The following is a 69,147-nucleotide window of genomic DNA, read 5'->3' as shown; positions in this document are numbered from 1 at the left end:
GCAAATGCTGCCGCGGATAGAGAACGATGCGCAACGCTCGAGACAGTGGGTAGCAAGAAGCGCGCTGAGAGCAGCCGGCCGGTCTGCCTGCAGGTCCGCCTAGAGATGTGTCCGGCTTAGCACTGCGGCGGATATTCGATTGCCACTCTCGTAAGTGGTGGAGATAACAATTTTTAATGCAACCCGCCATGGCATCATTAACTCCTTTCTCATATAAGCTGCCATGGTTTGGACTTTGGTCCAATTTCGTGCAGCGGTAACAAGCAATCGCTCGAGCTACATGCGCCGGCCTGCACCACTTCGCGGCCGTGGCCGCTGCCTGCACAGCGACCGTGCGGCTCGCTCAGTGGGCGTTTCGTGTCTCCGGGGCGTTTCGCGTCCAACGTAAATAAAAAGTAATAAAAATATAGTGCCTGGAATCGCTGTAGAACTTTGGTCGCGGCCAGCTGCCCGATGAGCCGACGAAATCACGGCGCCTCCCCCGCCAGCGATGGGATCGTTCGTTCTCGAGAGCAGAAGCTCCGCCCTCCGATTAGAGCGGCGAGCCGGCGAGAAACGCCGGCAGTGCAGAAGCGGCCAACAAAAACTCGTGACGTGATTGGAATTTGTTTATTTACAAAATATCCTGGGGGTGTCGATTGCACGAGGTCCCCTGCTGACTGCTCGGTTGCGTTTCGCACCCTTTAAAATTGATCTTAAATATGTTCTAAGCTGTATTCGCCGCTAATATTTCGCCGCTGTATTCGCCACTAATGTTCTAAGCTGTATTCGCCACAAAATTTTGTTCAGTTGTGACCGCTTGTTGGTTCGCGCTATTGTGAGTCGTACACGGTACAATTAACACATGTGGTCGCTGTTCCTGGTAATGAACGCCGCAAGCCTCTAAGTGATTTAGTGTTTCCTTTAGTATAATGTTTTTTGCCGAGGAAACCCATTGTTAGTCTTGGTAGGAGTTAAAAATAATAAAAATCTCCACGATTTAACTATGACCGGGTTCTGGTGGGGTAAATTCTAAAGTACTAAAATGTGCAGACGTTACTCATCGATGTTTCTTTATAAGAATTTACATCAGCCCTTACGTGTTCAGTCATATCGGACAGTCGGATGAAGGGAAACGTCTGCTGAGCACGAGGTCACGGGTTCGATTCCAGGCCGCGGCGGCCGCTTTTCTGATGGAGGCGGCCGCTTTTCAAGATTTTGGTGCACGTTAATGATCCCCAGGTGGTCGAAATTAATCCGGAGCCCTCCACTACGGCGCGCCTCATCGCCTGCGTTGCGTCGGCGCGTTAAACGCTACAATCAATGGAAGGGAAAGGTCTTCGCAGAACTGAAAGGAAGTTTCCGTTCACAAGTCATGTTGCAGCCTTTCCCTAGAAAACTTAGGTCCCATTTAATTCGCAAACCATTCCTTGCAAAATATTAGAGCCCATAATGGATTTCTAGGGATAAATCAATGATTCTCAGCACTGCTTAAAGGAGCCATGAAGACAAAATACAAGTTGGGTTTATTAGAAAGACTGCTTAGTCCCGATAACAATGATACCAATATCATCGCAATCATCGAACAAGTAACGGCGATATTAAAGAAAACGTGTGAAGCAGTCGCGACCCCCTTGCCAATTTCCCGCAACTTTTCTATGACGTCACGGAACCTTGTTTGTGCGATTGGCGGCCGCCTAACTGACCTGTCGCGACGACACATGACTGGACGTCTGTAATGGGGCCTCTAGTTCCATCTGACCGCATCACTTGAATGCTACCGTGCAGTTAACGCACTGAAAATTGTGTTTTATTGTTGGCCCGTATGACGTCATTCTTGCTCATAACACGTCACTGTGGCGCAAAATTTGAAAGTTTTCAAATACTTCTTGCTTTTTTTTCGTTAAAAAAACATCTTTTGTGGCTGTAATAGAGCTGAGTGAGATACTGAATTCTAGTTCTTTCAAATTAAATAAAGTTGTATTTTCTCTTCATGGCTCCTTTAAGGAAGATGCTGACACGCGAAACGGAGCTTTTTTATCTAACTGATTATCTACTCGTTAATCCTGATGAATGTTTTGACAGTGATTGTCAGTTTTATTGATTTTCCCAACTCTTGTAGCGCTCTGTTCCGCGTCTTACCAGTATTGCAGCTTAGCAAGCTAAGTATTCACCTAAATGCGCCCTTTTGGAATACAGGCTTCCCTTTTAAGAAAACCCAGTATGTGTTGCTACTGATTGCTTAATATTATCCCGTGCTCGAACGTCTGACGCAACCCAAGTATAAGTGTTGTGACAATGGCTCTGTTTTGTGTCTATTAACAATTTTCCTTGCTGCACCATTTTCCCCACCTTTAGGTTTTTGCAGGCGGTTTAAGAAAGAATGAAGGCGGTAGAAGAAAAGTGCAAATGTTAACCAGGCTTGCAATGACTTAAAGAGGCTTCAAAGGGCCTAGTTTCCTGTCCGGCAAGTCGGAAATTAGAAAGTGAGTACATAAGAGCAAACATAAAAAGGAAGCGGAAAGAAACAGAGCGTACAGGTGTGCCCAACGTCAAGCCATTGAACGTTAGAGTTTAGGGATTGTTACTCGAGTTTTTCGTACTGTAGTCCCTTGAAGAGATTCGTAGTTTGCATGTACCGTAGGTACCTGCACTGACGTATGTACTTGTAGGTGCCTCAGTCAACTTGTGGGCTGATGACGGAGAAGGCCAGCGACGTAAGCTCTGAACCTCACACCACGGCAGCCGGGAGTACAGGGACGCACTCTTAACGAAAGCTGCAGTCTTCCCGATGAAAAACATGAGACGTTTATGAAAAGTGCCTAACAGCTTCCGGTGTGCCGCAAACTTTACACCCGCCACTTGGTGCCACATCGATCGAGTAAAATTAAGCATTTGTGAATGCCACAACTCCTTTAAATTCAACAATAACGTTAACAACTTGTATGTTTAGCGCAATCAATATATAGATGGTATTCGTTAAAAAGTTTAGCGGTCAATTTCTTCGCTTGGCAACACTGGAAACGGCCACAGACATGGCCGATGTGCCACGGACACGGCGCAGCCTGGGCCACTGCGGCCGCTCGCCGAAAAAAAAAAGACACCGGCGTGCGTCATCTGCTCCGTTCCAATCCGATTCTAAACTGTGGCGCCAACAGAGATGTTATTAATCGCACTCACAGTGAACTCCACGCAATACTTTGTGTTCGGCGAAGAGTTCGTAACGTCAGAGTCCTTCAATGCTTTTGAAGGACTCTGGTAACGTAAAACACAGTCATGTGTTTCACAGTCGTGCTTAGCACGGACAAGTGCCGCCATCCCGCGGAGCCCCACGTAACGAGTGACGGCGCACCACGGCCGGCCTGGAGGAGCGGCGGGCGCTCCGGCCGTGGGCGCACTCACACGGTTGCATGGAGGAGAAGAGGGGTGCCTGTTCTGCGGGACGTGCGCACAACGTCGCCTAGCAACAGACGCTTGGCCACAGATATGGCGGCGCACACTTGGTTGACTGCATGCATTCTACGCAATTGAATACCGAGGATACAGTTACTTAACACTAAAAATGCAAATACAATGCGAATATGCGACCGCGGTAACTCTGCTAACAGGTGCACCCATACTGTTAACAGCGGTTCTTTTTATGCGTATATTCATGGAAGTATCTCGGTTTCCATATCGCAAATAATCGATATTAGAAAAACCTTCTTCATTAAAATGACTAACCATTCTAATCGCATTCTGGGATATTTTCTTCGCCTAGACACCCTAGCACGTTTCCGAACTGCAATAATAACGGGCCATATTAATCTTTCTCAATCTTTCCTCCTTTTTGTCCTCTTATCGATTCAAAACAACGCAGACCATTTGTTTAATCAAACTACTCCTCACTTTCTATTGAAACCAGCATGGTGAATACATTGAACTCACCTGACCTCCGGTGCGTCCTAAATGTTCACGGCTTTCTTTTTTTTTTCAGAAGATTTTCCACTGCAACTCCGTTTTCTGTTTAAAAACAAATTTTAACGACTCTCTTATGCACGTCGTCCGGTTTGGATTACGGTTTAAATGTTAGTGAGCCATCGACAGCCGAAATAATTTCATAACACTTTAGTTCCCTGAACAAGCAGTGACTGGAACCACAATGACACTGCCATCGCCTCCACCCCGAGCACAAATAATTTAAAACCCATCATCCGTAAAAAATGCTTCAACTCTATTATTTCCACATTTTCGCTGCTAGGCGCACTCCATCCTGTAACTCATCTGGAGGCAGAGAGTCACTAAATAAACAAGTAAATATAAATAGCTACGAGATCTAAGGCATATCATTTGCAGGCTAAGGAGTACAGACATGAACTGCCCCTATATTTCTTGGGGGGGAGGGGGGCATACCTGTGGATTTAATTTTGCAGACGTGCATAGACGGCAGCCATTCCGAAAGCGACCGTTTTGCACCAGAAGGCGCGGGTTAATTGCGCATTAATCCCACTGTTTAATAGGCTGTGTCGGCCTCTGGCGTTGCGCATAACAAAGAACACTGCATGCAACTTACGCAGTCAGCAGATGTGTATTCGGTATAAACGAACACTGTGCGTACGGGTTTTTTTTTATCTTGGTGTACTCGCAACTGTATTAATATAGACAGGATGTATCAGCGAATCTTAGCAGGTTTTAAACATCAATTTTTAGCAGTCGCTTCTTAGAGGTGATTGAAACTCACTGCCACTTTTCCGTATCAAAAGCACTTATTAAAGGACCCCAACACGAAGTATGGATATTAGAAACTACTTACACTATGATACGCTTCATATACGTCTAAATTTTTAAGCGCTATGTGAAGCCTGCTTACAGTTGGGCAGAGGAAGAGGGCATCATCAAGCCAATTACGGTCTTAATTGAAAGTACGCCCCGGATTGGTCGTAACGATAGTATCTACAAGTCCCCGCCGGAAAAACACAAGCTAAATTAAAAAAAAAATGGCCGCGTATCTGCTTATTTCGTTGCAAATGTCGTCAAAAGACGATAGTATTTGTAGACATTTGCCTAGGAAATGCCCCCTTTGCTTTCCCACTCACCTCTCATGCTCTTCCTGTTCCGTCGCGCTCATCCTAAAGTAAACACACTAAACATTCGCGCAAGGCGATTTGAATTTTCCGCCTTCCACTGCTACAGGCCGGGTTCCTCGATGCCAGCGCTGCAGTACGGCGGAGGCGCGCGTGAATGGAGGCGGCCGACTACAAGGTTTATAGAACCGCGTGGCCGTGCTCCACGTGCATTCCAAGCAGAACGTGGAACCTAGCTAGTGGAACCTTTCGTTGCTGCTGCCGCGTGATTTTTCATATGCCGCCAGTAGGCGGCGGTTTCCTGCACTTGGTGTAGGATATCATTTGCTATCGAAAAACCAAGCATCCATTTTTTCATAAAGGAACACTGTAAATATCCCCTGTGTACTAATTTCCTGTTTTATATTTGCGCAATGTCTTGTTCTTGTTCAACAAAGTTGACAAGTATGAACAAATAAACCGGGCTTCGACGTTTACATTTGGCTGTGAGTATAAAAGACTATTCCGCAATATCAATTTTAATTTGGCCAGGTGGCTGAATCGAGTCACAGACAGACATACAGACAGACCGAAATTTCTGGGTTTAAGTAGCCCAAGAAAGACTATTGTCTTTAAAAGGTGAACACGTGCAAGCTGCCACCCAAATTAAGTAGAGACTCCGCTGAATGATATGTAGTCAAGAGTTCGACGAAAGGTCGTCTGGTCAGGTATCATGTTAAGGACGAAGATGCGGTCACGGACCAAGTCAAGGTGAAAACACAGACGTTTCGGAACCGGTACGGGTTCCTTGATCACACTAAGCAGGCAAGAGCCGTAAGTCGTAAGAGCCGTAAGTGACTAACGATGTCACGTAGTCCTCGACTGCAGCACAGAGTGTCCTCTATGTGAGGATTCGTCGGCGTGTGTGCGTCTAAAGATCACTTAAAGGACGCGTGTGCCCAGTTGGGTGTTTTTAGATGCAAAGCATCTCTTAGTTGACCCTACGTCATCCCTCGGCGTCCGGCATCCGCGCCTCGCCTCCTCGTACCCCATTGTTAAATAAAATGATTGCCCTAAAAAGAACACGGACGGAGTGAGGACAGACACAGACACAACGTGTGTGTCTGTCCTCACTCCGTCCGTGTCCTTTTTAGCGCAATCATTTTATTTAACAATGGAGTACCAACGTGCCCAGGACGCTATCCTCGTACCCCTCTCCACGCCAGCTGTGATAACGCCGCTCTCCTCCTTGCCGCTCCACTCGTCTTGTGCCGGCTCAGGAAGACACCGGCAACACTGTCGCTCCGGGAGCCCTAACCAGCTGTGATAATGCCGCTCTCCTCCTCGCCGCTCCGCTCGTCTTGTGCCGGCTCAGGAATACGCCGGCAACACTGTCGCTCCAGGAGCCTTAACCAGGTGTGATAGCGCCGCTGTCCTCCTCGCCGCTCGGCTCGTCTCGTACCGGCTCAGGAAGGCACCGGCAACACTGTCGCTCCAGAAGCCCTAACCAGCTGTGATAACCCCGTCTCCTCCTTGTCGCTCCGCTCGTCTTGTGCCGGCTCAGGAAGACACCGGCAACACTGTCACAGCCTTAACCAGCTGTGATAACGCCGCTCTCCTCCCCGCCGCTCCTCCTCGCCGCTCGACTCATCTCGTGCCGGCTCAGGAAGACACCGCCAACACTGTCGCTCAGGAGCCCTAACCAGCTGTGATAACGCCGCTGTCCTTCCCGCCGCTCGGCTCGTCTCGTGCCGGCTCAGGAAGACACCGGCAACACTCTTGCTCCAGGAGCTCTTAAAGGGGAAGCGTGCTCGTCTCGTGCCGGCCCAGGAAGACACAGGGGACACTGTCGCTCCAGGAGCCATCTCATGGTCGGGGCTATGTCCCTCCCTTGTTGTAGCGCCGTGCACACCCCCACTGCGCATGCGCGTCTCTCCTCCCTTATCCTCTCCTCCAGCTGTATAAAAGGTCGCGCGCTGCGCGGCGTTCAGTCTGCTCGGAGACACCGCCTGCGGCGGTTCTGCCCCGGTGTGGAACCTACACGAAACCCCCATGCTTTGTATCACCACATAGTTACCTTCGGGGAGATGGTGTATTTTTTTTCATGTTTGCCTGTGATCTTGGACTTGAGGTGCCTCGAAGTAACTTTAAGCGTGCTATTCATATCGTATAAGTTCATTTCCACAAAGAAATAAAACCGATCACTAACTTGGAGTATATTTACAAGTTTGAGTTAACACACACTCCGCATCGTCTGGGCATTCCTTGGAGAAATCCCGTGTCGTTTGCATCATCACAACTAACACACCAGCAAATGTGGGCAGATTTCTGCTAGGCTAAAACTGCCCCAATCAATAACAACTATTCTCGCTCTGTTGCTGTTAATCTATGCACCTAACGCTTTTCATAGTGCGCGAACAATTACTGGTGGGATTTTTTATTTGAACTGCACCGAATTCGCGGTCATTCTGTGTAATAGAGAAACCAAAGACGCTCTGAAAGACAAAGGCTGCTTGATACTTAATAAAGAAACTTGCTCTCCGCTTTTTCGGTTAGTTTCAACTGTCACACGAACACACAAAAAATAATTATAGCCTCCACGATCAAAGCTTAAACGTTTTGTCTTCTCTATAATCTTGATCATTTTTTAGCCTGTTCTGCGCAAGTCGTGAAGGGCTTGTTCTGAATTTGTTTCGTAACAAGTTTTCATTTTTTATGTGGGTGTTCTTCGCAGAACCTATAAAACCTTTATTTGTGTTAGTGGACAACCGTACAGTTTCAAAGAAGAAAATAGCAATTTCCCAAATGAATGAGGTGTATACCCAAAAGAACATAATCTTTGGTTTCTAATTTTTGTTTATTTGCTGCAGTCAAATATGTTCAAAACCGGTATTGGAATTAGAACGACTCGGTTGGAATAAATTTTCTGATTTGAACCTGTGAGAAAGAAAATACTTTTTGAGTATTTACCTGGCGCGTATCAATAAACGAACGTTTTTAACCAAACAGTACAGTACTAAAACAGCATGTACGGAGCTTTGCTTCAGGAACTACATACCACCCAGACATTAACCGAGTACTTCAGGGAATGCAAATTATTTGAGTATCCTCGACTGAGTGCAATTAACACGAAGCCGCCAGCAGCTTCGGTGCTGAAACTTCTCTTTCCTTCAGGTGAAGAACAAGGCAGCCATCAAAACCACGCAGTCACAATGTTTCAGGTGGCTTGGCAAAGATATGTCGTCGTTCTGCGCACAGTCCTGGATCTTCTGCTGATTGGAAGCCCCTCGCTGCCTGCACCGCACTGCAGCTTCGTCTCCGAGTGTAACTCTGACCTCGAGTCCAGCAGCCTATTCGGTGTCTCCGCCATTGTAATGTCCCGTCGAGACTCACTGGGCACCAGTTGCTCAGTTGCAAAGCGGTTGCACAACGCACTGGAGTTTTTGTGACGTTCCGCAGCACATTCCGAACTTCCAGGGCCGACAACGCGTCCAGGCACCGTTAGCTCCACTAACTGCCTCCACTTTATCACTGACCGTCACTACGATGTTCCGAGCTGTCCACAGAACCCTGGGAACGAAATAAAAAGGGCGAGGATTTTAGTTCCTCCAAACACTTACCGATTGATTGTGTTATAAGAACATAAAATCAAGCATGACCTACTGAAAATATGAGGCATTGGGTAGTAGTAAGTGGTAGCAGTGAAACACATTTCTTTCTTCTTGGTTTTCGCAAGGTACACTACTGATGGGTTCTTTTTACGTTTAATTTATCAGGACTGTGGAACGTTTCTTTGAACTTGTGCTCTACCATGCCTCATACACTTCCCAAGAAACGAGTACATTTGCAGCGTCGATCATTTCGTGCATTGACAAAACCAACTTATCATACTCTCGCCGAATTTCACCAATGCATTGCCGCTGACCAAATGATGCATGACCATTCATAATACGTTATATCGGGGATCCGTTCACACCTCATAACAAAAAGAGGTCCCGCTAGACAACTGAATTAACAATGTAAACACCATTGCATCTATGTTCGTTCAGGTTGTGTCCTTTCAGTCACATTAAGTGGTAAAATAGTTCGATTCTTTTGAAAATATTCATTTATTTACTTTCAAGGCAAACCATTATTGAGAGGACAACGAAAAGAAAACATATCAGTTCAGCAGGGTTCGAAAATTGTTTGCATACGGCAGTATTGAACGTATACCTATCGAACGTATATCGAACGTATAAGAGACGGAGATACCAGCTCTTTTAAGATACATCACTTTAGTTATTGGCGTCCCCATAGACACGTGACAGAAATAGTTTGTGCGCACACGGGGATGTGCAATGCTGATATATTTTAGCGGCAAGCCCGCGAAGTAAACAAATTCAGAGATGCACTTCAGACTGCTTACTTATTGGATTGCAAAATCATTAAATTTTATTTCAAGCTGTACGATCTTTCGTGTCCAATCGTAGGACTATCGTGAATACAGTAATACCACATTATAACGATGCCCTCGGGAGGGCGAAAAATTTTGTTATAGGCGGTATTTCGATATAAGCGACAATTCCAGAAAACCTGAAGCATTTGAACTATGATTGCGCCACAGTTGCGAGCAATCAAAGTGCAATGTATTCAGTGAAACCAACCTTTATTCAGGTGCAAAACAGGCAGTGAGCTTCGGCTTTTTTAAATTCTTTCCGAGCGCGAACAACCCTAACTCCAATTTTATCAAGACTTTCATGACGCTGTGGTCGCCTGACATAAAAGTGAAAGTGGCAGTGTCCAATTTTATCGGGGTGCGTGCGGGCGTCACAGAACTCTACGAGTGTTTCGCGCGGGAAAGCGCCGCAGACGCCCTGACTCGAGTCTGAGGTTGTGTTTGTTGAGCTGAAAAAAAAAATGATTAACTGCACAGCGCAATCATGAAAACTGACTGGTTTTGCACTAGCTTCTTTGCATGATCACTGGGCAATCTTTTCCAGAAATGTGCAGCCTTGAAATTTGTAACACAAGAGTTTTTTGGCGCCCAGTTGTCGACGACACTGCTGATTCTAAGGAACGGGTGTCGGTGTTCGCACACCGTCGCGTCCACGCCTATGACCAATGTTTAGGAACAAAATTCAATGGGACTACCACGCATTTGGACCATTTGTCTAGACTCAGACGGGGCGAATCGAGCATGAACGACTCAAGAAATTGCCGGGAAAACACCAGCTTGCGTTGACCCGTCAAGTTGACAGCCTGACTCGCCGCTGAGTCGCCCCAGCTTGGCCACGCCTCCGTTCACCACTTCGCTCTAAGCGGGTCAAGCTCTTCGTGCGCTTCGAGTAATGTGGCCTAAAATGCGTGCGTTTCGGTTGGGAGGAGAGGAAATTTCGAATAATGCGATATTTCCAGTACATCGATTTTGTTATAACGAGGGATTACTGCATGTCCTCTTCTGCTACGGCAACGTCTTCGTCACGGAAAGCATATAGGTCTTGAGTGTAGTCTTCGCGTCGTAACGGTTACGGTAGTATCGGCTAGAGGGCGCTTCAAGCTGCAGCGAGCGGCTGCCTGTTTGCTCGCTGTGCGGCACAGATGCGTTCCCTTGAAATCTTATTCTGAAGCGATCTTTCGTGGGCGACCATGTTTTACATGGGCCACAAGTGTCGCACTTCAGAGTTCATGGCAGTAGAGACAGCGCAGACATACAGAAACGTGTCCAGTGGCGACATTATCCTTTCAGTACCATCGCCAGGGTCCTTTCCTATTGGTACGCTTTCGTTGTGCTACTATGACTGATCATGCTTTTTAGCGACACAAATACGTAATTAGGGAACACGTGTTTGGAACTTTTCTAACTAGCATGCTCAAATTACTCATGCAGGCTGCAAGTGGTGGGACTGCGTCCTCTTATTATCATCCTTGTGACCCTTTTTTTCTTTGCGCCGTTTCGCTTCTATCTCTGTCAGTATGACTGAAAGGCGTCGCCTATAGCCCTGGTCAGCCCTGCATATGCCCTCTTGCGTAAACACGCTTTGCTACTTTCGTAACTAGGATGTTCAAATTGCTACTGTTGTCCTCCAGGGGTGCGATTATGCCTCTCATAACGACCTGTAAGGTCCTTTTCTTGATTAGTCCTTTTCGTTTTCTTCTGCTGCTTTAGGAGGAGGATTATTTTCTTCCTTTCTTTCCTTTTTCGCTCTTGTAAGCCGTACGTATTCAATATTAACATAAAAGTAATTCGCCACTTACGCTATTAGCATGCTCGAATCACTCGCGTACGCCTGAGCAGTGCGTCTAATACACTTTTTGTGTAGAAGGCCACGACCCATTTACACGCTCTAACTTTTGTCTTCCAAAGCCAGTGATCGTCCATGCTGCGGGTGTGTCTGTAGGGATCGCATTCTGTAGGACAGACGTTAGAATCGCAGACACACTTATTCTCTCTTTGTTTGTGCCTTCATTCAGTTTGCGCTGTCGTCTGTTTTTGGAACTCCGTTAGGTCACGGAGACACCGGACACCACAATTCTGCTTTAAGGGGCATCAGATTCTTTCCCATTAAAAGAGCTAATTTTTCCTAGCCCTTTAAACTTATATCCTCTTCGTTATGCAAAATTGATTAGAATTATTTACTGCACCTTGCCTCGAAACCGTAGATAATGAAACACTCTCTACGGTAACACAAACCCACACACACACACGTACGGACGCACGCACGCTCGCGCACGCCCAAGCGTTTTAGATATAAATATGGTTGAGACAATGAAATAACGAATTATAATAAAAATTAAAGTGTTAAAAGTACTGAAATCAACAACATTGAGAAAGTAAAAGATTGTAAAAATTCATGGTCAACATCATAAAGATTTATATAACACAAAACCCTCAAAGAATAACTTGAAAAATTAACAAGTTCTACCTGGTTTGTATATAAAAATAAACAATTTGAACGCACATTTTAAACAATTTGAACGCATATTTTGTGCCGCATGCCCTCAATACGTAGAACTGCGCTCATTGAAAAACTGTTTCTCTTCACCCCAACGCAAAGTTTGTTATTTTTGAAAACAAGAACATGGCATGGAACCAGTTCTTACCGGCGCCTAGCAAAAATGTTTGTTTCCCACTAAGGGTGACCAAAAAGGAAAAAGAGTAAGCTAACCTGAGCACAGTAATCTGTCTTCTTCGTGGCTGGAAGGATTTCATTCCAGCAGCAACTGGAATGTCATGCCGTAGCTGTATCTTTGGGGTAATTTGTACTTGCTTCACCAATTCGCCTCTGAATGTGAAAAAGAAGAAAAAAGCAAATAACACCACAATTATGCGTACAATCTGGGCCTCACTTTACGTTCATATACAGATATCTTCTTTGGCGAAAAAAATGTAACATAAATATTCGCAAGAGCAAGAAGAGTGTTGTGATAATTATGGAGAGAGACAATGGTACATTTAGGGTGAACATTAATACCCGAGGCAAAGATTTGTATGTCGAGAGCGTTCTTGTTTAAATCCCTTTGTTTCCGAAAAACAAACACTGAGGTTTAGGAGCATCTGCAAACTTACGCATCATTATTAGTATTTATGGTCGCTCGTGTTATTATCCCCCGCAAAGTAAATTGGGACAAAAGCAAATACATTACATCGGTCAGCTACTTCATACTTTTACTCTTTTTAAACATGATCGCTATCAGAACAGTGATCAGAACAGTGTAGTGGCTGGCAGTGTCCAGACTGCTGAAGATTGTGGGATTTAACGCGCCGAAGCAACACCTGGTCTACAAGGAGCGCCGTAGAGGACAGCTCCGCATTAATTTGGCCATGTGGGGATCTTTAATATGGGTCTAAACGTAGACACATGTGCTTTCTGGCTTTCTTACTCCATTAGAAAATTAGCCACCACTGCCGAGATCGAACCCGCATCCTTGGGCTCAGCAGCACCATGCCTTAGCCACTGAGCCACCGCTCCGGGTCACCTCTAGACGGGGGATGAAGTTCACGGTTAAAAAGGTTATTGAACCTTTTGCCCTGCTCCCACGACCTGTCTGGGAAGCGCATAAATGTTAATAAAAGATGATTTCGAAATGAATCACAAACTATCTTTTAATCGAAATTTGACTATCCTTTATTTACTGATACATTAAGACGAACGCAAATAAATGTAGGCTTAATAAAATGCGCCAGTCAATTTCGTGCTAAGATTTACAAGAGAGGGAGCCGTCCCCTACCGTATAGTAGATTCAGTTCTCACAACACATAGAAAACGTATACTGGTCATATAATGTACAGGCCCCATCCAAGAAGACATATCCTCCTTCCACGATGCAAACTATCGTATTTGAACCTTGAAGAGCCGTTGTGCATTCAGATAGGCCGGCCGGGAATTTCGGTACTCTTGAATTAGCTTCGTAACGCTGTTTTTCAAATGTAGGATGTTGTAAGCGGACAAATTGCACCTCAGCTATGACACGCACCGGAGTGGAATGCTCCATATTAATTTATATCAACTGGGCATGGTTGACGTGCTGTGAAGTTTTTTTTTTCTCACGTCCACCTGGCAAACTACCCGCGATCGACGGACGGGATCAGTTGATTGATTAATGATAATATTTTATGGCGCAAATGCATCACAGGCAAAGAACGAACCTGTTTCATCGTCTGCAGCAGCACAAAGCTTTAAGCTGCTCAATCACTTCTCCCAGACGTTAGTTAAAGCATGGGAAGCCTTCTTACCCTCGCAATCCCACCTGCAAGCTCGGGAAGACACCCGTGGCACCGAATCGAGAGCTGATTCGGCAGCTCAAGGTTTCCGGGCTGGTGGTGTGAGTGGCAGCGGACGCGCGTCGACTAGTCCTGCGCCAACCAGTGTGGTTGCCGACGCAGCGGCTTCGGCGGCGTCTTCGAGCCGGAGCGTCCAGACAAGGCGCGGGGGCCTCGGCTGGCTGCCCAGCACAGGATCGCTGAGGACTTGCCAGATGAGGCGGGCCACGCGCTGTGACGGTGGAGGCTGGCAGTCCTCGGGCCGCACTCGCAGCTTGACGGGCTGTCCGTCCGGCAGACGTGTGCGGAGGCCGCAGTACGAAACTCTGCACGAAGGATAAAAAAAAGCTAGCAGTTTAGTGAAATTTTTATACGCCTCTGTTTTTGCTCGAAGACCTTCCAAAGATTTGCGTGAAAAATAAACTTCACATTATAGTCTTCACAGTATTAGTCGCAAACACGCATTTGGCGATTTTACTCCGAAAAATGGAGGCACCCTTCATGCGTTGTTCGTGTAAGCCTATTATGTCTTCAAAGACCGCCATGAAGCTTTCGTGAAATCAAGTCTATCAGAGACCACTCTTTAATAATTATGTTTGAGTTTGATGTGGGTTCGAGTTTTCGGTATGAGTGGGTAAGAGGCGACGTTGAGGTGAGTTTCATGACGCTCAACCCACAACGGCTTGAGCATGCCTGTTTGTTATCAATCCTAGTTGTGGCACTTCAGTTGATGTGACGCCCAGAAAACTGTTTTTAAGACGACAGCCTTTCTTGGGCAAATTAGACCAAGAAATTTTGGTATGTCTGTCCGTGTCTCGATTCAGCCACCCGGCCAATGTGAAACAAGGTATGCGCAATAGTCTTATATACTCAACCAAACCTTAACATACGGTGTCAATGTTCATGCTTGTGAACGTTGTTGAAAAAAGAATAAGACATTACGCAAATATGAGACAGAAACTTAATACATAAGTGATTTTTACAGTGTTCCTTTATAAAAAATTCCTAGATGCTTAATTTTCGCGAAATGAAATACTACATCCACTGCAGAAAAAGATTCACTCCGTCACCTGCTGTCGTCCCGCCACTGTAGCTTATGGCGGCATTTTGAGAAATCAAACGGCAACAGCTACGAAAGGATCCACTAGATAGGCTCCACGTTCTACTTGGAACGCACGTGGAGTACGGCAACGCGGTTCTATAAATGTTGAAGTAAGGCGCTTCAATTCACGCACGTCTCCGCCGTACGGCAGCGCTGGCATCGAGGCACCCGGCCTAGAGCAGTGAACACAGTAAATTTAAATTGACTTGAGCAAATACTTTAGCGCATTTACCTTAGGTGGAGCAAGACGGAAGAGGAAGAGCATGAGAGGTTAGTGGGAAAAAGAAGGGATGTATTTACTTGGGAAATGTCGACAAAGACTATCGTCTTTTGTCGACATTTGCAACAAAAGGAGCAGATACGCGCCAATTTTTAGTTTGAGTTGAGGTCGTTTGTCGACCAAGTCTCTTGCTCATCCGATGAGGCGACTTGTGGCGCCTGAATCGGACGTTGATTTCGCTGGCTGGTAAGTCTTGCCCACTGCGAGGGGCCTAGAATCACCCAATGTGGGTCCAAAGCATACCGAAATGACGCAGTTTGGGTTAAAAGGCAAGCGAACTCACATGTAACAAATTCTGTGCGGCTGCGAAATGGCTCTACTGCCTTTAGTGCGCGTCTCCTACGGTGCTGGTGCCGTCTGAATGATTTCAAGCCCACCCTGCCTTATCTTGCGCCTAGGAACACCTATGGCGACTGGGGCAAACCAATACCCTTGGTTGTCGCCACCACCAGCCAGGTATTTATTCTACAACTTCCCCCTCTCCCAACTTCCCTGCTGGTGGAGCAGTCGAAACGGTCGAACATCTGTGCTAAAACAGTCCTCACAACCGCCATTGCTCCTTACAAGACGGTGGACACTGGGCTGAGGCGATGGGAGGCTCCGACCTGACTATCCAACGGGAGGTCATGGCGAGGGCTGCTACGGTCACCGGTACGCCGGCCACCATGCCTCACCTGAGGGGCCTTTAAAGGGACACTGAAGCGATTTGTAAACAATGCGGGATTACAAGCGCAAATTGTAGTCCAAAGTCCCTAGGCCCTGTTTCTACCACTCTGAGCGCGTTTACGCGAATTTATTTAGTAGAAAAATCAATTTGAAAATGCTTTCCTCCTCTCTGCACTCTCGCCCATTTTCTTTGGCGTTTTCGTGTGACGTCAGCAGGAGAGGAGCTGGCAATTGGCTGCGCTACTGCACGGCTCGCCGACCTTCCGCGACCGAGTCAGTCGGCCCAACGTTTAGTCCGCCGGCCGCCGACGGGTCGTCGCAATTCGCTCGATCAAGCCACAACACATTTGTGAATGGAAGAATGTGCCTTTCTTTACTTGGTTAGTTTGTACACTGTATCTAGCTCCAAGTCAAGGTCGATTCACACAAGCGTTGCACAAGCGCACATGCGACGCTTCGCTGACTGGTACGCCAGTAGGAAAATATAAGGCCTCTTGAAGGGGGAGAAGAGTCAGCGAAGTCAATATAGGTACTAAGGAAATAAAATCAACTGATATTTTTACCGTACAGCGTAAAACTACGGTGCGGGAAGCACTTTTTTGCGCTGGGCGAACAAGCACAGCGGTCAGCAGCACGACTACGCATCTGCGAACGCTTTTCCGTCTAAGAAATGCAATTGCTAGACGTGAGCTATTGTGGAAACTCGGGTTACGCTTACTGCACGAGCGGAATACAACAAATAGTCACCTAAGATGCTTGAAATACTAAAACTAAATAAAAGTGTAAACTGGTTATACATTATATACCTTATATTTCCATCGCCGCACTGCTCTCGCCCGTGGCCGTGTGGTCTGCAGCGCTAGATATATCATGGCAAGTGTTTGCCCGTCACAAGTTCGAATCCCCGCGGGTACAAGCTTTTTTTTTTTCTATACTGGGTTCACCTTTTTGGGGGCCGAAACGTTCACTGCTCCACGAACTAGTCCGCAGAACTCGTGAAGCCTGGCACTGGCGCGCTAGCGAGTTCTTGTTGGCGTACTGTTGCCATAAGCACCGTCTGCTTGCGGGCAGTGGGCACAGGCCAGAATCTCAACAGACCCTTGGCCTGGTGCGAACACGCTTTTTACGATACAGGCATGAGTGAGGCAAGCTCCAAATACGGGGGAAAAGCACATGCATTTGCGCGTCTGCGGGGACGCGGAGGGCGTTCATGCACTGCGTAGGCCTCGGCTAGTGAATGCTACAATTCGAAGCCGTCCTGGGAGGATTATCTTATGCATTTTACAGCCGACAACATTGCAGAAGCGCGGTACTACGATTACTGGAATATTGAGAATGCCCATCCAACGACGCCATCGGATGTCGAACATGTTGTTTTACAGAACCGAAACCGAAACCGAAACTTGTATGATTGCTAACCTTAGGCATCGTCCAATCACGGTGCCCCCTCCTCCCAACATCACAGCTTAGTTGGTGCGGCCGCCGCAAACCGCGCATGGTAGTTTTTCTTCCTTCGCGCTTTGTAAAATAATTACCGATTTGTCAACTGGATAAACGATGAAAAGTGTGCTAATTTGAGCCAGTCTACGCAGTGCAAGTAAAAACAGGAGCTTGACAAATTCACTTCAGTGTCCCTTTAAAGGCTCAATAAAACCTCCTTCTTTCACATACTCTTTCTCTCACCCCCTTGTGCACCCCGTTTCTCCCCTTTCTTAACCGTACTTTAAGCAACGTGGAGGTACAAGCGCTTTTTTTTAATATCGATACACAGCAGAATATGAATAATCGGACAATTAGAGTACCTTTATCTTATCTTTCAAGCGTAGCTTTTCGTATGTCCAATGCCTCTGCCGGAAAAATGAAACAGCGGCGAATTTGCGCACACCTAGTCAACAATGCGATTAGCTTGGTTGGCGAGGGCGGTACAGGTGGCTTTCACGAAGATTTCATTCTTAAAACGAGGAATTTTATCTTCTTGTTGACATTAGGCAACAAAAATGTCTTGTACAGTTTAAGCTGCTCCTTGTAGGCTTATTTTAAAGCAGACGTCTCTTCGATAAACATTAATACTTCATACATTTTTAATGCCGCCATCATTATACGCACTGACATTCTTTTCTTTCAGTCTGCATAGTATCTTCTCAATTCAAGTATCTGCTTTAATCATAAAATCGCCCTAAACTAGCGTGGTATTATCGGCGTTATCGGTATTATCGGCATAGGATCGGTATTATTGTGGAAGGATATGAACTTGCATTTCTCAGGCTGCGATATTGTGCGCTGGTCTAAACTTTGCTCAAATAGAGACAGCGAGAGGAAAAAATCTCTGCTTTCTAGGGCGTTGAAGGTCCCCTACATGCTTCCCGGTTCCTAGACCTACCGACAGAGGGCGCAGCGCTCTCAGAGGGGTGGGTTTCTCTCCCTCCCACTCCAGGAGGGAGGAGGGAGGGAGCCTTGTGCCGCCGATTGCTTTGCGCGAACCGTAGAATTTGCGTGGTGACGGCGCTGACATTCTCGGCCAAGCGCCCGTTGAGGCTCGAGCTGGGGTAAGAGAACCACAGCTCCTCTGTATTTCACACTGGATAGAAGTGTGTTTGCTTTGCTTGTTTTCTTGTTGTTTTTGTTGCTGCGGATACTGTTCTTCAGTTTGGGCAATAGGATTTGCTAATATAGAAGTCAGGCTTTTGTAATCTAAATAAGGCAACAAACTTTTGAGAGCTTGACGGTACATTGAGCGAGAAGTCTATGGTGATAGAATGAGGGCTTTCTTTTTTTATACTACTGATTAATGAAAACTTTTTTGCTGGGTTTTTCTTGCTCACCAAGTTTTGCTCTTGGCACTAGTGCAAGTCTAATAACAAAAATTGAGGTGTCAGCTGGCTCTCATGCGTTTTAATTAGTATGTTGTCTGTGTTTTCCCCTTGTCTTTGCTTGTTTTGCATTGCAGGCGATGTAAGTATACTGGTGGTTGTCGTCTTTTCCGTTCACGCCAAGTGAGTCTGACGCACGCCTATTTGGCGTCGCGGAGTCCAGTGTAAACCATGTAATTTATTATATAACTTCTTGAAAATTTACGACTTTAGTTCTTGCTGTCGCAGTCACGAAACAGATAACGCCATCCGTTGTTTGCAGCCACCTCATTTGCGGCTACCTCCTCACTACCGTAACGATGTCATTCTGTTTTAATGCGTAGTATTACTTGCCCAGCACCCCCCACCCCCTCCCACCACCACCAGCCGGGACAGTGTAACGCCCTGGATTTCAACAAAAATATAGATTTGGCGGAAGTAACCCCTTCAACCCCTATAATAGCGTAAATGTAGACAATATGTACAACAAAACATTGAAAAGCCAAACAATAAGAAAAACAGAAAAAAGAAAATCTTCTCAATAATGATCTGACCAAATCGAAAATATGCATCTCATACATCTCCCCCAAAACCAAAGGATAAACGAAAAAAAACGTTAAATAACGCGCAAAATACGGACACAAAATACCGAAAGTGGCGAACAGTGTAGGGCGTTGCATTTCCACAAAAATGCAGATTGGCCGAAAGTAACGCCTTTAGTGGTTATAAAAATGTAAATGGAGATAATTGGTCGGACATAATTTTGAAAAGGGAGAAAATAAAAAAACAGGAGAAAATAAGAAAAATAGGGAAACTAAAATTTTCAGAATAAATATAAAAAAAAAATAAAAAAATATACGTCATACATATCTCACCGAAAGTGCGAAGATTAAGGGGAAAAGTCCGCAAAACAACCTAGAAATACCAAAAAACAAATAGCGAAAATGCGAACCCAGCAATGCCCTACACTTCCAAAAAATGCAGATTTGGCGAAAGTAATGCCTTCAATCACTGTATAGCTTAAATGGAGTTAATAGTCGAACACAACTTCGAGAACCAAGAAAATAAGAAAAATATAACAAATAAAATTTTCACAAAAATGATATGAAAAAAAAAATGCAGTTTTATAGATCTCTCCTTTAACGAAGAATAAACAAAAAAGCCAGCGAAAGAACGTTTAAAATACGAATACAAATAGCGTAAACTGGGGGTATACCTTGCATCGTCGGGAAAAAAAAGTTACTGAGCGAAGTAAAGGCACTTCATCGCTATAATGGTATGAGTTTGCATCATTGGCGAAAAGAAACAAAAACGCCCGTGTTGTCGAGATTTCGGCGCAAGGCGCAAGGAGTTTTCGCCCTAAGTGGTCAAAATTCATCCGGAGCCCTCACAATGGCGCACCTCATCGCCTGTGTAGCATCGGCGGGTTAAATATCATCATCAATCAATCAAAGAAAACAAAAGGGAAATCATAAAGAATAAAACATTCCCACGTCTATCGCTCCTCATACCCATATTTTTGCTGCAAAGAACTCACACTCCAGACAAACGGCAGAAGAATGCAAGCATTCGCACACATATGTCTGAATTTATGCAGATTTCTCAGTATGTTTTCATGCTGCCCCAGACTTTTAAACCATAATTTCAATCCGTATTATGGTAAATATCAAGATGTCATTCGGGAACGCACATAGTGTTCATTAAAGTTCCCGCAGTCCGCTTAATTTAGCCCTGCGTGCGTACTCGTCTATGGGTGTCGTAAAAGCACACGTCAGCAAATCGTCTAAGAAACGGCACTTTCGAACGCAACTTTACGGCCAGTAAATTAGTGTGACAGAGCAGGCACAAAATGCTCATGTAGTCAAGACTCTTATCTGATAACGTACTTGGACCATATTTCCAACTCCCTTCAGTGTTTGGCGATTAAAACGAGCAGGAGCGCTGTGTCCCCCGCAGCTGAGAGTGACGGTCTATCTGAAAGGGACACTCACGTGTAGCCGAAGCTGTCCAGGATGGCCACTTTGTCGATGAACCACGAGTCTTTCCCTCCGTAGATCCACCCTCGATATTTAGTGTACTTGATCACGACCCGCGTGATGTTCACCACGGCCGGGTGAGCGGCCACCAGGACCTTGTCACCCTGCCCGGCTTTTAGCTCGTGGCCATCACTGCATTGTTTCACAGAAGACACGTTAGTCACCCCGAATGCAACACCACTTGTTCTTTGCTGCAGTATGTTTCCATAGAGGGCATAACGCGCGCGCACACTTACACGCAGGCATGTGCACCTGTTCTGTTCACGCGTCGTCACGTCCTCCATTACGCGATAAGACGTTAGCGCAGCACCCACGACGCTATCTTTGTTCCGTCGCTGGCCACGTGCTGATGTATCATTGTGAAGCGCATTCGGCTTGTACTATCCAGATCCAAGTTCGATTGCCACAAGAACGCCAGTGTACCTAATCCCCTGCTCTACCAATCAATTTAATTAATAGGAAGTGCTCCACATACGCACTGTGGCCTAAATGCCTATTTGTGTGAGTGACTTTTCTCATTTAGCGGCCATTTTTTCAACGGACAAAGTGCGTTTTTCTGCAATATAGCACTTCAAGGTTTTACACTAAAAATGCTCTTTTTTGTATATTTGTCCTTATGCGGAAGCTAAGTGCGCGTTAAGAATAGTCATGAAAGGCGGACTGATAACGGAAAAGCCGTTTAACTAAGAGTTTATTTCTTAGAAAAAGAAGCGAAAAGAAAATGTGGGTACTGCCGCGAAAAAAGCATGCACATGCGATATCGAATCGACTGTATTGTCATTAATCAGGGCACTTTGTTAGGGTACAATAACGAAACCTCAAAACGATCGAGAAAATGAAGACCAGTTAAAACCGATTTGCTACATTGGGACCCGGGTACTGCCACTGGGATGTTTGTCCCGCCCTTCTTTGCTTTATTGCGGAAACAGGTCGTTTACAGTTAGGAAAGCGTTTCACCTACTTTCTTTTTCGTGGATGTTAAAGTAGCCATTGTTGCATCGGTATTGATTTTTGTTATTTTTTCAGATTCTCGAAATTGTTAGAATTACTTTGCCCAAAATTTTCTCACTTCGATTCTTGCTTAGTTTTAGTTCTTAACCTTCTTCAACTATGACATCCCAACCTGATTTCGCAAATCCCTCAGAGCAGGCACGCGCCATTGTCACCATGGTTCCAACCAACCAACATTATTATCGCACTTCAGCGGCTCGTGACGTACTTAGTACCCGCAATCAGACTCTGTAAACACAAGGAACTAACAACTACTCCTCAAGGCTCTCACACCTCCACGCCACCTCAGCACCTTCCGGAACATAACTAGACCACAAATCGCCCCAACACTTGCACTGTGCCATAGATGATGATAAAATAGTATTACCCGCAAAGCACCCCCTCATGTCATTATGGTCACCACCCCATCACAGCCAATCCCAACCACATCTGGCAATGCCTCTAATTTTCTCGCTTTCGTACATTCACTCCTCCTTAACACGGCACCACAACTTCGATTGACTCCATATCACTGTCACAGGATACCGTCTGCGACATTTCCATTTATGCTAAAAAATCATTTATGCTAATAACAACCTCCATGAGGACTGAGCCACCCCTTCTCTTGTCCCCCTTCTTTCCCGAATGGCCACAGACCTTTGTTTCTATTAAAGCTTGCAACAACAACAACAGCCATAACAAAAATTCCCTGGAACCCGTAAGTATGCTTCCGATGCTCGAGTGCGCAAGAATTATTTCTCCTGCTTGCATTGTGCACTAACGGAGCACCAGCCTTGTGGGAGCATAGGCGTAGTCAACCGCACTTAGCCGCTGCAGAAACTATTGGTACAGCCAAATTAGAAGCACATTCCATACTGACACAACGAAACAAGCCACACCAAACACCTCCAAGGACCACCAGAAAAACTGACGGCTTCACCTGGTGGCGTGTTTCCAAACGCTTCGCTGCACAGAGCACGCACGTGACATGTGTGATGTCACTGCGCGCGCTATTCTTTTAGGCTCCTGCTAAAACAAACCCACCGTTCTGGCTCTGTAGCCTTGACGTAGAGCACTGAGTGCTGGCGCTGACGGCTTGGGTTCGAACCCCAGCAGGTCTATCTCGTGGGTTATTTTTTTTTTAATTGCGTATATTTTCCTAAATATAATTTTTTTTATGGCCTTCCCTTCGAAATAAAGGATTACAACAACAACAACAAATCTCAAATCTACGCTTTGTTTTTGTTAATAATGGTGATTTGGTATGTTTTAGGTCGCTTTAGGCTTGGGCGCAGCCAATGACCACGTTGAATTACCGTTTTCCATCGCGAGAACAGACATGTCACTTGGGTGCTCTGTGCAGCGAAGCGTTTGGAAATACGCCACCTGGTGCTCTACGGAGCCACGAGTCACGCGGTATCGTGGAGCCACCATAGGCGCTCTCTAGTTTTGTTTTTGTTCTTTGTTTTTCATGCTTTATTTCTCCTCTTGCACAATTTCAATCAAAAGCAAAATTGCACCCGCACATACAATTTTGTGGAAATCCAATGGTCACAGCGCCGGAATTTTCGCCTTATGGGGCACATAACCTCATCGTTTGTAGTATTGGGCTGGGCATAGCACAACAAGCAACTAACCCTACAGCAAGTTTTGCTAAAGGCACATAACACTTGAGCCTTAATGATTCCAATCGGGTCTTTAGCTATCGTGTTGGTTTAGCAGAATTGAACATTTTCGCCCATTATATATATATACCACCAGTCACAACGCAAACCAAAATAATATCCGCTAAAGCAAGGATTCCATAAAGATGTTCATAGCAATTACCAAAAAAAATGGTTCCCTGAATTTGTGCTGCAGCAAAAAACAAACACTCAAAGCTGACGTTTACCTGCCTGAAAACGTACTTACGTTGTGACGCTGAACGTTTCGTTAGCGCCTGATTCGGCGAAGAGCTCGAGTTCAATTTTCCCCCATGACGGTTCCTGGTCAGCCGAGCTGTTTACAATGAGCTTGTATTGGCTGGCTGAAACAATAGGGCAAACAAGAATAAACAATGAGTAACAGTGCACCGAAAACCTACAATTTTCTCAGAAGTGCAGCCACAATTAGCGTATACCTTCTAAAGACGCTATGTGGACTACGGAGCAGAGGTCGTTATACCAAGCCGCGCCTATCAAAACTATGCTGCTTCCCTTTATATGCATTCGTCGTGAACGTTACCTCGCAGGTCTTATCTATGCTTCCTAAGTGACAAAGGGAAAAGTTTCGCGAAAACTTTTTTTAACGCGATAGCGTTACTGGCCTCACTGAGCGATGTTCTGCTGGAGCTACGCGTACGCAGGAGCCATGCCCATCAATCATCCGCGAAAACGCGTCAGCCCTTCATCACCAGAAGTGACGACGGCACCAAGGTCACGTTATTGAATAAAAAAACAATGTTGCTAAAAATTAAATCTACATTCTAAAAAAAACAGTGGAAGGGCTACGTAATGAACAGAAATGAACCACAATATGTTCGTGTGAAACACTTAATTCAATAAACTTCTTTACAAAGAGCGTAAGTGGGGAATAGGCCTATGTGGGATAAAAAGAAAGGGGGTTAGAGGGTATCTACATGTGGAACGCTACAACAGTAGTCCACACAAAGTGCCACAAGCTAGGGAGTGTGGCGCGGCGGGGAATTGTGGCTGGTGGGTTATCCGCTCTTCGTACGTACGAGCCGTTATCGAGTATTTGTTGCAGACAGGCTGAAGTCCTGCACACTTTGGCACCAATTGTAGACAGCCTATGCAAGTAAGTGCTGGGATTTCATGGCGACCCTGGACACAGAGCGATTGTGCTTACATAAAACATGTAGGATTCGTCAGATTGAAGAGTTCCGTCCGCTGACTCAACGGTTCAAGGCACCCTCGTTAGGGCGCCGAACGTCTTAGTAAGCTCTAAGGTGGGAATCGTCCAAGCTGACCGGTTTTTTGGGCCTGTTGTTATTTTAATGCAAATAGTCGACCAATTGTGGCCATAGGGTGCTCGCCGCATTTAGAGGCACACACTGCGCGATAAAGCGATACCTCGGGAAGCACTGACCGCAGAAGGGCTCATCGTGGCGCGTCATGAGGAACATGCGGCCCCGCGCCTTGGAGCGGTCGGCGAAGTAGCCCATGTAGCTGCAGTCGGCCGGCCTCTCGCACGGGAAGCAGTCGCCCTGCTGGAAGCTCTCGTAGCTGGCGCACTGGAATGCCGGGAATGGACACAGGGGACTAGCTGACTCGGTGAACAGCTGCAGGGCGCGACGGTGGTGGCACAGGCTTTGCCAGTGGCCCCCTGCACAGCAGCGCCGCCACAACACGTCACCATCCTGCTTATGGATCTGGTTACTGCAATATGGTTACTGTTAACATGGGTGTGGTACCTGCAACGTGGTAACTGTTAACAGTAACATTAACAGTAACATAACCTGAACTCTGGGGTCCAAAGAGAAGGGGGCTGTTCTATTTCGTTAGTATGTTCTGTGCAGTGCATTGCTATTAAATCCAGATCTTCTTATCAAATGGCCGTTTTTGCAGTGAGAGTTTTGGGCTGTGTTGAGCAGCCACCCATGCACTTCGACCCTGAATAATTAATCGATTCCGGCCCGAGAACGGATACAACCGCTGTCCACATAGAAGTCATGGTCTGTGTTCCTTGCAACCGTAATTTTAATCTCCCGCCTCACTGGTAAGGTTGGCGACGACTTCGACTCTGAGTCAAACGAGCCAACAGGCAGACGGGCGTGCCGCTTGACTTGTTTTGAAACGCTGCCCCATTCTTTCCCCCGAAAGGTTCCAACTATTTGCATGCCTGGAGCAAACAATAGAATGTTAATTAAGTCTATTTCAACCAGCTGTAGTTCAAGTTATTATCAGACGTAAGTAGTTAAAAAAACAGTGTCCTTCCACTCTGTGAAGAAGTATAACCAAAATAGCTATGGTGTTGATCCTCAATGTAAGCGACATAATGCCTTCAACATATGGTACTCCTTTCTTGTGAATTACTTGAATAAAACTTTATTCTAGTGGGAAAACATGCGGCTGCCCGTTTCCCGCCCGAAGAAGCCCATGTATTGACAGCAGACGAGAATTACACAGTAATTACAACTTCACTGTGAACTATGTAATTTGGAAAAGCAAATAAAACTGAAGTCGAGAACATGACGGAATCCCGTCTGGCCGGGAGGGTACATTCGGAACAAAAAATAGACGCCGCCCTGTTCAAACAAAAACGTACTGACGTTTCGGCTTCCAGCACGGAAGCCTTGTTTACAATGAATGGCTCACCAGAAGTGGGTCGTTTAAGTGGGCTTGAGTACTGTGCCAGCCGACAAAGACAATGCTACCGTTCTTCTTGATAGAGCCTACTACGAGAACAAGATGCTTCTTCTGCTTGATGACAGTGACACGTATATCCGCCTGAACGAGGATACGACGCTTAAGGTGGAAAGAAAATTCCAAAAGCTGCTGGCCGGCGTATTCCTCACCGTTCACCCGAACCACAAAGCACTCTACTACAAGCTCCTCAGCCAGAATGGATCCGCACCTGCACTTAATTGACTGCCAAAAATCCAAAAGCCAGACGTCCTAATGCGCCCCATTGTTGATTATACACGTTCTCCACTGCACAGCCTGTCGAAACTCCTCCACCAAGTTCTGGCTCCGCTCGTCGGTCAAGGGACCACTCACGTTCGTAATTGTTTCGATTTTTTTTAGAATACTCGCACCACCGTAATCGAAAAAGATGACTTGCTGGTGTCATTCGACGTGGAGTCCCTGTTCAGGAGCGTTCCGATTAACCTGGCTGTATGCACCGCTGCTCTCAAGGCTGGTGAGACGTTGCTGCAGAGGTCCCCGAAAGATGTACCAGATCTACGCAGGCTTCTGGATTTTTGCCATACGCGCTTCGTTTTTATGGGTCATTTCTACAACCAAAGCCATGGGACTCCAATGGGTGCCGCTATTTCGGTCACGGCGGCGAACCTGACGATGGAAGTGCTGGAAGCATTGGCGCTACCCTCCTTTGCCCTTCACCCGAAAGTGTTCCTCCACTATGTCGACGATTGTTTTTGCGTCGTTCAGAAATATGTGGCGAACAGCTTTCCGGCCCCCCTAAACAGTATGGAACGTCCCATTCAGTTCACGTTAGAAGAGGAGGTCGATGGCAAACTTCCTTTCATGTACGTTCTCGTGTCTCGGCAGGGCGAGAGTCTACGTTTCAACGTATACCGTAAAAATACCCACACAGGCCGCTACCAGAACTTCAGCTCTGTACAATCCGCTTCCTACAAGAGGGCTGTTGTTAGCACGATACTGCAGACGCGTGCTAAAAGATTGTGTTCGAAGCCTGAGACGGCAAAAGTACGGGAACACATGGCAAACTCCGGTTACCCCTGGCACTTTATAAGCGCAACGGAACGCTGACTGACACGACGGGGACAATGAGACGCGCCTCCTCCCCCGGTGAAGTGCACTGCCGTACCATACAATCAAGGAACAACCGAATGTTTGGTATGTATACTACGGGAATATGACGTGCAGGTGGCCCACGTTCAAGCTAGGAAGATGCGCCATGAGCTCGTGAGAGTCAAGGACTGCTTGCCCAAGGAGCGTTTCCGCGGTGTGGTATACCAGATACTTTGCGCAGACAGCAGCGGCCTTTATATCGGAAAATCAGGGAATTACAGGAATCGTCTGCAGCAGCACGCCGGTGGCGTAAAAAAAATAAGAGCGTCCGCAACAATGCTTTAGCCGAGCACGCCGTCGTGAATGACCACAAGATTGATTGGGACAACGCAAGAATCGTGGCAACAGACAAAATTACAGCATCACGGCTACATCTGGAATCACTAATCATTCAGACCACATGTAACGCAGTCAACCATAACGACGGAAATCTAAACCCGATCTACGCACGCTCTTTGCAGTGATTACTCAAGCCCACGTAAACGCCCCACTTCTGGTGATGCATTCATTGTGAACAAGGCTTCCGTGCTGGAAGCCGAAACGTCAGTACGTTTTAAAGCAAAGCTTTTTACCTCTACCCCCCAAGGGTTCTTTCGCGACCGTTGGTGTCACCAGAAAACTCCAGCGAACAAATAAAAGAATTTACTGGTAGCGCCGGGAATCGAACCTGGAACTAACAGTCTAACAAAGCGAGAGCCCGTTGTCTTGCCGATTTAGCTACGAGCCCAGTTTTTTTTATTACCGTTTTTCAAAACACACATCAAGTCAAGGGTAGATTAAAAACCGTCTGCCATGCTTTGGCTGACGGAAAAACTTAAAATAAACATCAAAAGTACACAGTTCTTTCAAAACTGGCAGCCATTCGTGGTCAGGGTCTCGTAGCTTGTGGATCTCGTACAGCATGGTTATACTTTGTGCAAAGTACTTGCTCACACTAAGCGCTTCAGGATCAGCATGGCGTACGGCCATCCTCGACCTCGAAATGGCATGCAGGCCTAGGGCCATGATAAGATCGTACGGCACACTGCTATCACTTTGTACAGACAGAAACCGTATACCATCTGGTGAAACGGGCAGGTCTTTCTTTAAAGTCCTTTGCAAGACATCCCAGAAAAAAATGGCGTCCCAGCACTCCGTGAAAACATGCTCAACTGTTTCTGGTTTTCTACATAATGTACAATTTGTTGGCCAGGGAACAAACAAACCTTTTTCTTCCATCCAAGTTTTAACAGGGAGGGTGTTGGTGTGCAACTTAAAGAAAAATGTTTTCACGGACGCTGGGACAGCCATTTTCTTTACCCGAGATAAAACATCCTGACCAAGAACAGAGCTGTATAACGATCGATACAGGGGTACCGGGAATAGCATTTCTTTCCAATTCTTGGTGAGCGTCCTCCTCGATACGGTTGTTAGGTATTCGAGGGAAAACCGCACAGAAAGAAACTTGACCGAATCCACTACATCCCTCATGTAGGCTTTGATTGTTCCACATCTTTCATTCGCAGAGGAGACAATAAACATGGGCAATGAACTGGCTAGTGATCTTTGCATGAAAGTTCGTAGAAAGGGCTCTTGCGAGTCTCGTAAAAACAAAAACCGGTTGACAAGCTGTCTGGCATAAATGTGACATAGGCCGACACCACCTTCCCTCACCCGTCGAAAGAGATTAGTTCTACTACAGCGCTCCCACACCGATGACCATATGAAGACAGCAAACACACGATGTATTCTCTGAACACGAACTCTAGAGCAATGAAGGACTTGTAACACGTACCACAGTTTGGCTAAAAGAAAAAGATTGCAGACTGTGGCACGAGCAAAAACCGACAATGCGCGACCACCCCACTTTGTTGTCTTTTCACGCAACCTTGCTGTTTCCCCTTCCCAGTACTCGTCGTTTTGTTCGTACTGGTCCAAAGGTAAACCCAGATAGCGCACCGGCGTGCGCGACCACACCACGTTCTCAAACACACAAGGTGCCGATTCCCACTCCCCTTGAAAAAAAACCGGTACATTTCGACCAGTTAACAGAACTATTCGTCACATGACAAAAATCCTTGGTTATCCTTATCGCTTTGCTAATACTTTCCTTGTCTTCACAGAAAACAGCTACGTCGTCAGCGTATGTAAGCAGTTTCACCTCATTCCAGTGAAAACGAAAGCCCCGCAACTCAGTGTCATGAATTATTTTTAAACAAAATGGTTCCAAAAACATACAAAATAACAGAGGGGAAGCAGGGCATCCCTGCCTGACAGAAGACAAGATGGGTATACTTTGTGTGACATTTTTGTTGACAATTAATTTTGTTGAGCATTGACTGTACGCCATGCGTACTCCCTCCACCACAACCTCACCCACATTTACATGTTCCAGAACGCAAAACAAAATATCGTGACACACTGTCAAATGCTTTTTCATAATCGATTTGAAGCATGGCAACTCTTTTACAAAATAAATAACAACATTGCAACACGCTACGCGCAACGTGAACATTAGTTAGTAAACTTCTGCCCCGTATACCGCACGTCTGGTGCGGACCCAATACATCTCTTATTACTCCCTGCAGCCTTTGAGCAATTATTTTTATTAGTACTTTGTAATCTGTATTAGCCAAGGTTATTGGCCTAAAGCCAGTAACAGATTGGCGTTTCATGCTGTCTTCGGACTTTGGGATTAACACAGTGTGTGTTCGCACAAAGGAGGGCGGCAGTACTTGCGTTTGATACGCTTCGCTAAAGACCAGAAACAAAAAAGGGGCCACAATCTCTATAAACTTCTTGTAGAACGCTGCACCTAAACCGTCAGGGCCCGGAGATTTCCCCCCTTTTAAATCCCTTACGGCTCCCTCGACCTCGGCTAACATTATGGGCTCTTCTGATCTCTTTTTCACATCATCATCTAAGCGGGGCATGAATTGAAGGAAGTCTTTTTTGAATTCATCAACTTTCGGTGCAGCGTACCTAAACAGCTGCTGGTAATGTTCCACAAAGGCTTTTTCGATTCGCACTTCATCCCGCGTAAGTTCACCACGCCACAGTATTTCCTCGATTGCGTTCCTTTTTGCGTAGCTTGCCTCGTCACTCAGCGACCTTTTAGTGGGGGCTTCCCCGGATGAAAACTTCTCAGCCCTTGCCCGAATGGTTGCCCCCCGATATCTCTGTATGTCTATCGCCTCTAACTTACTTTTAATTGTCCTTATATCATCGCGAAACAGGCCTGGGCTTTCGCACTCAAGCTTCAGTAACTGCTGTAAATTACCTTTTAGCTTGTTTTCTCTTTCCCTCTCTAGCCGTTTGATTGCCGTTCCTCGTTCTATTGCACACATTTTCCATTCTTGTTTACATAGTTCCCATTTGGCACCCCAGTTCATGTGTTCTACGTTCTGGTATTTGCGGAATACTTCTTCCACTGTTTGGGTGAAGTTCTTGTCGTCCAATAACTGCGAGTTCAGTTTCCATAATTCCCAACTGAACTTTTTGGAATTGTCCCTTTTCTTTCCCAACAAAAACGAAACCAAACAGTGATGGCTAAAAGCTAGGAGCCCACGCGAAGACGGGGGAAGACAGGTGGTGTACTCACCAAGCACATCTACGGGTTTACCCCCTGCATTCTCGCTGAATGCTACGTGAAAGCGTCACGTGACCACTCACGCCCGTCTAGCGGCCCTGTGCGCACCTTGCTCACGTGCTAAGAGTTACAAAAATTAAAGGAAGCTCACACCCATGCATGGTATCTCCCATCTAGTACCCCAATGTGCTAAAGCCTGTGGCCTGCAGTGTTCACGTAAAAAATCACAGCTCGTTGTCGTCCGCCCTCACGCCCAATCAAGGAATACATTCAAATACTCTTTGATGGCCAGGCCATCACTCCAAGCCCCAGCATCAAGATCCTGGGCCTGCATCTCGAGGCTAACACCAAGAGTGACGTCTCCTTGCAGCGCCTCAAAAAAAGCATTAATCAAATCATACACATGATCAGGCGAGTTGCCACCAAGAAGTGAGGCCTAAAGGAATCCGGTACCTTTCGATTAAATGAAGCTTTTGTCCTCTCGAGAGTCACTTACGTCAAACTCCTGTCTTCTTCTCGACAAGGAAGACATAGAGATGCTTTATACAATGATTAGAAAAGTGGTCGAGCAGGCCATTGGTATTCTCATGAGTGCGTCCACACAGAGGCTTCTTAGCACGGGGCTCCACAACACGGTGGAAGAGCTGGCAGAGGGCCATCTTTCTAACCAGAAGCTCCGATTGAGCAGAACTGTGGCGGGTCGCCGCATCATTCACCAGAGTAGCTGGGCAGCACAGAATGTCACTGCGTTTGATGTACTCCCGGACTCTTGGAGGCAAGAAATAAAGATGCTCTCTTTGCTTAGAAATATGAACCCCTCACACGACGAGGGTCGCCGACAAGTCCTGGCTCAAGCGTTCAACACCACCCTCGGTGGGGATCATGCAGTTATCTACACAGACACCTCGAGAGTTATCTACACAAACATCGAGGGCAGCAATACTCCATCATCGTGGCTACCTCCAGAACCAACCTCCTTGTGTGTACCTCGCTTAGGACCGAAGAAATGACGGCAGCAGAAGAGGCAGCCATCCCCTTGGCTCTCACTCAACCAGGGGTTCGGAGGGTAGTCACCGATTCCCAGCAAGCCTAATGGAATTACCAATCGGGTTGGGTGTCCTGCACTGCACTGCGCGTGCTAAAAAACCACTCCCCAAACGGTTCCATTCAGCTCATCTGGACACCCCCTCACGCTTCAACGGACGGCAACAAATACGCCCACCCAACAAGCCTGCGCGTTTACCTCCTGTGTTATGGAGCTGCACGAGGACAGTCACCTGCTTGTCACGTTCAGGGAGATAACCCAGCATTATCGCCTTCTGAGATAGACCGTACCTTCCCCTTACCCTGACCTTTCCAGAGAACAACAAACTACCCTACGGCTCATACAATCCGGGCTCCTTCCCACAGCCTACGCGTCTTCACTCAATGTATCTGAATCGCTACGACGCTGAATGTAAATTTTGCTCAGAATTAGGAACACTCCGCCCCGTAATCGGGGTGTGCGACTTTAGCCCTGAGCACACTCCTCTCTTTCCGTCAACTACCCAACAAGAGTAATAGGAGATGCTGCTGTCCAGGCCCTCTCTACCTACCCAGTTTCAGCGGGTGGACAGAACACAGGCCGCGCGGACTGCATATGGGCCCCACAGAAGAAGGAATCACTCCCCAGGGATGCACTCTGGGCCGTTCAGAAATCTGAACAGAAGTATTTCTTCCTTCTCCTCCTTCTTCTCTGCCGGAAATCTCGTCGCCACCGTCCGCGGCGCAGAGACGGAGAAGTCAGATCGTCTAACACCGGGTTGGAGATTACTTTTATTTTATAAAAAAAGTTTCCACTCTTGTGCTACACCATTACAACTCAACCAAACACCGTTCATGGATTATGCATTGATTTAACCTTACCAAAAATATCTCTTTGAAGTAATAAAGGGTGTGGTTAAGTGCATTTCACTTCTCTCTAGTTTTACTGTTTGTAGAGCGATGTGAGTGAATTTAAGTGACGTCGCATGGGTAATCGTTATGGGTGCCACTTACAGCTTTGCTTTCCAACCACATTCACGGGGTGGATTGGCGCAATTTTTTTTTTGTTTGGACTTGTCGGCGTCTCCGTTTTGTTCTAGCAAATAAAACTAAGCGTAATGTACTAGTCGTTTTAGCGATTAATTGTAACATAATTTGTTTTAGGATATCTTCAATAGGAAAAGAGTGACTAGCCACTTTCTGTAATGGCCACTTTCTGTACTAGCTACTTTCTCCGCAGCTGGACGCGCTTTACTGTGCAACACTCAACGCGGGAAAGCCACCTTATGAAGGGCAAGCTTACAATGATCCCCTTAAAGTCGCGTTCACCTCTAAACACTTGTGCATTGCTGGGAAGACATTTATTTATGGAAAGTATAAGCCGTCGTATAATAAAATATGAAGTCCCCAAGACGTTTTTATTTTTGTGTGAGTTTTCCATAGGCTCAAGGTGTGGCTTACAGTTTTAGGATCCCGGGAATTTGAGTGGGCGCAGACACATGGCAATACACTCGCGTGCAATCTTTTTCTACATCGCTCTGTTGCCGGAAACGATCAGCTGGATCCTAGCCACAGACGGCTTTGCTGTAAAACGGTAGTTATGATTTGACAGTTATTAAAGGTACCGAAGTTGCCACTCGCTTTCCTGTACGCCCCCCAGACATGTAAGCAGGGCAAGGCTGTACGTGATATAAACACCCATTTTATTTTAAATTTCGTGCTCCTTGCATGCTCCCTATTTTAAATTTCGTGATCCTAACCGACGATTCTCTAAATAAAACCTTAACAAATATCGGCTCAATGTATTTATCCCCACATTCCGCCCAGCCGGGTAATAAAAGGCAACGATTCTTTTTAGCGTTTTCCGAATGTGCAAATTTGGTTCCAAAGGCGCAAATGTTTACCGACAGCCACGAGGGCCACAGGGGTGCTCACAGAAGATGTCGCTGAGGGCTCCAACGAAGACGCTGTTGCATCCCAACTGCACCTTGCCGCCATTGGGGTAGTAGTCGACGTGTCCCAGGGGTTCGAAGGCACCCAAGCCTCCGCGCAGGAAGCTGTCTCCATTGGAATGAATCACGTCTACAAGCTTGGCGTCTGACGGGTCCAGCCGAGACGCCTCGTCGTATCCTTCGAACAGCGGTGCAGCCGGGTCCAGCCCTTCGAATCATGCATGTAAAAACAGCACTGCCGTATACAACACCCGTTATACGTGACAAATTGGGCGTAATTAAAAATGTCTTAGTTGCGCCCGCTTGTGCTCCTGGTATCGGCAGTGTTATTAAGAACCATGCCGAAGGAAGCTTCGAAGTTCGGGCTTTCCGCATGAAATGAAGACGTGAGAGCGCGCCGTAGTGCCGTGCACTAAAAATTTTCGAGACAGTCGATGGTTTTGGGGGCTCTGAAGAAAAATGCAAGTTTTTTGCAGTGATTGTCGTGTCTGAATGAAAGTCATGGATGAACACAAATCTCAAATGATTAAGCTAGACATAATAGAGCACCGACGTAAATTAACGTTTTTAAATTTTTCGCTCGTTTGTAGATGCTATCCCGTGAATCCTAAAGAACAAATTAAAACAAGCCAACGTGCTGCCCATTATGAAAACAGCGCTATTTGTACTATCGGCTTCGGTATCGGCCGGTAGAGCTCTGGAGCAAGTGTGGGTGCTCCAACGCAAAAGAATAGGTCAACGTATTTTCTCTCGAAGCAGGACGCCAGCCTTGTCGTTGGCCTCGAAATAATACAAGGTCACACTTTACTATTCTACACGCCACTTCCTCTTAGCGCAATCAAAGAGTAGTAATGCCGCATCATGCACGCCACTAACTGCCCAAGGGTAGAGGCTGCGGTGGGAAGGGGATTATAGGCGCCACAAGCCCCCTCAAAATGTTCACTTTGTGTTGCTATTTCTTTCTCTGCGTGGTCTCGTAGGTTTTGTTCCATATTAGCACGGATGTCTGTGAGAGCGAGCGAGGACAGCTGCGAGTTTTAGCTGGAAGCCTCTCTGTCACACACCTCCGTCAGCCTGTTTCACGTCGCAGAGAGACTGGGCGGCAGTTTTCAGGTGCCGTTGTGGAGGAAAACCAGGTTTTTCATAAGGAGTGCATTCATTTTATTTATTTATAAGTGCAACTCAGGTTTTATTCTCTTGCCTTTTCCACATGAGTTGCGCCGGTGAAACAAAATGGCGGAGCAGCATAGGCATCACCCACAGTTGGTGTCGCCTTCTTGAATGAGTCAGACAGACAAATTACAAGTCTGGTCTGCTAAAAGGACTGATGTGTCCCGATTCCCGCGATACCAAATTTATAGGTAACTTCAAATTATCTCCAAACTGAAGAAAACAGATTAAGCGGTGACGGCTCCCCGACAACTTTCTGATCAGTTCTCTAAATGGTGGTACCGAGGGATTATTTCCCCGCAGGCTCTCAAACTTCTCCTTCTAAATCCCCCCACCTCCCACGCGGAGCTGATTTGGACTCCTACCCATGCAGGGCTGGAAGGAAATGAAGTGGCTAACCCTGCAGCTCGAGAGCTAACCCACCGAGCCCGGCCAGGTCGCACCCTTTCCCATGGAGTTCAACCAACCCGCGGCAGCCTTCTGACTTTCCACGAAATCACTATTGGTCACTCTCTATCAGAGGAACGATACTGGCGCCTTCTCCAAACCAACACCCTCCCCTGTCGCCACAGACTACACGCAATTTATCCATCTGTATTTCCCTCTCTCCAATGCCCCGACTGTCGAGGCCACGAAACAGTTGCTCATGTAATTTGGCAATGCCCTCAAAACTCATTCTCTCTCATATCTTGTGTGGAGCACTGGGTGGCGGCGTTAGGCAGTTCGGATCCGCGGGTCCAGCAAGGACTCGCTGAACGAGCAGCCCAGGTCACCGGCGCCCCCAAAGCGCTGGTCACCACTCGTTGTTGACCCAACGGTTCCTGGATAAAGTTCTCTCTCTCTCTCTCTCTCTCTCTCTCTCTCTCTCTCTCTCTCTCTCTCTCTCTCTCTCTCTCTCTCTCTCTCTCTCTCGCTCTCTCTAAATGGCGGTATCGTTTTTATGCAATTGGCGTCCTCGGAACAAAGCCACCACCACTGAACACGACTGGGGAGATTTTAGCGGGGTTTCTATATCCGTTTTACCGTATCACTTGAATGCTACCGCGAACTTAAACCAATGATATATATCTTTTTAATTTGCATTGCGTCACTGCTCCATCTATCGCATCACAGCTGATATTGGTAGTGCGAAATTTGAAGATTTTTCAGTATTTCTTGCGTTTTTTCTGTTAAAAAAAATGACGTAGTTGGAACATAGCTGGATGAGTTATCAAAGGCAGTGTTCCTTCATACTGAACCAGGCTGTATTTTGTCTTCATTGCTCTTATTCCCGTGGGGCACCCCACCAAGTAGGATTGTTTCGGACGCTACTCGCGAGGCGGTAGCGTGCCCTCTATTAGCCGCTTGAAACCCCGCCCTGACGGGACAATTTGTGCAGCATGTGTAATGCACCCAAAGTCCCCGATACGAGGCCGCCATCGTCGCCTGTGCCACCTGCCCCTAGACACGCAGTAACGTGACACGTGGCCTCCCGAGGGAGGAATTGGGCACTTTCTCAGTAAGCCCATAATGAGCCTACTTGGGCCCACTGACCGGTGATCCTCGACAGGTTCCTCAGCTCGGCTCCGGCGAAGCCAGCCACGTGCGCGCCCAGCGAGAAGCCCACTAGGTGAAAGTCGCGGCGCCGCGCCCCCAGCCGCATGAGCCGCCGCACGGCCTGCGCCACCTGGCGGCCGACGAGGCGGGCGTTGGCGGCCGCCTGCACGTAGTTGGGCAGCGTGGCGCCTTTCTCCCAGTCCACCACCACCACGTTCACGTCCCCCTGCGACACGGTAATAGGCGACAGACAGCTTCAAGCACTGCTACTATAAAGAGAATTATGGCCGAAAACAAACACGGTAGAAATGTACTAGTCGTTACTTCCTAAAAGGACGCTTATATGGTGTTTTAGCTTGATCTCTGAATGGGAGCGGTGCCACTAATGCTTCCCCTAGAATGTTACTAAACGAACGAGAAAGGGGCCTTTAATTTTCACTACATTCAATTGCAGTTCAGCACACACACTATCGCTAAGATACCTTGCTATGTTTTGGGACACTTAATGGAGAATTAACTTCCCCTGCGCCAGGCCGCAGTAGCGTCAAGGGAATGCTTTTAAGGTATTCCACAGTCTCAAAAGGCTGGCGTTGAGGAAGGGCCTGGAAAAATTACAAAATAATAACCTTGGTACCGGTAGCAACAGATCAATTCACAGATTCATGTATGGGAAATATAGCACATTTCACAATAAGGGTTATTACGAGTATACGGTTTAGCAGGTTGAACGTGCTGCGCTGTGTTAACTGGTTTTATCTGACGTGTGACATACGTTCAATAAGCATTTATTATTACAAAGCTTTAGAGCACTGCATGGGCTGCAATTTCTAGGCCCGGCGCAGTAGTGGAAGGGGCCTGAAGAATTAAGCAAACAGACGCTCAGAAGAGGCCAGTTTCAAACTGTCTGGATTAGTCGGCGGTGTCGCTAAGAGATGCTTAGGCTTACCACCATTCCGGATATTTGATTGACGTATTTATAAGCGGCCCGGATGACGACTTCTAGCGCAGTCGGCACCCCCATTATCAGCTCCTTTTCTGCACGTGTAACTTTGTTTCACCGCACTTTCCATTTTGGTTACCGCCATAACGAGCTGTCGCTGTAGCTACCTGCGCCACTTCACGGCCGCAGCTATCGCGGTGTTTTGTCGCTCGATGCACCCCGCACTGTGCGGGTGGTTTCTGGGGCTGCGTCAATTGCGCTTGTCGAGTGCATGCGATATTTTTCCGCGCACGAAACGCTCAGTTCGGCTCACGCTTTGCTATAGTGCGGTGGCCACCAGCTGCATTTCATGTCCCACATCTCCGCACGCGCTCTCTTCTCTTTAATCTGCTGCCCTGCGTCAGCGGGTCGACGGCGAAAATTTGTTTACATGCACCGCCTATCTTGCTAACACAACAATAAAAAATTGAAAAGGTTGGCTGCCTCCGCAGTTCAAAAGACCGCAAGTTCAAAAGACTGCACTGTTTCTGCAGCCGCACGAACTAGAATTTTGGCGCAGCCATGGTGCCACCGCGCAAGGGCTTGGTCCTTGTTTGCTATCTGTTACCTTCTTGGGGTGTTATGTCACGTCTGCCGGTGCTGGTAAAGTGCTCAATGTCCTGATATGGCATAGCTTCAATCAATGAAGCATCTCATATTGCTTTAAAAATGAACTTCTCTGACCTCCGAGTTTGCAGAGCACGTCACAAGATTGTTAAGCCTATCCGAAAAGGACGATCGAGTATGTTGAATTTTATTCGAATATTAAATTATATGTGTACCTGACTAGGAGAGGACGCACCACATTGAAAGAGACACGAACTGCGATACATTAATTCAAACAGCTGTTTGATACAATATAATAATGACATCAATCCGGGAGCGACTAACAGGTATACTGCTACCGCTAGGTTACGACTTCGTACGCAATCTGTTATCCCGGATATAGCAGAGGACACGGGGCGGCGTGAATGCGCACTGACTGCGGTGAGCAGGGCGTCGACCATGCGTCGCACCCAGGAGCGCTTGCCGCTGCTTCCAAAGCCGTGGATGACGAGCTTGACCGGCTTGGAGGCGTTGAAGTAGGCCGCATCCCCCAGCAGCCTCGGCTCTCGGCTGCGCCGCGAACTCAGATAGAAGCGCGTGCCGATGCTGCCCGGTTCCTCGGGCAGCGCGTTCGGCAGACCCGAGCCGTTGTCCTCCCTGAAGTGGAGATTGGGATAGAATGGACTCAGCTGACTTGGCTTGGAACAATTAAGAGACGAGTAAGAACCGACAAAACCCGTGAATATTAAAATAGCCCTAAATATTACGCCGCGAAAATTTTCTTGCATCCTTTCCTTCTTAAAGCGATCGCAAAATACGCCTTTGTGAGCGGCTTGTACAAGCTGGTGTAACGGTCTGAAGGGACTCCAATCATGGCTGTTCCCTTAAACAATCCCCGTGAGCCTGTCAGTGAATTCTCAGCGAACTTCAGCTCCGCTACAAGGAGGCATGTGAGCATGTCATTGCTTAGCGAACTGTATGGTGACCAGTGATCTGTTTGTGGAACCTCGTGAATTATAAAGTGTTCTTTCTTTCCCTATCCCTTCTATTTTCTCCCTTGGGCCTCCCGTCTTGCTCTCTATTAATATTATTATTACTTCTACGTGCTTGCATCGAAAACATGCAACATTCACGCAAGGGTAGTCAGCGTAATACTCATAGAGTTATGTTTTATAACCAGGTGCCCAATATATAGGACATCTTTAAGTACAGTAAGGGACAATTTAAATGCGAGAACGAAAATATGAAAATAACATGGAAAATCGAAAAACACAGCTCGTGTAGGTCCAATAATGGCACGCTATTGGCATATTTGGAAAGTCACATTTGCAAACTTTGTTACTGTAATTAGCCACGCGTCAATTTGACTTGTGGGGAAAGAAACCGCGCTATTTGTGCGTTCTGGTACCGATTTCCATGATCACACTTCATTTGCCCATGACTGTATTGAATGTACTTGATATGAAGCTGAATTTTTTTTGTAATACATATCGTCTTCTAAATACCGCAAAACTCGATTTTACTCTGTCATTATATTCGTTTACGGTAATGCTGTTCTTAAAAGGAAAGCAGTTAAAGGAAGCTTCCACTTAAGAACACTCATTCCTAATTATCTTTGGACTGTCCTTTTTGTGAGCAGAATGCAGTGTTGATGCAGCAGGTTTTAAGAAACAAGAGTTGCTTCATTGAATCACCACTTTTAGAGTCATAGCTGGTAATATTCACTACGTACAACTTTTTGGCTAACAACTGCCCAGCTTTCCAAGATTCAGGAATAGAAGGTGTATAAAACCGGTGCCGTTTTTATTTCAAATCTCGCACACTGTTCTTACTCTTCCTTCTTCGTTATAAGTTATCCCAAATGACCGCCAAAATAGGAATGACTGGCCCGTGTTCTTTAGGGTCAGCATTGCGACGCATCAGGCTTAGGGCTGGCTGTAAAGACGAGTTATTCAGCAATAGGCACATTTATTGGCAGGTCATTCACTAACCCTACATTTTTTGCAATCTCTGTTTGTGCGAATGAGCTCATTCTGTTAGAAAAATGCCCGAAACAATACATTAGCTACCATCATGAGTTTAAACGAAACATGGCCTCGTTACGTCAAAAGTTTGTGCTCCGTCCGTAACAGTTGTCTTTGAATGAGTCATGCACTTCCTACGTGTCACCGTAAGCTCACCTGTAGCAGCCGAGTGAGTCGTAGCAGACGCCTCGTTCTGCCGTTGAAGCGCCAGCACTCCTGCGCACGCGCGAAACGTGCGTCCGTCTCCATTGGGTGATCGAGCTCGCCACCGCAGACCAGACTGCGTACGGGCTCGGCTCGTCGTCGAACTCCAAAGCAGCGGATGGCTTTGTGGTGTCGGAGTGACCTGTCGATACAAAGCACACCCACCCGCTCAGAGAAGAACCCCTCCCCCATTGCGGCCACAGCCCTCTCCTTTCACTGGACACCCCAAATCTGGCCTAAACAACGTGTAAGCAGGCAGGTGCATTGGAAACTTTAAGCACAATCACCGTGCAAAATTACACATTACGCTCTTCCTCGTGTCGCTCCTGCTCTTTGGTGCCCTTACGCGGCCTAGCGCCATGGCGCTCTGCGCTGCTGCTCCAATAAACCTTCACCTGAACTTACTTAACGTAACCCAAGACAAAGCTCCTTAGAGGTATATTTCTGTAAACTGAAGTCAGTAAAAAGCACGTTTATGCCACGACAATACGTTCGGCGAATTTAAATACTTAGTTGCAGTAACTTCTACGACCTCGTCAATTCATTACACGTTCAACAGCACGAAGTTCAGCACATCAAAAAAAGGCAGGTAAACGAAACTTTGCCTAGCTACATTTTTATAGCTCGTTTTAGACGAATGGAAGTAGTTTACAGTTGAAGCGACATCACTAGCATTTATTTGTCGTTCTTTATAATTTCTTTCTGCAGTCACGCATTAAGCCAGATATGACACCAACAAAGTGACCGCATAGGTACTGGCTCTGCTGTATCAAATCTGGCACACTAGCCTGTTGTGAGATGGCTGGCTTGAAATGTCATCCGCACGTTTTTGGTTTCCGGTCGTCGTATGATTTCCTCTTCGAAGTTCAAGTGGGAGGGAGCTCATCACTATAGTCTGAGTGACCGGTGCGAAACAACTGCAGCGTGGCCAGCCACGAGACGCTCATATGACCTTCACGACCTCAGGGACTGGGCAGTATAAACATTCATACCTTGTGTCATCGCGTTTATACGCTATCATCATCATCATCATCATCAGCCTATCTATTCCCACTGCAGGGCAAAGGCCTCTCCCATGGATCTCCAATTATTCCGGTCCTGTGCTAACCGCGGCCACTTTATCCCCGCAAACTTCTTGATATCATCTGCCCACCTAACTTTATGCTGTCCCCTGCCACACTTGTCATCTCTAGGGATCAACTCGGTTACCCTTAATGACCAACGGTTATCTTGCCTTCGCACTACATGTCCTGCCCACACCCATTTCTTCTTAATTTCTACTAATATGTCCTTAACACGCGTTTTTTCCCTGACCATGACTGTATAACTTTGCACCACCGAGACGTGAGCAGAACGTATGCAAACGGCATGTGCGCGATGCAAGAGTGCAAGAATTACAGCGTAGACCAATCAGCGAAACACACCTTAATATTTTTAGCACTGACACTCAGAAGATTTGGGGCCGCTGATAAGTGCCTCAATAGAAAGTATTCAAAATCTAAGGTTAGGAAAATAAAAACATAATAGAAGACCTTTTGGGAGATCTTTAAAGCGTATTTGTCCCTCGCGAACCTCACTTTACGCTCATCCCGATGAGCACGACTATTGCCCCGTGCGTGTGGTGCAGCTACTGCCCCGCCCCTCATTTTTTAACCCTCAGGACTGCCTGACCCGATATGCATAACACCGTAAGGTACCCGTCAGGCTGAGTTAGGTGCCACCCTACTTTCAGTGGCATACATCGGATTTTATTGCGGGGAATTCCGGACACAGAAATAAGGATACGGAAGAAGCGGTAATTAGCATGAAAGTAAATAACAATAAAGGAAATGACAAAAACCCAAGGATAAAGTTGAAGTTAAATTTCTTCTTTTTTCTGTTAATGGGCAATGCAACACAGGTGATCGCTGCTCTACGAGCATACATAGATGCCCTGTAAGACAACTGGTACATCATTTGCAATATAACCAAAACTATGGCAGCTGTCTTTTGATGACAATCATAGTAAGAGTCTTGTCCGACCCCTTCTCCAAAGACCTAAAAACTTCGTGTGGGGCCGTGGCCCCCTCGGCCCACATCTTGCGCACACCACTGTAGACTAGGTCGGCTCTCTGGGACACAAGCATCTCTAGCACAGGATCTAGCTACCTTGATACAGTAATCCCCCGAAACCTCCCAATCAATGGGGCACGACTTCATTCTCAGCGGACACGAATTCGCTGATAACTATTACGAAGACGATAAACTATATTCTACGTATAGGGTGACATCCAGCCTCGCTGTGACGCTTTCGCGGTGAAGGGGACCTTTTTCAGCATCTGCAACTGACTTGAGTGTCAACGCCATGTTTGAAGCACTTAACTGGCCCTGAACCCTCGTATGCTGCCCGTAGCACCAAGACTTGCCGAACAACTGCCCTGTTTATGCATGTAGCTTGTAATGCTTCGATATTCAACTATTAAAAACGGAATTCGCAAGCAATACCACTGCGCTCGGGGTCAATTTAGTCCCATGTTAACTGGACAATCCCCGCTTGAAATTATTGATTTATTATGAGGTTTCAGGCACCGACACTGCACAGGCGATGAAGCGCGCCGTAGTTCAGGCCTCATGAGTAATTTTGACCTCCTGGGGATCTTTAACGTGCACCAGAATATTGAACACCCAGGAGTTTTCGCTTTTCCCCTCCATCCTGCTTGAAATTATGGTACCTGTCTTTGCTCTACGCAAGCCCCAAATATTCGTAGTAATTATTCAGCTCTAATTATTTGGGCTGAGATTTCGTAAGATGTGTTACATTCTGTAGTAACGGCTCGTAACGTGTAATGAAACTACCTTGCGAGTAGGGCGCATGGTTGGCCGCCATTTGACCCGATTTCGGCGCCCATTAACGATCCTCAGCCTGCCTCATCCCCCTAGCGAAGCCTCGGAGCGTAAATCCTTAAAAACAAATGTTCCCCGCATGCTAATTGTGATTTCTCAATTGTGAACCGGACCTAATTGACGTACTTATACCCTTGCCACTTGAAAGAAAGAATTTATAAGCTAAGTGAAGGGAACTTGAACGTGGTTCCTATGCGTCCGAGGTTTTTCCCTTGTCAATTTAAGAAGCGAATTTAGGCGTCGGCTCTGAAGCAAACTTTTTGTCAAAATGGCATTATTTAGCTGCCGAGTGATTCTCATATCTATATTTTTATAAGCAAAATACAAGCGCCGGCAGCACGTAACATTCACATCACATGTTACTGACGCTCGTACTTCTGACAGCCAGAAAAAGACTGGAGGCCTAGAACAGCAGGTATTGACTACATAAAGCTTTCCTAGCCGCAATATGATGAAATTAGGACAGTTGGCACTGCATAGTAGTCGTGCTTCTGAATTCGGCCAACGTTTAAGGTGATCATCATTCCTCTTAAGGTTGATTGTTCGACTCAAGCGTTACCATAGGACCAGTCAATAATCCCCATCAACCAAGGTATCAAGTTTTCTGGATGCACCTTCCAGTGTTTTCTTGTGATAGAAGCAAGGAAGGTAACGGCTCACTAAGCTCATCAGATACATTATTGGGCAGGTAACTGTAAACTTGTGACAACTTGGGCTCCAATGTAGCGCAATGATAACTATTACCTACAAAGTGACTGAACATGTTGCGAACATTGAACTGCTGCGTTAAAAAGTTGACGCACGAAGTACTATCTTTTAAACGTGCCAGCCGGAGTAGAACACTTCTGCAAGCAGCAGAAAAAAAAACATAAGCGCAAAGCAACATGCCTTAATATAGCCACTCAATGCCTCTTTGAGAAACTCACTTACGCATCGACTGACAAACACAAACAAACACGGACACAGACGCGCACTTATCACGTCATCACGCCCCCCGCGAAAGAGACAAATGTTCCCAAGCGACCCCCGAAGGGGCCACGTACACCTCGCCAGCGAGCAACGACCTACCTTCGCGTTTGCGGGTTCCGTAAGCACGGGGCGCGTGACCCTTGCAACCTCCCCCCTCGCGACCACCAGCAACCGCCAGCAACCGGTTTGGCATCACATCAACCGCGGGTGGCGCCGTTGGTCAAGAGTTTCGCCCTTTAAAGAGAGAGACCCCATCTTCGCGGGACGACTCACCAGACACGGCTGGCGCAAGCAGCACATCCGAGACGGCGAACCAGCAGCAGGCGAAGCAGGCCGCGCCCGCCAGCAGAGCGACGACCTGCGCCAGGGCCGACCATCCTCCCGAGCGGAAGGTGGACGAAGCGCCGAACATGGGCAGCTCATGAGGCGGCGAACCTAGGGCCGCTGGCTCCCAAGCTCTGCGGAGAGGACGCAGTGACGGCGACTGCGGTCGAGATCGTCGGTCGGTCCGCTATGACGGCCGGACTCCTCCTTGGGTCACGCGCCCTCCTGGCCGTTGCCTGCTTCGCGCGAAGCAAGGGCAGAGAGAAAGAGGGGGGCCAGTGCATCGACCGGCTTGGCGCTCCTCTCTGTGTATTTTCGGGTCAGGCCACCCGCTTCGGCTGGCTGCCTGGCTGGCTGGACGGGCCGCTGCTTGAGACGCTGCTCCGGGAGGGACGAGCTGTCCGTTTGTCCACCTAGGGAGGGGGAGCGAGCGAAACGTCGGCTCTCCTCGCCCTCCTCGCCGATTACGCGCGCGGGTCGTCACCGTCGTTTGCCGCCGCTGAACCGATGACGAGCGCCTCGCAGGCGACACCGGAAGCGTGTGCTCGTTGGCCCCGAACTCCTTGAGCGCTCAATGAGGAAACCCTTTACGAGGGGAAGAATGGGGCCACGGTGCCCAGAGGAGAGCGGTGAAAATTCTGCCCCGTGCTGTTGATGAGTACAAAGAATGTGCGTCCCCATCTAGCTCGCTGTGAGTTGGGAAACTTCCCATATTTTCTGTGTGTGCTTTTTTGTATTAAGAGCAATGAATTCCTGGTCGTGAGGTAATTCCACATCACCCGGGTAATTTAATAGTGGGCAGGTCACCTGGTACCGTAAAAAAATCATTTTCTTTCCACTGCTTCAAGTTGTCCTCGGCCCCTATTTTAGGAAAGCTTACCACGCTGCCCCTGCAATCTTTAAACTAAGAAACGCAAGCACTAGTCTCAAAATGCGTGGTTGGATTTGTCTTAACCGAGCCATTTTCATGCCTACTAATCGTGTTTCAGCTCTGTTACGTCTAGAACCAATGCTTTTCGTTAGTCGTAATAACAGTTTTAGCATTCGCGGCCCTTTCATATGGCACAAAACACCAGAGTACACGTTCGCGAAAACAACATCAGATATACAGCTTTAGTAAGAATGCTCTTAATAATGTGTAAAAAAAAGCAATTGACTACTTTAAAAAATGGTGTAAATAAATTAGAAATAATGCATTAGAATTACTCACCGCCTAATACAACTTTGTTTTATCTTTTCTTCTCACTAGCCAGTTTTTGCATTTACAGAACACTTGCCCTCTGCCTTAGACGTGGTCACTTGAGTGCAACGGCTGATTTCCTTTACTGCTGCGAATGCAGCTATTTTTCAAGTTATCTGATGACATTCCTGTTTTTATCAGTAGAGTCAGTTGCTTCCGCCATTACCAGGCATGAAGCTGCCATGTCCTCCTCGATAGCACGTTTTTCCTGGTTTTTGTTCTCATGGTCTTCACTCCTCCCTTCGTTTCTTGTAACCCCAATTCATTTCAGTCACCCACCTGGGATTGCACGCGCATTGCACAGGCCTTCCAACGTCTCGCGGATGCTGTTGGCCCAAAACCGATCCCTCCTTTCTACTTGCAGATCCGCTTCACCATCCTCATTTCAGCTGTTTTCGTCCACTGGCTGTAACACTTCTTCAAGGCAAATGTTCCCGTTGCGTGCAGCATCGCTGGTCTTGTCACTGTCCTGTGAAATTGTTAAGCATCACTCCAATACGTGTAAAACTACTCTCAATGAATCCTTTATAAATGTTTATAAACCAGACAGTCGGTGGGAGCAGTGCCTCTTCTCGGAAAATTTAGATGCTGTGTCAAAGATTATTTTCGTCTGGATTGAGACTGTGTTCCTCAAAAGAAATCACGTTCTACGACCCATACAACTACGTAGACATTTGCGAACATAACTTTACCTGGCTTTTAGATGCCATTTTCGAGTCATAAAATATTTGATCGAAATCGATTACCCTGACCTCCTCCGGTAGTGAAGTAGCCAAGCTGGTAGTGTTTGCGGCCCGAAGTTGTGGGTCTTAAAAAAAGGCATGACTTTCCGTTTCAATTTCAAGTTCCATTTTAAGAGCTTCCTTGCCCCTATTAATTTCTATGTAGATCTTTTCTTATCAAAAATGATGAAGCACGGTATAGCAGTTCCATATCGTGATACACTATTTGTGTAGTCAGAGTAAAGGGAAATAATTCCCAAGGCCGCGGTACCTGCTTTCACACTCTGTATATTTTCTGTGCCATAGTACAACTGATGCGACCGCAATTCGCATATTCGAATTGTCAGTGCTATAATCTACAGATATATTCCAACTTGTTTTCATAGCTAGTTACCATACCACTTTGAGGAACCGCGACTTAAATTGCTCAAGCATCCGCAGTCCAGCTAATTTAAATATAGCCTTTCGCGTTAAGAGTACTTTATTTATTTATTTATTATTTTATTTATTTATTTATTTATTTATTGTTTTATTTATTTATTTATTTATATTTAATTTATTTTATTACCCTTGGAGGAATCGGCATTCGAGAGGCGAATATAAACAATCACTAAATAAAGAAAAACCCTGCAAACGTAAAAAAAAAGAACTACAACATCGCTGCAAAAAATTTAGAGAACACAGATCCAAAAAAAGATTGGCGGTGAGATGTTTGAGTGGCGCCCCCTGGCTCTGACGTCAGCTTAGGGACTCGTGCCGCTGTCGTCTGCTACACTCCGCTTGTGAGGGGCAGCAGTGCCTGTACTAGAAATCGCCCGCTTTCATTTTTAGTGCATTAAAAAGCGTACTTCTAGTAATTCAGTTATTTTCCCCAAACTTCTGACACATCTAAATAATTTCAAGCTGTATCTCCCACAAGTTTGCAACGCACGAGGAGGTAGAGAACAACTTCCTTCAGAACATCGGTCAGAAGATCGTGTGTAGCTCGCCCTTTCTAGCTTATTCGCGAGGATAAGCGCTCAGAGCTCCTCGAAAAGTATTAGAAATGCATAAGCTTCCCTGCAGTATTTTTAGATGTTCTTATGAAGACGCAAGTCTAATGCTACGTACCAAGCAACGGGCCCCTACACGTGCTGCGTGCATCGCACAGCAGGAAATAAAGCAGCTGTCTTCTATTTCTTTCGTTGTAGTTGACTTGTATCAGATGAATGTTTTTTTTTTCTTTCTGTGCCCAACGCACTAATTTTTCTGCACCATCACAGACGTCTTATTAGGAGGTTTGGGGATGTTTGGGAGGCTCACAAAGATATAGTGTGGATATGTTCTTCAGGTTGCATGGCATACAATTCCTTCTTCACAAATTGGCTTTCGTTACGGCTGCGTGCAAGAAGGTGCATATCCGCAGCGTGCGTTGTTTATTCACATGCAAATACAATGAGAATGTTTGTGCTACGCCACTGCGATTGCGCCCAAGACAACGTTGTCCGGAGTACTCGAAGGCGGCTTTTGTGCTCCGAATTTCAATAGCAACCATTGTCATCATAGCGACCTGACTCTCAACCCGAACAATGATAACATGATTACGGTGTTGAAGGCATAATATACTCGCTAACTAACGCAATAAATAGTATACGTGCAGATATTACAATAATCGAAACTGATGAATATTTCCAAGCACCTTTTTATTGGTTTCCAATCCTTCGAGGCGCAAAGAACAAATCCTATTCTATTCAGGATGGCGTTCAATGAATTGAAGAAAATTACTGTTACTCTCTTGTCTTGGACTGAGGACCCGGCCCACTAACCAGCTCGATTTCATTGTTAAATAAAGTTTTCTTCTCCTCCTCCCACTCCTCCTCCTCTTCAGTGCAGTTTTCCTATAACGCATATCCGAATATTGGGAGGATATAGCTGTGGGAAATGTAACGAAACGTCCCTCCAGGTCTGGACAAATATATTGTTACTTTATCTTTACCGTAGACGTGACTCGTTTTGCTCAATAAACCTTCATACTGGTTAGAAGCCTGGTATAAAACCAGCCTATACACACAGTGGGTTATTTGGAACTCAGCTGACAGGTATTGCAGCCCATAGTGCATGTCGGCATACTGTCATGCCATGACAACGTAAAGTGATGTGATATAATACTTTGGAGCGTTCGGCAAGGGTGCAAAAACTGTTTTACCTTGCATATGATTACCGGGAATCGTAATGCCTTCTGTCGAAGCCGACAGCCCTGAAGGCTTACAATTTGTTTTGGTCTTGTATTTTCGCTGTTGTCGCTTACTAGCAGCTGGCTATTCCTTTTGGTCGAAAGATTACTTAATACAGACGCTGACACCTAGCTCCGAATCTTCACGCTCCGCAAAGGACCGGCTTCGCAAGGAATGGGGCGATGCCGGCAATGTGTCTTCCGTAGCAGTACCGAAAACAATACTTTAACTCACATCTTGAGCTAGTGTATGTGATCTTAAGCCTATTATTATGACAAAAAGTTACGCACACGCAAATGCTGGCGCGCGCAAGCATCACACGTCGACCGAGCGCTAAGAAACAGCAGGGAGAGCGAGCCTGAGTGAAGCAGACGACAAATGCGAGAATCCCTAAGCTGACGTCACGGAGGCGCGCTTCGCAGCGCCGCCCGTGTTCGCGCTCACCGCCAATAGGACCAAACAGAGCAATGGCTAGATTACGCAACGTTGGCCATAGCATTTCTGAATAGTAATGATACACAATGCTTGGTATTGGCGCTGGAATGTCATTATTCTAACGGTGTGCCCGGAATAGCTGACTGTACAAAGCATGCGTTCAGCATGGTGCTACTCCAGACTTGCGGCTACGGTATGGACGAGATGAAACATATAAAGGAGCTAAAAAAAGTTACTCACGCTAGTATGGCGTACAAAACATTTTCTGAAATTGTTTCAATTGATCTTCCGGGGTTTTAGGAGATTGTGGAATGAAGATGTGAAGATGTGAAGATGTGATTGTGAAGATGAACAGGCATTTTCTAATTTAGACTGAATTACTATTTTTTACTCTTGTAGCAGGTAGGACAAGGTGCCACAGAAAATGCCGCCAGTGTTAACCAAAGATTAGCGTTATTAATAACGTGTTCGTTAGAAACCAATAAAGTCGGATTTCTTGCGGTGATAACACCAATATATCTATATCACGACACCAAATGTAAAGCTATGCTTTCACTCTAGGAAACCCGCAATATCATATTTTTAAATAGGTGCTGAACTTACATTTAATAATATTCAGTTCTATCCGCTACTTCGACACACAGCAGATAAATCGTAGAGGTCAAGCTGCACAGTACATAGCTCATAATCACTACTATTCTGTAGAACATTCTGCAGTCGTTCACAATCCAATTGATCTTGAACATTCTAAAAATCGTTAATATACCAAATCACTAACATACAGTAATTCCTCATTATAACGAAATCGCTTTACTCTAAATATCGCTTTATTCGAAATTCGTCTGGTCCCAACCCAAACGCATGCATTTTAGTCCGCATTACTCAAAGCGCACGAAGAGCTGGACCCACTTGCAGCGAAGTGGCGAGCGGAGGCGTCACTGAGTAGCGGCGACGCCGCGACGAGTCAGACGGTCAATACGGCGGATTCACAAGCCGGTGTTTCCCCTGCGATTTTTTCGAGCCGGTCATGCTCGATTCGCGCCATCCGACTTAAGGCAAACGGTCCAAATGCGTGGTAGGGTGATTGAATCTTGTTCCTAGGCATTCGTCGATGGAATCGACGCGACGGTGCGCGAGCACTGATGCTCCAAGTGTAGAATTTGAAGTGTTGTCGAAAGCGGCGCACTAAAACACTCGTCTTGCAGTCTTCACGGCTGCACACCTCAAGAAAAAATTGCCCAGTAATCATGCAAAGTCCCTAGTGCAAAAGCGGTCAGTTTTCATGATTGCGCTGTGTACCCAAAATGAGCGTTTAACTGTTTTTTGAGCCCACCAAACACAACCTCCGATTCGAGCCGCGAAATGTGCGACGCTTTCCAGGGCGAAACTCTCGTAGCATTGCGTGACGCTCCCGACAACTCCCCCCCCCCCCCCCCTCCCTCCCAAAAGTGGCCACTGCCTTCCCCTCCTCATTCGCTCTGCAGTCTGCGAGGCGCCTGGACGCCAGTCACTGCTTGGTCAAATTGGAGAGGGAGTTGCTCGCGCCCATCAACAACATGAAACAGCTGAAGCTCACTGCCTTTGTTGCTCCGGAATAAAGTTTTGCTTCACTGAATATATTTTGTTTCGATTCCTCGCAATTGTGGCGCAATTAAAGCTCAAGTGCTTTAGTTTTCTCCAGTGGTCGCTTATATCGACATGCCGCTTATAACAAAATGTTTCGCCATCCCGCTGACTTCGTCGTGATTACGAGGGATTACTGTATCTCAGGAAACGCGGAGAGCTGAGAATGGAGCCTTGTGACTACCTTAGTGGACACTGCAATAACTCGAAATTTCGGTTTCCAACCAAGAGAAACTGAGAATGGTTAGTTGGGGAAACCTGAAGCCGTAAAAGAAGCGTTAACTAAATGATAAGATCCCATACCGTACGCCATACCAGCGAATGGCGTACCTCCTGGAACACGTTAGAACAGTTTACAGACATCTAATCACCGAAGGCAGAACAATGGCACAAAGCTTATCCAGTGATAGTCGCGATTGTATATCGCGGGGGTTACTTTTACGAAATCCAAGCTGTGATTGTGTGAAAATAAATTCGTCGCATTAAACCTACCGCGATCTTAAAACCAAATGTGTTGCCTGCACTGACGTTAATGCAGCTGTCATGTTGGTTAACCACGTGCACAGCTAAACGGTGTGAAAGCCGGTATTACAATAAAGCTGTATACCTCTACAACTCAACGGTTTCATCTCTGTGATCAAAAACGCCTAGGCGTCTAGGCCTAAGAAGCCCAGCGCGTGCGTCAGGCTAAGCAGGTATACAGCATAGAGCTAACAATTCGTTTAAGGGAGCCAAAGAAACAAGCGCCGAAGCCCTATTATGGGTGATGAGACACCTGTGAACGCTAGTACTTCCTCACCATGCGTTCCTGGTAAAGGTTATGTTTGCAGATTATCTTTGAAGGATGTACAGGATTACTGCCACTAAATGAAGCAGTTCTTGCCGAAAACGCCGAGCGCACGCGTCACGTTAGGCAGGACCCAGCGTTTGCCGCCAGAGAAGCCGAGCGTGGCCTCAGTAAATAAGGTATAAGAGTACGGCCACTGATGCACGCCATAGAGTTTCTTACACTATACACTAGAGAGGAATCTGGCGCTAGCGTCTATTCGGCTCATATCAAGGCCGTCTGTGTCGTCATGGACCGCCGTTAGGTCATACGCTCACCTAAATCTCATCATTGGCTTGGATTGAAACGTTTTAGTGACCACAAACCTAAACAAAGTTCTACAAAAACGCGAAAAATAGTGTGCAATTATGTAGGTAGAAAATAAAACAGGCTGTTTTAAAACTAAGAAAACAGGAGGTAAAGCGTATTTCTGCCGGAACGTTTGTTCCTACTATATCGCAGGCCAAGGTGGTAGTCACGAACAGTGTAAATATTCCGGGGAAAATTCATTAGAGACGCTTATCTTAATAACTTTATTTATATTTCGAATAATAAGTTATTTGAAGAGTTTGGAAAGTTTTTGCAGCGGGCCTATGTAAACGCCACTTTCATGGTGAACCGGTGCACCGACCGTCAGCTGCAATTTAACAAGAAAAAAGAAAACGTGGCGTTAAACAGTCGTGGACGATGACAAGATTGGACGGATTCAGGCACCCGTATCTGTCGTATCTCGTCTTCGTCGAAATACGTTTTGTTTCTTCTTTTCGTCGGCTACAAATTTCGCTGCGGCATATTACCCGCTCAGACATACGTCCTTCGACTGCGGCCTGACCAACGTCAGGCGCGGTCACGCACTGCCTGCTGTTTCACCGAACACGGCTACCACAGAACAGGAAGGATTTCGGCTTCCTCGTAGCTCGCAGACGTGTTAATGCATAGTGAAGAAAGCAAATCCCCAAAACCGCGTAAGAGTTCAGTTGTCATGCCAAGCACAAGCCAAAAAAAAAGGGGGTCTTCCCATAAACCCCCACGACGACATGGATTACCAGGCGCAGTTTCCTCTGTAGTATACTTACTAAGAAACTCTATGATGCACGCAAGTCAGCAACAGCGGCCATTTTGGCGTTTATCAATTTTGCGAGATTGCCGCATCGACGACCTCGCCGTGGACTTCGACCGGGTCACCCGTCAACAACACTGCGAAGATACAGCAAAACGGCATCTTTGGACCCGCGTCTGCTGCTGAAATACTGTTACGCGCGTTATCTCCGATTCGCATTCGGAACGACGCCAGTCACGCACAGCAGAGCAGGGAGGACAAGCTAAGCGTATACTAAAACAGATAAACAACAAAATGGCGGGAACATGAACCGTCGCAGTGTAAACAAACGTGACGTAATGCGAACCGACGAATGATCATGACGGCAGCACGGAACAATAGGAGAAACGAGTGCCTGTACTCGGTGCCCTTATATCTAGTGACACTAGCCGAGCGGTAACGAAAAGCCCGCCGAGACGACGAGAAACACCTTATGCCCTCTTCCATCAGCATTTGTAGGGGTTTACAACAGCTTTGCTGGACAAACACTATCGCTGGGCGGGATGGCGACCAATTTGTTGCGCTTACCTCGAGCAGCGTTGAGAAAGATGACAGCAGTACTCCCGAAAGGGTGGTTGTGACGTCATGTGCAAGCTAGTTATTTTGCACAAAAGGCTCGCGAGTAAGATGGTTCAATATTTTATTAGTAAATTTTCGTTCCTAGTTTTATGTAACGGGGACACCTTCCGGACCTTCCACTCAGCAGATAAGGAGCTGTGGTCAAGTAAGTGCTGAAAATATTTTGGTAAGTTTATGGATTAACAGGCACAAGTTCTGCTAAGAGTTTGAGACTGGGGGCATCGCAACCAGGATTAAAAGACAGTTTTAGGTTTGACTGCTCTGGGTACAACACTTGGTTCAATGATTATCGGATCATACCGCGGTAGGAAACTAAGCAAGCACGAAATGAACAAACACTTCCAAATAGAGTAAAATCTTGCACAGAAGTGTCGTCGAGAGCACTAAAACATTCCTCCAAAACAATCGCCGTACTGTCATTGTCAGTAAAGTTAATGATTTTGTTCTCGCAGCTCTTGTGAAACGTTCCGTAAATACAAAAGTGTGGGAATAAAAACTTTTTGTTTTGCCGACACACCTCAATAAAACAAACGGTGATATGTGCCCGCAACACATGATAGTACAGTACGCTATTACGTTAGAACATTTTGACACCGGCTTAATCTCTGTACGGCCACCAGAAACGCCAAATCATGGTCCGTAAGAATTCCATATATATCGATTATATAGAAAACACACGGAAACAAATTGTGACGTATTTCGCGATTTAATTAAATCAGGAACTCGCAAACACTGTCAAACGTTTCTATTCTGACAAATGATTTGTTTTTGTTTTTGGAAATATTTTCTACATTAGTTACGCCAGAGCGCACCATAATCCGTATGAATTCTGTATTATTGTAATTCCTTGTATACGGAATGTTTCGCTTGGGAGGGAATAATGATGCGCCGTTTATTATTTTCAGTAATTAGTATGGGAGTGGAAAGTAGGTGAGTCATTTTCTCTAGGAAATTTTAAAGCAGCTGCACATTTCATTGGCCTGTTTCAGACGGTTCAACGAGCAGCAGTGCGACATTCCAACGGTATAGTTGTTCTGAATTTGTTGGTTTGAAATACGCTTAACGTTGTCCGTGTATACCTAAACACACTACGGATTAGGCAGCAGAACGAAGTGTGCGGGTTTGTAAGTGTGACAGTTTTTTCATCAATAAACCCCCGTTTGTCCGCTTCAGCCATCATTTTTTTTTCTACAAATAGAGTGCCCTTCCACCCTGTGAAGAAGGACGACAAGCAAAGCTGTGGTGCCGAGCCTCAACGTGAGCGGCAATATGCTTTGACCGGGCCGTAGTTCAAGGGGCTCACGAAGCAAACCACGTTTGTTCGCAATTTACGATTGAGTATACTTCCAGGATTAATTACTTGAAAGAAACTTCGACAAACTATACCTTTAATCCAGTGGACAAACATGGCGCTGTTTGTTTTCCTCCCGAGGAGGAGGAGGAAAAAATTCCCCCGCATTTCCCCGAGGGGGAGAATGTGAAAGTGCGAATGCACGGTTGTCGGCCCGCTTGCGGCGCTAGCGCTCGGCCCCCGCAGCCCACCGCCTCACCGCCTTCTCTTCCATCTCTTCCATCGGGTTTGTAGTATCACGTGTACACCACGCAGTTATCAAGCCGCAATAACGCCGCTGAGTCGCCAACGCACGCCGCTGACGACGTAGTTTGAATGCGTTAAAGATATAAGGCGCGTCACTAACGCTGATATCACGTCGCGTCCGTGGCTTGGTCGGTAGAGCGTCGCGCTGCGGCCGCAAAGTCCTCGGATCGAAACCTGGCGCCGGATGCTGTTTCTTTTTTAAATATAGAGGAGCACTGCGGACGCCGCCGCCGCCAGCGGTGGATGGTTTGGGGTCGCTTATAAAGTGAAAAACTTTATTCAAACGCAACATTAAGCGTCGAGAATGTCCCGGGCCAGGTTCACCAACGCCAACTGGTCCGAGAGCTGGTCCGAGGCTAGCCAAGTCCGCCACGTTGAAGGAGGTGGGTGGGGAAAATGTGGGGATTGAATTGCAATGGGGCAGGCGAAAATGCAGTGTTCTAAATTAGCGTATGGTTCGGGACAATTGGGACATGCTGGTGAGTGTCGGATGCGGTAGAGGAAGGAACGAGTAGGTGTAAGGATGGTATTTAACTGTACGCGTCGAAGAATGCGTAGTTGCGTGGTTGTTAGAGATTTGTCTGGAACAGGAAGTGTACGAAGAGTTTCTCTGATGTTCTTGTAGTGAAGCTTTATTTCTTGTTTGTAGTGGAGAGTAGTGTCCCACGTCGGTGAATAAGGCCAGGGAATCCCAGGCGCCCGGTGCAGAAGTTCGCGGGCGAGGTTATGCACAACCTCATTGCCTGGGATTCCAGCGTGACCAGGAATCCACCTCAGTGTGACAGTGTGGGGACGTAGCTTTGTTAAGGCTTTGCGTAGATCATACTGCAGTTCTTCAGGAATCCTACCCATGTGAATGGCGCGAATAGCTTGCATTGAATCAGTGTAAGAAGTTCATGTATTGACAGCTCGAATATTTGCAACTTCATCATAAACTTTGTAATTTTGAAAAGTAAACAAAACTCGGCGCAATGTTACCAGTCGGGTTAGCGGCTAATTGTCATATAATTTGTTTCGGTATACGTCTAATAAAACAAGAGTTAGAGCCAGCTCCTCTAATGATTCTTCCCCCCGAAGAGGGACGTGCTTCATCGTGCAACGCTCAATGTGGCGAAACCATCTTATGAAGACCAAGCTTACAGCGCTTCCATTTAGTCGGCTTCACCTTTAAACACACATGTATTGCTTAGAAGTCATTCATAGGGAGGAATATAAGCCGTCTTATACTAAACTATGAAGGCCCTACCACATTACTTTTATGGATTTTTTCATGTGTTGAAGGTGTGGCGCAGACTTTTGCGGTCCCGGGTATTTGAGTGGGCGCCACACTGTGGTGCTACGCTCGCGTGCGATTCTTGTGTACATCCAGTGATGTTCCGCACTACGGAGAAAAATTCCCACTTCGAGGTTCACAAATTTTATATTTGTAGCGTGTTTCCCCGCAGGTCTCTCAAGAATTCCCTGCAAAGTTACCTGCATTTCTTTTTTTTTTAACTGATTGCTTAGAGTGTGCTTGATTGATCTTTATGTGAATTCCTGTTCGGTTTCGTTTTCGGCGTTAGCCAGCGCAATCTACGTTTACTTTACGTAGCCTTTCAGAGAATCAACCGCTGAACAGCATTTGACTATGCATTTCACGTTTTGTACCATAGAGCATGCTTACTTGTCATAGTTAAGCTCTAAGTTGTAACTGCCCGTATAAATAAGTACAAGACATTGTTGGATAATGCAGGTAATTTTAGCTCAGCACCTGGACTGCCGGGGCCATCTCTTGCTGGCAGCACACGTACTAAAAATAACCCGAAATACCTTTTTGTGTATTGCGCAGGAATACATGCAAAGGAGCTTCAGCCCTTCAGCCGCCGCCGCTTATGCTTTACTAGCCTTATCATAAAGTATTCTTTCTCCTATGCTCCTGTATATTTGGTGAACTGTGTTGGAGGTGGTCTTGGGTGCTCGTGGCATGCGGGAACAGGACTGCAGCTATTTCAACACAAATCTGACGGGGTGTCATGAAACTTTTAAGCGAAAACTAAGTAATCAATGATGCGAGGTCCAGTTTACTGACGTCGCTAATTTTTAATTTTGTTACCCGACTACTACAATTCCGTGCATCTATTCAGGATCTTTTTTTCCCTTTTGGCCAAAATAATAGCCTGAAATTCCCGGAGAAAGGGAAAATTATCCCGCAGCGAACGTCACTGTGTTCATCGCTCTGTTGCCGGAGTCGATCTGTTGGATCCTAGCCATGGACAGCCTTGATGTAAAAAGAAATGCGCCCAGATAGGTTTTAATGACGTCGAAATTCGGGCAGGGTTATCTTTATTTAGAGGTAACATTCACATTACACCGAGGCCAAATATTGATGTCTCAGAAATCTTCTGGTGTACCCCGCACGGGGCACCTTGATTATTCATGGTGACGGTGAGCAGCGATACCGCGGACCCCGAGCTCCCTACATAAGTCGTGTCCAACCATGGCGAGGTGTTTAAAGGTGAAGGGTAGAATCCGTAAACGGTGGCCGTCGGAGCCTTGGTCAAGCTCCGGCCGATGGGCTCCCTGCCTGTCTACCAGGCAGGGAGCTCCGGGACCTCTTTGACTACCAGGGTAAGGTCAAAGAAGAAAGTACCCCAGTCTCCCTGCTTTTATACTATGCCCTATGGTATTTTCAACCCCCCCCCCCCAAACGTGATCGGTCCCTGAAAAGGGGCCGCACCGAAGTATCTTTTCCTTCATTGACATCTTTAACATTTCCTGAACCGGATAATTGTTCTCGATTTCTTGTGATGGAATCGCTCAATCCAGCCCAACCTCTTGTATCGCAGTCAGTCTTCTTGATCGCAAAATATCTTGATGCCATAATAGGAAAATCATATAAGTGCAAAAAACAAAGGTCTGGTGAACTCCTCATCGAAATAAATGACAAGCAGCAGTCCACGAAGCTTCTAGCTCAGACGAGACTAGCTGATCTAGACATCAGGGTTACACCCCATCGGAGCCTCAACAGCTCGCAGGGTGTGATATCCGAGACGGATCTCCTGAACGAAACGGATGCGGATCTCCTTGCCGGCTTGAAGGATCAAAGCGTCACTGCCGTGAGACGCATCACTATCCGCAGAGACGACAAGGAGATTCCCACCAAGCCCATTATCTTGACTTTTGACCGCGCAGTTCTTCCACAACACATAAATGCAGGTTTTATCCGTTGCTCCATCCGTCCCTACATCCCGAACCCGCGGCGCTGTTTTAAGTGCCAGCGGTTCGGGCACGGTACGAACTCTTGCCGTGGCCGAACGACGTGTGCGAAATGCGCGTCGCATCACCATCCGAGCGACAACTGTCCATCCGACACCCTCTCTTGTGTGAACTGCGGGGGGGGGGGGGGGGGGGGGGGGGCGCATGCAGCCTACTTCCGCAAGTGGAAAAAATTTCAAATTGAAAAAAAAGATAATCAACATCAAGGTAACTGAGAACATCACCTTCCCAGAGGCGCGGAAGAGGTTGGCCTCTTTCCCCCTGGGGACGTACGCCGACGCAGCTCGCCGGGGGTCGGAGCGGCGTCTGGTTTTCACAGGGACCCAGTTCAGTGAGTCTGACCTGGTCCCTCCCCGCCCCCCCCCCCCTCGGGTTGCCTCAGGCAGCCCAACCCGCCACCACGCCGCTTGCTGAGGCAGCAGCGGTTGTGGTGCCAACCTCTTCCGTTGGGACCGGTGCCACTCCCGCCGCTGCTTCCTCGTCCTCCAGTGCGTTGGAGGGTGTCGAGGGGATGGACATCGGGGGCCCCGCATCGGCTCCCACCGTCACCGCACCGCCCGTGCCACTTCTGGCGTCCCCGACGCCCGCGTCGGTGGCGGCTCAAACGAAGGGCTCCCGAAGGGGGACCAAGTCCGGGGGGGGGGGGGGCGGTTCGACGGGCACCCCCAGGACATCTGATGACGAAATGGACGTCGCGCCCTTCCTGCCTGCAACGCAGCGCCAGGAGCGGCCTCCGACGGCCAAGCCAGTAGAAAGGCCTAAAAAGCCTAATCCGAGATTAACAGCCCCGAAAGACGACACATGAACACACACGAACACACACACTCTAGTCATTCTTAAATTTAAATAATGGGAACAGAAAACATCATCCAATGCAACTGCAGAGGCCTCCTTAAAAATCTTGACGATGTGTATGAGGTTCTGCATGCCAGTCAGTCAAGTATCATGTGTCTCCAGGAAACCCACCTCAATTCTAAACACACAAATTTCTTAAATAGGTACATGGTATTCAGAAAGGACAGCGTTGGCTGCACCCACTCTTCAGGAGGTGTGGCCATTATCGCCCGGAAATTATTAACATGCCACACTCTCTCTTTAAACACTGTCCTCGAGGCTGTAGCGATCCGTACAATAATATTTAATAGGTTGATAACGGTATGCTCCATTTACATCTCTCCTGATTTTGCACTTCTGAGCTCTGATTTCGAGGCACTGGTTGACCAGCTGCCCGAACCATACATACTAACAGGCGACCTTAATGCGCACAACTCTCTTTGGGGCTCCTCCAGAACGGATGCCCGCGGTCGCCTGATAGAGAAATTCCTTACATCTTCAGGAGCATGCCTTTTCAACAATACACAGCCTACATACCATAACATAGGTCACAACACATACTCACATCTTGACCTGGCTATTGGTTCCGCAGTTCTCTTTCCATGTCTTGAGTGGGGTGTGGGCACAGACCCATATGGTAGTGAGCATTTCCCCACCTCATTAACGTATATAGGTATAGGCCCGAGTAGTCCATCTTCCCATAAAAGGTTTAATGAATCAAAAGCAAACTGGAGCACATTCACACAAACATCTCAACTACACCACACATCCATAAAACACCTACACGTGGAGGAAGCCGCCCAACTCATCACGGCGCACATCCTCGACGCCGCCGCAAAGTCCATTCCCAGGCCTCAAGTGGGTCCCGCACCCCAAGGAGGCCCTGGTGGAACGAGGACTACAGGCGGGCGCGAGAGGCCCAGAACAAGGCGTGGGGTGTCCTTCGCCGGTACCCCACGACAGATAACCTCATTTATTTCAAACGGTCAAAGGCTTTTGGGAAGCGAGTGCGTCGTGAGGCGAAAAAGGAGAGTTGGCGCACCTTCCTCACTTCCATCAACTCATACACTGACACACACAAAGTCTGGACACGAATACGAAAACTAAAAGGACAACAGACACACAGCCTGCCCCTGGTTAGTACAACAGGGGACACACTGGAAGACCAGGCTAGCACACTTGCACAACACTTCGAACACGTGTCCAGTTCAGCACACTACACAAACACTTTCATGAAACGCAAAACATCTGTAGAAAAGAAGTCCCTGCGTGATAACAACAAGTCGCACACTTCTTACAATTCTCCTTTTTCAATTCATGAGCTGAAGGTTGCTCTGAGCACATGTAGGCCTTCAGCTCCAGGTGCAGAAAAAATCACATACACCATGATACAACACCTACACCCAGACACTCTTGAAACACTCCTACATCTATACAACAACATATGGCTTTCGGGGCACATTCCTCGCTCTTGGAGGGAGGCCATAGTAGTGACTTTCCTGAAGGAAGGAAAGGACCCTTCTTCTCCCGCTAGCTATCGGCCCATCGCCCTCACAAGCTGCCTGTGAAAGCTCCTCGAGAAGATGATAAACAGGAGACTCGTGTACTTTCTTGAGTACAATGGTCTTCTCGAGAGCTGCTAGGCAGGCTTCAGGGCGGGGCGGTCCACCAACGACCAACTCGTCGCGCTCGAGTCCTATATAAAGCATGCTTTTTTCCACAAACACTATTGTATGACGGTATTCTTTGATCTGGAAAAAGCGTACGATACTGCGTGGCGGTATGGCATTCTAAGCGACCTCAAGTCCTTCGGCATGGCAGGTAACATTATGAACACACTTGCCAGCTACTTGTGTCAAAGAACCTTTCGTGTGCGAGTTGGAACTGCACTCTCTAGGGTTCATGCAGGAAAATGGAGTGCCGCAAGGTGGAGTTTTAAGTTGCACCCTTTTTATTGCGAAAATGAATTCCCTTAGGAAGGCATTGCCACCGTCGATTTCCTGCTCAATTTATGTAGACGACGTACAATTATCCTTTAAGACTTGTAACATGTCTGTTTGCGAGCGCCAAGTCCAGCTTGGTGTTAACAAGCTAGCTGGCTGGGCAGATAGCAACGGTTTTAAATTCAATCCAGGGAAGTGCACTTGTGTTTTGTTTTCCAAGAGGCGCGGCATCCGGCTGGTTGATTGATTGATTGTAGGGTTTAACGCGCCGACGCAACGCAGGCGATGAGGCGCGCCGTAGTGGAGGGCTCCGGATTAATTTTGACCACCTGGGGATCTTTAACGTGCGCCGAAATCTCGTACACACGGGCATTTTTGCTTTTCGCCTCCATCAGAAAAGCGGCCGCCGCGGCCGGGAATCGAACCCGCGACCTCGTGTTCAGCAGCGCAACGCCTTAGCCACTGAGCCACCGCGGCGGGTGCATCCGGCTGTATCCTGACATTCAACTCAATGGTGTCTCGATTCCTGTCAAAAAGGAACACAAGTTTTTAGGTATAATCTTTGACGAAAAGCTCACATTCATCCCACACATAAAAGAACTAAAACATAAATGCTTAAAAACAATGAATGTCCTGGAGGTTCTCTCGCACATTTCTTTTGGCGCTGGCAAACAACTTCTTTTACGGGTTTTTACCAGCTTGATAGGTTCACGATTGGACTATGGTAGCGTTGTTTATGGGTCAGCAAGTAAAACAACCCTCAAAATGCTGGACCCAGTGCTCCATCTCGGGCTCCGCCTGGCATGTGGCGCCTTCCGCACTAGCCCGCTCGAAAGTCTCTATGTGGAGTGCAACAAATGGAACCTATAACGTCAGCGAGCATACACAGATCTCCTTTATGCTTTTAAAATTTCATCCATGCCTCACCATCCTTTTAAATCAGTTTTTCATGATACGTCCAAGACTGAACTCCTTTTAAATCGACCATCGTTCTTTGCGCCCTTCTCTTTCAGAGTTAGAGAGGAAGCGTAAGAGCTTGCTGTCTCCTTTTTAGATACAATCCAAAGTTCTCTAAAGGATTTTATAGCACCATAGCATCTCCGCCCCGTATCATGCGACACATCTTTTACACATGTAGATAAAAACCGAGCTCCCACATGTGCAATTCTGCAGCATTTCTTGTATTTGCAGCACAAGTAAGAGTGTTCTGAATTTTATACGGACGCCTCTAGAACTGCCACTTCTGTGTCCTGCGCGGCGCATGGGCCCGGCCTTAATGTCACTAGAACTCTGAATAGTCATACTAGTATCTTTACGGCAGAGGCTTACGGTGTACTTCTTGTTGTCAATCATATACTTCAGAGCCACATCCCACAATTTATTATCTATATAGATTCCCTAAGTGTTCTGCGGGTACTGTCGTCAACATTGCCTTCGAAAAACCACGTTGTCAATCTGATCGTCAAGGGTAGTATGTCTGTGTATGTACGCAAATTTGAACTGGTTCTTTGCTGGGTTCCTGGCCACTGTGGTACAGCCGGGAACGAAGCAGCGGATCGAATGGCTGCTGCTGCTACACTCTTGAATACAGTAGACATAACCACATTACCCTACACCGACGTGAAACCACACATCAGAGAACTTCGCAAAACATGGCAAACACACTGGAGTGAACAAACAGACAACAAGTTACACGTAATAAAACCTCACGTTGGACCATACACCACCGACACACGCAATAGATACTCTGAAGTCGCCTTAGCGAGATTACGGATAGGGCACACACATGCAACGCACTGGCACCTTCTCACTGCATCTCCAAGACCTCTGTGCAGCAGCTGCGGAGAGGCCCTATCCGTGATCCACATCCTCACACAATGTAAGGCACTCGACATTACACGACACAAACACTTCCCACAACTACACTCACGACATATTCCACCACACCCGTCATACTTCTTAGGAAACGATGCCATGTTTTCTGTTCAACGCACCTTTAAGTTCCTGTCAGAAGTTCACTTCTTACAACTCATCTCATACCACCCATAGTTTTACCCCTGGTCCTATACACCAACCACCTCATTTATCTTTTAACCACTCTTGTTCTTCACCCTGGCCTTTTACACCAGCTGCGCTCATAGTTTTTTAGCTGATTTTATTTCGTGTTCTCTCCTCATGTAATAACTTTGTGTCTGGCGCTCTTTGCCCGTGTCGGCCTTGCGCCAATAAAATCAAACCATCATCATCTTCTTCTGGTGTAAAGTTACGACGGGTAAATTTGCCATTTAGGGACGATGTTTTGCCTAACAGGCATAATTTCCGATGCGATACATGTCCTGAATCAATGTAGGAAGCGGTGCAGACAGCAATGTGGAATTTGCTGAGTCACCCTTATGACTCAACAAATACATTTAGGAGCATCCGGAATTTAGTTTGCTACTTGCCATTGACCTTAAAAATCAAGTGTCCAAATAACATACCATGAACCCTTTACTTACAAGATACGCCGACGGGACAAGAAAATAACTACTGCATATGTATGAAAAATCCTTAGATACATGTAACTTGCCCAAAGACTGCAACACCAGTAAAGTAGTTCCCATTTATAAGTTCGCAAATGGAAACCATCTTTCACATTTTCGATCCGTTTCACGCCCTTATGCTGCCTGTAAACTACTAAAATACCTTTTACTGAAACACATCCCAGCATTTGATGAGGCAAACAGCATTATCAATGAAATCAACGGTTCCAAAAATGCCGCTCAACTGCTGCTACATTACAAGAAACTTTTCACTACTTGTACTAACAATAGAAAGCTTGGCCAGTCTAACACGATGTTTCCGATATCTGAAAGGCTTTTGGTCACGTATAACACCCGAAACTGCTCTGTAAACTACATACCATTCTCGGAATTCGAAACATTACAAATTAATTTTTAGCGTACCGGTCACATCGGTGACAATTAGAAGATTGCGGAAAACAATGCTCAGACCAATACCAAGTTATATATGACGTACGACAAGACATAATACTAGGCCACATTTTGTTTTCTTTGTTGATAAATGATGTAGCAAATAAGTTTAATACAACAGTACTATTAGTTGTACATGGCGCTATTCATCACAGGGAAATAAACACACAAAATGACCAAATTTCGCTAAACAACGTGACAATGAATATTTTCAAAGGGTGCCAGGACTCGAAAATTTTACTTTAACTAGACAAGTCTGCTTGTACGACCATTACTAGAAACTACCAGCCATATACACGTACACGATTGATGCAAACTTTCCGAAAATAGTGGATGAATGTAAATAACTGAGAGTTAATATTTCTTTATTATAGCCAGGGTTGAATAAACATGTTTCGTATAATACTACTAAGGTCCTTTTTACACTGTACTCTCTGAAACGCTCCTTCAAACATGCTTCGACTTAGGCTCAACTACTTGCCTCCTCCTCCATATTATCCGACGTATTACAATAATGAATTGTTGAATCCATTGTTTTTTGTCGCGATAAACATTTATTTATTTATTTATTTATTTATTTATTTATTTATTTATTTATTTATTTATTTATTTATTTATTTATTTATTTATTTATTTATTTATTTATTTATTTATTTATTTATTTATTTATTTATTTATTTATTTATTTATACTGTCAATCCCTTCTGGGATTTTTACAGGAGCAGGCATAGTCAAAGAACACATGTCGAACAGATTTTTTTTACAATAGTTAACGAAGAAGTATAACGACGGTTGACTCGAAGTACAGAGCTTGCACTAGCACAGAAATTATTCAATACAATAGAGGCAACAAACATAAACGGCGAAGAAAAGAAAAGGTAGCGCTTGCTCATAAGGTATCGAAACCAACGCAGAAATTATACAATAATAAAAGCAAGAAAGGTAAACGCCGAAAACAGATAGCACTTGCTCAAAAAAGTATCGAAATCACACACATTGGCGCACGTAGCATGGAAAACCTGTTATCTAGAAAGGATAGCCATTTCTGCTAGAGAAGTGAACTTGTCTACTGTTATTTGTTGAGTGATGGAGCGATCTAATAAATTCCACTCTCTGATGGCGCGGGGAAAGATAGAAAAGTAGAACGTGTCGTTATTGCAATCGTATTCTTCGAGTGTGTGTGAATGTTTGTATCGCGTAGGACGGGTTTTATTGATTCGAATGTAGGTATCGGAGTTTGTCTTTAACGAATTGTGAAAGAGTAAATACAAAAGCTTCAAGCGGTTCACTTTGGCACGCTTTTCCAGTTCACTAAGGCCCGCTTGCTCTAAGATTTTCAGTTGGAGAGTCACTACGCCTGTACCGGTTAAAGATAAAGCGCACAGCCTTACGTTGAACTCTTTCTAATAAAGCAATGCTCGCCTTTGAGGCCGGGAACCAGGCAGCACTAGCGTATTCCAGAACTGGGCGTATGAAAGTAGTATACGCGAGAAGCTTTGTTTCATACGTGGCTTCTTTCAAAGTACGCTTCAAAAAGAAAAGCTTGTTGTAGGCTTTAGATGTAACATGCTTCACATGTGCATTCCAAGTAAGATTAGACGAAATTATTACACCTAAGTATTTATATTCGTCAACTGATTTAAGAACCAAATCGTTAATTTGATAGCAAAAATTTAATTTTGCTACGGTGTCCAGGAACAACCAGCGGTGTCTAGACGTGTAGATGCTGTAAACATAGACGTGTAAACATAGATTGATGCTGAGTGAAGAATGATCCCTATAACCCCATATGCGAGTCAGGTACCAACGAAATCAGGCCTAGTGTCCAGCACTACGTCCAGAGTGTTTACAGCCGAACGGAATATTTTTTGTTTTTTTTTTGTTTAGCTGAGTTAGCACAAACAAATCGCATGTATAGAAATCTTCGGTCAAAGTGGGAACAAAGAAGAGGGCGCCTTCATCATTCTGTTTCATTTGGCAAATTCACGTTGCCGCCTACAATTGCGGTTCGGAGCGTCGTGAAGCGCGTTCACAAAGCCAAATCAGTCTGAAAAATGGATGACCAGTTCTAAATGTGATGTCTTAGTATCATATTTCATAAAGCGACTAAAGATGAGGAGATTTCTAGTAGCATGGATGTACGGGAACAAGATTTATTTTGACAATCTAAAAAACACTGCCACCCTGCTCTATTGTGAGGTCACATTTACGGAACGAGGAACGGTTAATATTTTATAACCTCGAAATTTTGTGTGTACCTTCTTTTGAGCTAGTTCAGTGAATATTTCAATTTCGTTTAGCTATGCCAGATGTTTTAGAACCTCTTCTGCTTCTGTGCACTCTTGGAGTTTATTATTTTGAGCAATGTTTTCGTAAAGGTTGTCTTACCGGAAAGCGGCCATTTAATTTGAACCAGTGAGGAAAAAAGGCAGAGAACTGCCCACACCAGAGAACTATAACTTAAAAAAACACACAAACTCGCCCGACAGTATGGAGAAAACACGTTCACGAAACGATCGCTCATAACAGCAACTAAAAACCACTGCGCAGTTCATTTGCGCAGTTCAAGGAGCTGTCGCTGTTCCCATGTGCAGTCCAAGACAGAATTAGAACACCGTACAAAATGGAGGCTTGTACGGTGTTCCACAGAATCTCCATCTTGTACGGTGTTCTACACCGTACAAGATGGAGACCCTGCACTAAAATAAATGTTGTAAAACTTGACTGATAAATCTGAAACATAGGTTGCTTTATTTTTATTGGGTTCAATACCATTTTGCTCTCTCACTTCCTGCCACTGGAGGTACTAAATGCCACGCGTTCATAAAAAGCTCCCTGGCTACACACCGTGCGTTCCAGTGTCCACCCCTAGGCGAGCCAATTTACGCCTGATAGTGGACTCTCCTTTCTTCCTTATTATCAGTACATACATACATACATACATACATACATACATACATACATACATACATACATACATACATACATACATACATACATACATACATACATACATACATACATACATACATACATACATACATACATACATACATACATACATACATACATACATACATACATACATACATACATACATACATTAATACATACATACATACATACATAGCTTCATTCGACCGCCCCTTTTACCAGCGTATATCACGACGCACGGTGACGCGGATTAGAAAGGCTCATGGTTATCCGTTACTGGTTTCACATGTATGTTCTGGGTTGTAATGTGTTCTCGGTTGCAATGTGATACGCGCACAGCTTCTAGTTAATATACGTGTGGTGCAGCTAGGCTAGGTTGAATGGTGGTGTTTCTGGTTGGCTTTTTACAAAAACGAACATATTTCCTGCACTCCGGCACACTGCTAACCAAGATATCCCGTGACGGCAGCTTCTAATCCTTTTAATTAAGTACACACTGAAAAGAGCTGAAAAGAAATTATTTTGTAATTTCAGACTTTACCTATCAGGAGACGGTGCTTATTGTATACGTAAAGTCGTATACAAAAGTATACGTAATGTCGTATACAAAAATAGCTTTCAATATTGATAATTTTATTTTATTTCCACATCAATCATGCTTGGGGGCCCGGACTAAAAGCCATAAAGTGGCTTGACTGGGTCTTTTCCCCCTGCATGGCAGACAGGGAGAACTAAAAACGAAACGTGTATCTTTCGTCGGGTAGACGCTGTAATTCTTTTTACGACACCAGGAGTACGGGGCACTTAAATGACAGCCAATTTTCCCTAAAAAATGAAACAGAAACCATGTACGTAATCACTAAAGGCTATCAAAAAAACTACGCCGTACGTATTTATGAAGAGCTAATTATAAAATATTTATCAACCAACACACCCTTAGGCAAACGTTAATTTTCGAAATAACACAAGGAATTACACACTGCCCGGAAAAACAAGCGTCAAGAAAAGAAAGATAAAAGACAGTAACAAATGTCCATCACAATACTGCAAGATCAGCCAACCAGAAAAACATGTTCCGAATATCCTTAAACGAAGCAGTAAAAATACCGATGTTTTCTACAATAGAAAATTTTCTAAGCATACATTGTCAATTAAATTTAATCATTTGTTTTGCGTAGTTAGTGCTGCATGTATCATGTTGCCATTGCTTGGGGCGCCGGATGTGCGTTTTTTCGAAGTTGTTTTTCGAAGATTTTTGGAGGAGTCTGTAATTGTATTTTTTGTGTTTTGTCGTGAGTTGACAACGTTTGCCGGTTCAGAGATTTTACATTCATATCTTTATCTTTTTGCAGCACAGATTTTGTATGTGGCATGCAGTGCACATTGCTGCTAATACGAGCCATCCGTCTTCGCACCACGAGCCCTTTATCTAGGTAAGCAACTGTACTGCTTATAATTTCTTCACTATGTTTCCGTGATTGTTCCCGCGAATATTTCGATTGCAGAGAAGGAGAGGGAATAAATGTTTATTAAATTGTAATAGTCACGTGGTGGGAGGCCTCCTTAGTCCAAGAAGCCTTGGTCCTTTGCTGCCCTTGGCGGGCCATGTTCACACGATAAAAATTATGTTAATGTGTTATGACTCATTTTAATGTTCCACGAGACGAACATGCATTACCTTTTGTTTCGAGAGAACTAATTTATTGGAAAAAGCAGGCCGGATACGCGTGGGGCAGTGAGGTGGTAAGAAGCTAGCTGAAGAAAGGAGACGTTCACCAAATGTTTACTGTCCTTACAAAGCTCTCCGTTTACGCACACGTACACTGCTCACGTGGAATTCAAAGCAAATGCAATGATTACATATTCACATCGGGTTAACTCAGGAGAGATGGAGCGTTGTACGTTCTAAGGAGATTGGCGGCACTGCAACACCAGTTTAGCGAGATCGTTTTACTGGCAAGCGTTTCTATCGTGCTATGGAAAAGGGTCAAATCCTGTTTAACAGGATAGACTGTCTTCGTTTTAAATCAACGCTTTTTATGGCTAGGGTTCCGTGTACTTTCGTTCTGAGTCCGCACAAACACTGTGCGGCTGCGTTGAGTGGTAGACCCTTTATCGAATAAAAATCTAAACGTGTTGGGAAAAAAGGCTCAGGAGTAAAATGTCTCTACAAATACGTAGGCCTCGTTTCACTTCCCAAGCTTGGCAAAGTTTTTTGATGGAAAGAGGCGCTAGGCAGACCTGAACGAGGCTCTCGAGCCTTTCATTGCTATATTATTCGCCTGAAAGAAGACTGGCGCGTGCTTGCCGAAGGGATCCGGTCCCCCTGGCACAAGAGGTAGGCAGAAGATGGAGGCCCCACTTATGCTTCGTCGCGGCGCGCATCCGATGCCAAGGTGTCGGAGGGACAGTTCTCGTTTTCTGGAGGAGATATATAGGATGCATATTTTTATTTTGTTAATTCAGTATTGTAAAACTTCTTTTTGTGTTTTTATTTTTGGATTTTTGAGATTTG

General features: G+C 46.1%; 1 protein-coding gene across 1 annotated transcript; it reads right to left on the bottom strand.

Annotated features, from left to right (window-relative positions):
- Nucleotides 1–13,743: 13,743 nt before the first annotated feature.
- On the bottom strand, nucleotides 13,744–44,807 carry LOC144137603 (pancreatic lipase-related protein 2-like). The gene is made up of 9 exons (XM_077669536.1): nucleotides 44,310–44,807; nucleotides 40,137–40,326; nucleotides 38,394–38,613; nucleotides 36,429–36,657; nucleotides 33,709–33,933; nucleotides 24,775–25,011; nucleotides 23,599–23,713; nucleotides 20,653–20,829; nucleotides 13,744–14,090 (listed from the first exon to the last, which is right to left on the bottom strand). Exons 1-9 carry the CDS (start codon nucleotides 44,446–44,448, stop codon nucleotides 13,805–13,807), a joined length of 1,818 nt encoding a protein of 605 aa, XP_077525662.1. The 5' UTR covers nucleotides 44,449–44,807; the 3' UTR covers nucleotides 13,744–13,804.
- Between the last annotated feature and the right edge of the window lie 24,340 nt (nucleotides 44,808–69,147).

Source organism: Haemaphysalis longicornis, unplaced genomic scaffold, assembly GCF_048455015.1.
Source record: "Haemaphysalis longicornis isolate Haplotype H1 unplaced genomic scaffold, Haemaphysalis longicornis Haplotype H1 scaffold_41, whole genome shotgun sequence".
NCBI lineage: Eukaryota > Metazoa > Arthropoda > Arachnida > Ixodida > Ixodidae > Haemaphysalis > Haemaphysalis longicornis.
This window is presented reverse-complemented; position numbering and strand designations above follow the sequence as displayed.

What these genes read in the sequence shown, in the direction of transcription:
- LOC144137603 (XM_077669536.1), bottom strand. Translation starts at nt 44,448, where the DNA reads ATGTTCGGCGCTTCGTCCACCTTCCGCTCGGGAGGATGGTCGGCCCTG. An exon ending in GCTTGCGCCAGCCGTGTCTG is followed by an intron (nt 40,327 to 44,309) that starts GTGAGTCGTCCC and finishes TTGTATCGACAG; the next exon opens with GTCACTCCGACACCACAAAG. An exon ending in AGCCCTCAGCGACATCTTCT is followed by an intron (nt 25,012 to 33,708) that starts GTGAGCACCCCT and finishes GCTGCTGTGCAG; the next exon opens with GGGGCCACTGGCAAAGCCTG.